The sequence below is a fragment of the Botryllus schlosseri genome, chromosome 3 (assembly GCF_051294905.1).
Source record: "Botryllus schlosseri isolate E-star chromosome 3, Bs_hap1, whole genome shotgun sequence".
In the NCBI taxonomy this organism is placed as follows: domain Eukaryota; kingdom Metazoa; phylum Chordata; class Ascidiacea; order Stolidobranchia; family Styelidae; genus Botryllus; species Botryllus schlosseri.
This window is the reverse complement of record NC_137238.1, coordinates 34,302,910-34,358,800: the sequence shown is the minus strand read 5'-3', so window position 1 is coordinate 34,358,800 and position 55,891 is coordinate 34,302,910. Positions and strand designations below refer to the sequence as shown.

General features: G+C 39.5%; 1 protein-coding gene and 2 long non-coding RNA genes across 6 annotated transcripts; 2 read left to right on the top strand and 1 right to left on the bottom strand.

Annotated features, from left to right (window-relative positions):
• The first annotated feature begins 5,960 nt into the window (after positions 1-5,960).
• Positions 5,961-35,790, top strand: LOC145435096 (unconventional myosin-Ib-like). Its single transcript, XM_080312366.1, has 25 exons — positions 5,961-6,158; positions 7,168-7,283; positions 8,572-8,642; positions 8,707-8,835; positions 9,232-9,278; positions 10,160-10,223; positions 10,302-10,397; positions 13,321-13,418; positions 15,574-15,721; positions 16,993-17,111; positions 19,475-19,627; positions 20,607-20,774; positions 23,475-23,669; positions 23,931-24,166; positions 25,606-25,755; positions 26,857-27,001; positions 27,475-27,624; positions 27,986-28,054; positions 28,630-28,791; positions 29,776-29,910; positions 30,662-30,743; positions 30,889-31,049; positions 31,440-31,595; positions 32,319-32,455; positions 33,703-35,790. The coding sequence occupies exons 1-25, from the start codon at positions 6,033-6,035 to the stop codon at positions 33,878-33,880; spliced, it is 3,291 nt and encodes a 1,096-aa protein (XP_080168492.1). The 5' UTR covers positions 5,961-6,032; the 3' UTR covers positions 33,881-35,790.
• A 6,580-nt stretch (positions 35,791-42,370) lies between these two features.
• LOC145436388 (uncharacterized) lies at positions 42,371-51,896 on the bottom strand. 4 transcript variants are annotated; one of them, XR_013914299.1, is made up of 7 exons: positions 49,429-51,886; positions 48,649-49,271; positions 47,083-47,194; positions 46,560-46,739; positions 46,266-46,351; positions 44,961-45,040; positions 42,371-43,662 (listed from the first exon to the last, which is right to left on the bottom strand). It is a non-coding gene; the product is annotated as an uncharacterized LOC145436388 (long non-coding RNA). The 4 variants fall into 4 exon arrangements; XR_013914298.1 differs by having other exon boundaries at positions 48,649-51,896; XR_013914297.1 differs by lacking the exon at positions 48,649-49,271 and having other exon boundaries at positions 46,270-46,351; positions 49,429-51,061.
• Positions 45,040-48,878, top strand: LOC145436389 (uncharacterized). The gene is made up of 2 exons (XR_013914300.1): positions 45,040-45,560; positions 45,762-48,878. It is a non-coding gene; the product is annotated as an uncharacterized LOC145436389 (long non-coding RNA).
• Positions 51,897-55,891: the final 3,995 nt, after the last annotated feature.

Sequence of the window (55,891 nt, the reverse complement as noted above, 5' to 3'; positions counted from 1 at the left end):
AGTCTCGTAAGCATGAGAATGGCATATGTCTATGCATTGAACTTGACTCTTCTGGCAATATACAGATCTCCTTTAGCATGTCCCAGGAAGCAGGAAATTAGATAAGAATTTTAATTAAAGCATATGAACATTTCATAAGTTGGATTAGAATTAAATAACCTGTATTTCACTCTAATTAGTTTAATTCTAAAGACAACTAGAATTGTAGAGTTGTCCATGTCTGTTTACACGTAGATTTGAGATTATGAGCTGCATGTTTGCATCATTCAATGTTGAGATACTGTTGCGTGGTAAAATTCTGGATCAGACCAAATCACTGTGTCATTGTCTCAGCATGACTCATCTCACTTAACCAGACAAGCTGTTTCTCACTGATGCCTTCAACGCCCCAGATTGCAAAGATTGTGTTACAGATACGAGTTCCTCAGATAGCATTGTGACCTTTTAGGCTTTTACTGAGTTGGCGGTGCTTGATTTGACGGAAACTTTCTGACTAATACAAACAGACAACCTGGTACTTTCTGCTGTCCATGAATGATTGATGTTGTGCAATCGGGCAGGTGTGCGGCCTTGATGGCACTTCGGACCTTGTGTCAGCTTGTACTCGTGTTTTATGATCAGCTGTTTTCTGTTGGTAGTGATGTAGGCCTATGCCGTGAGAACAACAAATATCTCTGCCTTAGAAGGTTCGGTTATGAATCTTGCATTATAATATTCCCCTTAGTGAGGACAGGGATAATCAGACTGAATCGAGTATTAATTCTCATGCTACGATTAGGAGGAAGATTATCTTTTTGAGTACTGGAATTTTACGCTATTTGCCATTAATTTATCACCAAAGATTATTGTTTCGATAGCATTTTCCACTTTGGAAGCCTTGAAACCACGATTGGCCGTGTCACAGTATATCGAACATGTAGCATAAGCTACAAACATTAGTGGAAATAACATCTGTGAAGTTGTGATCAACCCACAGCATTGTCACAAAGTACAACGAAATGAGGGATTGTTGTAAAAATACTGTTATTCTATTCTTTGTGGTAGCATAATATGTAGGCTACATATTTCAACTTTCCATATCATTCATAATGTTATGTCGCAAGGAATGATGTGCGAATACTTGAATCGAATCACTCGGGTCGGCATACTTGATTTTGTTCAGACCGACTTATTGTGTAGGCTGCATTAGGCTATATAAACTTTAAATCCATGGCCATAGCATCCCGGGAGTTAAATAACAAAATAGATTTACTCACATTAAACCTATTGATCACGAGCGAATTTTCAGTGACCGTGGTCGGTTAGCAGTATACCGGTAAATACATTTCCTCGAAGTCACACTCTGACGGGCTGGCGCCGCTCGTTGAGGCCTGTATTGCTTCCTCAAATCCAGGAAATCGACTTATCGGGTTACAAGGTTGCAAGTCAACTCGGTTGGCACGAGACCAAACATTGGTAGAAGTATTTCACTTATTTTACCTCTCCAAATTCCGGGATAGTAAAAAGGTTGTTGGTTGATATGTGTTACATTGTATGGTTGAATTTTTGATTGCAAATAGTTTGAGGATTCAATCAGCTAAGAGTAGAAAAATATCGCGATTTTTTTTTTCGAAATTAGTATACCGTAAACCGGGGTAACTTTGGACAATTTTCAACAATTCCGATTTGTATCTCAGAAATGCTGGGGTGTAGGGGAGGCAAGTTTTGTGTTTTTTAGGGGTCATGGAGCATAGATTAGAATTACCTAATCCAAAATCTTCATGGTCATAAATAAGTACCTTATTTTTGTAAATTATCCGTGTCCAAAGTTATCCCTGCATGTGGGGTAACTTTGGACAATGTAGTTTTTTGTATGCCTTTACACTCAATTGTTTATGAAACTTCGTAAATGGGGCTTATTTGGTAAGAGTTGATGAGAGCAATGGCTAAAACTGGAACAAAATAGTATATGTCTGACCTATTGCATGATTTATACCTAATTCCCCCCCCCAAAAAAAAATAATTAGGTCGTTTATGAAGGCTAATGGGCCCTCTTATCTCAATTTTCCCTCATGCCTTCGCCAATTGGGACTTATAAATAACGTATGGTGATAAGGGATATCCCACTGGCAGTGTCAGCAATCGACAGTGAAAGTTAAACATGTTAACGTGATTTATTGCCGATTTCAAATATATTACTGTTCTTTAAAAGATACACTTTCCCTTTCCTATCTCCTCTGATGGATATATTTGTCGTAATTTACGATATCCCATATTCAGCACTCAGCAGGCACATCTTAATGAGTATGTGATAAGTTTTTGAAGTAGCTTACACCCGATTGCAATCTCTCAGCTGATTGCCTACCCATTTTTTCATATTTTGGCAAACTCTAATTTATTAACCTTCTCATTCCATTTTAAAAAGCCATCAGGCCGGTAATAAGTAATATAGTTGACCATACACTTTGACACAGATGAAGCAGCCACTTTCCAGAGCTCTAAATATCACATTTTCCTCTGTCCAAAGTTACCCCGTTCTGATAAAATTTGACGGGGTTACTTTGGACATCACATTTTCTTGTATTGATCTGAGGGTGAGCCCACTGAGATTTTTGCCATGGATTAAGACTGCTTAGAGGTATCTGCTGCCAAGTTTTCAATCTACGAACCACATGTTATCTATGTTTGCTTGTAAGAAGTTGAATGGCCATTAAATTTGATGAAATTGACCCCCGCCATTAATTTATCAATGTTGGGTCAAGTTTATCTGGTAGTGAAATGAATCCACCTTCTATTGAGACTACTTATGGTACCGATGCCACATGAAAAAGAATAGGACATTCAGCGGCAACCCTTTTCCATCAATAACCATATAAATCTTTTACTGCTTAGTGTCCAAAGTTACCCTTAAGTCCAAAGTTACCCCGGTTTACGGTACTCAATTTACCCCAATTTTGTGGGAAAATTGAGTATACTGTCCAAATAGCACTAGAAGTAAGCCTTATCCCCATGCTATACCCAAATGAGTCATTGTATGGGAAAATTGAGTATATTAACAAGTTTTTAAAAAAGAAACTGGAACAAAATCTGCTACGGTTGGTTTAAGAGAAGCTTTTTCAGAACGAACCGCAGAACGAAATAATTCAATGGTGATGTTTTACCAACTGTTTGCATTTAAATCAAATATGAGAACCCCTCTTCTTCCTGGAATTGGTGCTCTGACTTTTCCAATTACTTCATTGAATGAAATGTTCTCCATATCAATGTTGCAGGGATAGGAAAATATACATCCTGTTGGTTGCCGGCTCTGTTCGTACCGAACAAAATTATTCTCCAGTGTTTCTCCTCCACCCATCACATTTTCTACTTGACCCAGAAACTTTCTCTGTCCATATTGAATAACAAGCCAGTCTAACTCTTTGATCTCCTCTTTCCTAACCTTCTCTACTCCCACCAAGTCCTCTACTCCTCTCAAGTCTGTCTCGGAACTGCTTGTAGATTGTGTGGCTTCTTCCTCCTCGTCAACATGACTGGCCACAACTTTATTGGTTTTTCCACCTCTGCGCTTAAGCTTTCTTACTGTCTCCTCCTCTTGAAGTCTGGCCATGCTCTCTTCCGATGTCAGCACCTCACCAGTTTTGGTCTGAACACGTCTCCGTTTCGCATTGTGATTATCTAAAGCAGTTCTTGTTACTTTTGAAATTGCTGGTGACACTACTCTCGTAATAGCCTGTGTCAAATTTTTCACCACATCGCTTTCTTCGACAATTTCATGCTGAACACGATCAACTGCCTTGTTTTTTACTATGTCAGCATTGACTGGGTAAAGTCCACTTCCTTTAAACCCCCCCACAGCCCAGTTAGATTGTAATTCAGTCATCAATTTTTTCAGTAGGGTCGGAAATATGGCTTTTGATACCGATTGCATTCGTGTTTCTCGGGCCCAGTTTTTCAGAATATTCTTCCAGGTTATTTTCAAAGGCCTGAAAACCCCGACGTCCAGTGGCTGCAGAGCATGCGATGAATGAGGTGGAAGACAAAATAAGATTATGCCGCTATCTCGGCAAATTTCAGAGCATTTATATGTAATATGAGTTCGCTTTTTCTTATAATTCCTGGGCATATCTTTTGACTGTTTCAACAATTGTATTCTCTAATATTTAACAAAACCTGCATAACAAGATTCAATTGAGTATTTGCAACCCCTCTGATAATCGTGGGACAGAGAAATTCCGCATTCAATGGTATACTCAATTTACTTATGGCATACTATAACCAAAATACCCCAAAAAATTATTTTGTAAATTAAAACTTACTCACACCACCATTGACAATATCCATAGCTATACCCTGTAGTATGATCAACTATCACTACTTGAGTGGTATATCGTTTTGCAACAACCATTTTTATGTCACCTGTGAAGAAGTTGAAAAACAGGGTCAAAAATGAAAAAATGCGTCACAAATTTTCAATTGCATGTGTAAGCTATAATTTTCCTGCAAGGAAATTGGTTATTAGTCTTATCTATAGCTTGCATAGTGAGCTACTGAATGAAGGCAGAACTGACAAATTTGAAGCAGAAATGTTGGACCAGCGGAAGTTTTAGTCAAATGTACTCAAATTTCCCCACCTACTCAAGTTCCCCCCCCCCCCCTATTGGAATTTATGGGAACTGCGGTAGGTTACAATCTCGATACTTGGATTTTGGTATGCGTGTACCGATAATAATTATGGCCTAACTTCAGTAAGCTGGATTGGATATTTGCAGGGATAGTAGCCTATGTTTCAGCATGTTGATCATTATGATCAATAGCATATTTAACGTATATAGGGGTACGCATAATCAACATATAGTTGAGGCTGGGTATTATGATTCGGTTTGTTGAACCTGAATCGAGCATTAATTCTAATGATCGAGCCAACTGTAGGGAGAGAGGTTTCTTTCGAGTGCTGAAATGCTACGCTCCTTGCCACTGAGTTAATTTTTCAACGAGAATTATTGTACATTATGGTAATGACGTTTCTGTGAAGTCACAAAGTGCAACGAAATAGGTATAATCGCAAAAAAAATGCTACATTATCTCTGCTGTGATGTAGTAGTCATCTAGACCTGTCAATAAGTTCGTTGTGGTAGCATAAAAGGTATTTATTTAAACTTTCCACGTCGGTAATACTGTTATGCCGTCATAATGAGAGGTACTGGAATAGTCAACTATACTCAAAGCCTAATATTACATTCAGTATTGATTCACGCAGGTCCTTGATTTTGCCCAGCCATCACCATACCATAATAATGATGTCCCTTATCTGACATTTTTGTTTAAATCATTGCCCTACTGAGCTGAGATCTACGCCTGATCCAATAATATGATAGTTATGTAATAGAAGCATTATTTCATCAGTGTCTAGGCCAGGGACGGGCAACATACGTCCCGCGGGCCGGATCCGGCCCGCAGAGAGTTTCTACCCTGGAAGAGAAATTTAATTCTGAAGGTATTGACAAAGTCCATGCCTCACAGAATGAATCCAAGTTTGCCAGCCTGAGAAAGATAACCATGAAACTATACTTGCTCTGTTCGGTTCTACATAGATTTTCGACCATGAACATTAACGACACTAAGGCTTCGTTCCAATATAACTGATGTTCACGTGCAGTCTTTACTAAGGGGCTCCACATACGACAAGCAGCCAGAGTTCAAAGAACTTGCTGGCAAGTTTGATCGACCACAGATGTCTATTTAACTTCAAAAGGTATTGTTAATAAGTTCATTGAATACTGGTTCTGGTCTCTATGCTTTAATCGTGAAGTTTACATTAAATACGATAGATTACTACTTTGAGTGGATAAATATGAGAATAATGTATATATTCTGTAATCCGACCCGCCAAGTAATTCATTTTCCCATATCCGGCCTGCTAACTTGAGAAGTTGCCCCCCCTGGTCTAGGCCTTCTGCAATGTGTACTTCTGGATCGTTTTTCTATCAAAAGTACATTATCTTTTCGCAGTATTTTGTAGACAGATTATTTTTTACTGTCTGTCCTTGTCCACCATGTCTGACCAACATGGAATTTTGTCGCGAATGGTGGGTGTTGGCGACATGGTCCTCCTGGAGCCGCTTTCCGAAGAAAATTTCCTGGAAAACCTACAGAAAAGATTCAAAGCTGACCACATATATGTGAGTATTTGTGTCATAGGCGGCGAGTTCCGCGTTGTGTGTATCCAGCATTCTGTAGTTGAAAGTAATAGCTAAACAGTATTACATATCTATAAATATGGAATTACACTCCATCATATGTTATCAGCTTGTGAAAGTTGTCAACTGTAATTAGTGGCATATGTTTTATACTTACCCTTGCTCAGTACATACCGTAGCTACTAGTTATGTTATGTTATTCTTTCTCTATGGATACTAGTAATCGCTTTGGATCCATGACACGCCCCCCTTTATGATAGTGAAAAATCTCGCGCACCCTCTTATCGTCACATCGCAAAATGCAACCGGAATGCTAGGAACCCCAACGGATAGTTTGATGGCATGGAGGGTTACGACTGTTGATGAGAGAATTCTCAAATGTGAAATTCTGACTATACACAGAGCAATAAATATGAAGTGAAGCACGTAAAAAAGAATCAGTTGAACACAGTTTTGTGCCCTCCTTCAAATGCCCCCCCTCAGTTTGAGAACCACTGCTTTAGATGAGACGTTCTTAACGGTTTTCTAGCGCAAATTCAAACCCCAAAATTTGGGCAGCAATTTGGCCCCCGTCCTAATCGTAATAGCAGACTCATAGTTGTCTGGTCTAATAAAGGTTCCAAAGATATCGCTCAGTCCTTGTCATGGCCTGATTACCTACCGGTTTCAGTGCAATTATCATTAGTGTTTCACTGTTCATATTGTCTTTGTGACTTTTACGATCAGTGGTGATGTGGTGATGCACCCTACAATTTCTTAAGTAGCCACCTCCGACTAACTACCAAAACTTTGCAACCCCTTATCCCAATTTATATACTTTTGAAACTACTCGATACTTCGATTTTCATACCTACGTCGGAATTTGCTACTTATACTTGTAATTAAGTAGAGATTTAAGTCGTCACCTTACTGCAACTTGAGTACCAACATAGACCTCTTGCACTACATTTGCCCGTCCGCCTTTGTCACCCTAAGGCATATTTGTATCCAGACCTACATTGGATCGGTGGTGGTTTCTGTAAATCCGTATAAGCACCTGAGCATCTATGGGCCCGACAAGATCGAGGAATACAGAGGCAGGAATATGTACGAACTTCCGCCGCATATGTGAGTTTCAACTTTCGGTTTTTCATGAAATCTGTAATGTGTTTGATTCGTGTTCTCGAAATAATTCGGTTTGTCAGTTGCTGTATCAGCTAGGATAATCCTAATCTGAGTTGAGACAAACAAGACCTGAAAAAGACTATTTCAATGCTCCATTTCCATTCTTGATATTGCATCGTTTATGTGAATTATTAGAATGAGTGTCTTACATTGAAACGGTACGTTTTTACATAGTTTTGTGTGTCAAAATCTGCCTGCTTTTTCTGCACAGGTGTGTGTGCGATTAATTTAAGTATTTCCAAAGCCAAAATATGTCAATCAGAGTCAACCTCCACATTACATGACACGGTTACAGTGTCGGTGACTGGTATTTCATAATCGTTGAGCAAATATGCATCACGTGACAGAAGTGTACAGTAACCGCTGCTCATAATTATTTTGCATATGCTTGTTAGCGTTTTACTTGATATAATATTTGTATGTGCTGCAGTAATTAGTTGAGTTCACATAACATAGCACAATAGACGCATATTCAGACAATTATAAACATTTATACATGGGCCTGTATAGTTGCAAGATTACTAATAAACACCGTGAACATACACATAGTTGGAATATAAGTATATCATTTGTAGCCAGAGATGGTTAAAGTATCCAACGTTGGCACTCAAGTAGAATTGCAAGTAACGCGGCTAACGCAAAACGACTAAAATGCCTCTACAAATAGGTTCAATTTCCGAAAATATTGGGTTGATATTGGGGCTGTGGTGATCTTTTGTTCTGAAAACTTTATCAACAGTGAAAATGGTGCAATATTCCATAATTAGGCCGGTCTTCTACTTAACTTAATCCTAAGTGTAAAAAATATGAAGGTTTGCGGAAAGAAACGTGAAATAGAATTGGGAGTGGTGTAAAAACAGACAAAAAATTATGAAATAAAAGCTGTACTGTACTGTACAGTACTGTAAGTACTGCGAGTAGGCAAAATATCCTTGAGCACTCCGAAAACGCCGTAGTAGCCTACTTTGCTACTGACGTCCTCTGTCGACAATGTCACCCATTGCCATTATATTTGTATTTCAAGAACTTGACGTGTTTTCCTGTTGAATTGTGGCAATTACCAATTTAATATGGATTATATTTATATAGGCTAGTCATATTGAAATAAACCCGAATTTAATATAAACATGTTGTTTAATTGCGTATTGAAGTTCTGTACCTTCAATATTCTATTTAATTTACGATTTGGCCATCTCTCTTCATTTTTCATTGCCTACAATCTTTTCCCCAGATACGCCGTGGCTGATCTGGCGTACAGGTCGATGAAAAACCACAACCGAGATCAATGCGTTCTCATCACGGGTAAATACGTCTGAATTCTCTGTCTTGTGATGATGCGTGCGAATCACGGCACGCTCGTTTTTAGGGGAGTCCGGCGCCGGGAAAACGGAAGCCAGCAAGATTATCATGCAGTATGTCGCGGCCATGAGTAGCAAGTCGCAGGAAGTAACCAAGATTAAGCAACAGCTTCTGCAGTCGAACCCCGTTTTGGAAGGTATTTGAATTTTTCTGTACTAAATCACTGGTGGGTGGTCTATGTAGGCTAGGTACTGTGTCCTGGTTTGTGGATTCTTGTTTCTGTTCAAAGTTTATGTAGACAAAAAGATTTTCTGAATAACTTCTTCCGTTTGTTTTTCTTTGTTTTGTCAATATCATCTGTTTTTTTTGCAGTACATTGAATGCTGAAGTTTTTTGTGGCCATTGTTACAAGTTACAATGCGAATTTGATGGTCGAGTGGGAAAATACGTTTGAAAAATTATGGAATTTCGTTCTGTCTTGGTGTAGCTTCCAAAAATATTCGGAAAAGGGTGTTTTGCCCACATTTTAATCGGAATGACAGCAGAGCTCTCCGCTCGTATCGCTGTTAACGCGGCGTCTTCATTTTTTCAGCTTTCGGGAACGCAAAGACAGTCAGAAATGATAACTCGTCAAGATTTGTAAGTCATTTTGCTGTCTTTTGTTATTATAATAGAAAATTTTAGATTTATTGACTAAAAATGAATATCAATTTTATCAAATTTCACTGGCTATCCCATGAAGCTGTTGTGTTGTCTGAAAAGACGATGCACAACAAATTTGGCTCAATTCCAACCCGTAGAAGCTAAGTTATTGATGTGCGGAATTTAGGATTTCAAATGATAGTATTTACGGTCGGTAGATCTATAATAAATAGTAAAATAATTTACCATCCTAAATACTATATTTTCTTTGCTTCTGCTGGTTGGAATTGAGTTCAATTTGATGTGCATCGTTTTTATATGTAGCCTGTAAAATTTAATTGAAAGTATATTCATATTGAAATAAACTCATATATTTTCGGCTGACACTCGTCAGGGGTAATCGTCAGCAACAAGTAGAGAATTGGAAAGAACATTGTATATCAACAATCACGAAATATGATGTCATCAGCATGAAATGAAATCTCAGATAAGAGAGCGTTCAATGTACTGTTTTAAGCTGGTACACGAACTTCATTTGTAGACAAAGCTTGGGCTGATGTGTTTTGATAAAGGTCCACTCCAAGGCACACATACGAAAGTGTGAGCGGCCCCTCCCTAAGACGCGAAATCTGTCGTCTTGATGATTTTTTCGAACAAGCGGGATTATCTATCCAACAGGTGTTTGCCAATGGCAAACTTGAAAAAAAGTTATTTTTGAACAGCCCTATTGATTAGTGTTAGGATCAACTTACTCTTGCATCTGGTGTTCATATTTGTCTATTCGTGTAACAGATGGCAATATTAGGCTAAATCTCATTGACCAGCATTGTAAACTCTCAGGGAAACCACACAAGGTGAATGAATCTACTTTATTTCAGGGGAAGTATATGGACATTGAATTTGATTTCAAAGGAGACCCAATCGGAGGCATCATTACCAACTGTAAGATTCCTCTGCTGTATTTTGTTGTTATAGTATTGTGCTATTGTTATGGAGGCTAACAAACGATGCTATGTTTAGATTTGTTGGAAAAATCGAGGGTCGTGTCGCAATCTCCAGGCGAGAGGAACTTTCATGTGTTTTATCAGTTGCTCAACGGGCCGGAACACGTACTCAGTAAGTACCGGTGGTGACTTTTTGTTGATATGGGAACACTGTTTTGATATAGTTTGTAAGGACATCAAAACATTATATATATTATAGGCAATGTCGTGTGTTGCAGATTTGGACAATTAGATAATTCTACTAAGAGCAGAACGCCGGTAACGTAATTACTGGTTTCCCTGAATATGCTACATTTGTGAAAGCTGAACATTTTTTGGTTCTGGTGTGTTAAATGCAAAGATTGGGCCACGTATTGATAAACGGTTAGTATGTCGGACTTATTAACGTCTAAAGCAGTGGTTATCAACCTCCTTAGCTGGGGACCGGTAAGATATCAAAGAAATATTTTGCTGACTTCAGAAAATCGAAGTTAACCAGAAATGTAATTACGATAAATATATGCAACTGGAATATTGGAAACTGCAATATTGGAAACTTTAGTATGATAAAAAAGTTTGTCGTAGCTGCGCATTACGGCTGTTCAGAAATGGCGATGTGAAAATATTGTTAGGTTGATGAAAGCAACGCTGCACACCAACTTTGGCTCAATTCCAACCAGTAGAAATGAAGTTATTGCGGTAGAAAAATTTGGATTTGAATAAAATAGTATTTATGGTTTTAACCAACTCTTTAATTATTCATTATAAAATCATGGAATTGGAAATTTTTCTACTGTAATAACTTCGCTTCTAGTGGTTGGAATTGTGCCAAATTTTGTGTGCATGATCTCTACTGACAGCCTAACAATTTTATTGGGTTGACAAAAGAATTTTGAAAACTATTTTAAATTTTTCAATGATAAATTCAAAACTTTTCTTCTTTTAAGAAAATCGCTTCTACTAGTTGGAATTGAGCCAAATTTGGTGAACAATTCTATCACATAGCCAGTGAAATCTGAAAAAAGGTTTTTTTGAACAGCCCTACTGCACATTGCACACGCATATCACGCGTGTTGTGTAGGGTTCTGTTGAAGTTTCTGTAGGCGAAGTCATGTTAAGAACCTTTGAGCTTGTCGTGATTGTCTGCAGACTTGTGCAAACTACTGGATTTTCAGAATGGGCGATTAGAACCATAAAAACTCGCAACTAGAACTAGAACTAATCAATTTTCAAAATCCGCAACTAAAACTAGAACTACTCGCTTTTTAAAACTCGCAACTAGAACTACAACTACTCATTTTTCAAAATCCACAACTAGAACTAGAACTACTCGAAGACCATTAGTCAGTTGACCATCAACTAGCTGGGTAATTTGTACAAGTCTGATTGTCTGGTGTCTTTTTAAAGAACGGTTGCTGTGTGGCAGTTCTAAATTAAGTCGAAATTTCATGAATTGTGTTCTTAGCTTTCACGTATACATGGTCTTGAACGTGTTATAGGCTTGTAAATGGAGTTTAATAGCCCAAAGCATTAAAAGCATTATAAGCAACACTCAATTATTCGCTTCAACTGTTTTTTTCTTGGAGCTTGATGACCATTCATTCACGATAGAGCATTCTCAGTTCGGAGTCACATGGTGTGCTAGGTTGCAATACTTTGTCGTGAACTGAGCTCAAACTTGGCTACTCTCTTGCTTCGTCCTCGTATTTGTTAAAGTTTGATGACCCCCTTGCTCAAGTAGGTTAAGAGTAATTGTCCTTTACGAGATCAGTTAATGTTTGCCGGAATTTGGATTTATTATCGGCTAGTTGCGCTATGCAAACCTACTGTGTAAACCGGAAAAAGTACCTGGTCATGGTTGACGGTATCGTATGTTTACCCTTGTGATGGCCGCATGGTATCATGTTTGATATGCTGGGTCAAAGATGAATAGATCAATGGCTTGATAACTGTTTGGTAGACGGTGTAGCGATACTGTTCATGAATAGAATGGTGCGTAACGGCCAGTATTGACAAATGTGGTCCAAGGGTTGTTCAAAGGTAACTTTTTTTCCACATTCTGGGGATTCACTGATTAAATTGTTGGGTTGCTCAAATGTTTTGAATTTATCAAAAAAAAAATTTATTCAAATTTTACTGTTATCCTCACGAAATTGTCAAGCCGCGTAAAAGCACATGCGTAACAATTTTTACTCACTTCCAACCGGTAGAAGCGAAATGATTTCAGCTGAAAGTTTTGTATTTGCAAAAATTGTGTTGATGGTGGGTAATTCCAGGATTACGGATGGAAAACTCAAAATAACTTTGCTTCTACGGGGTTGGAATTGCGCCAAATTTCTTTTGCATCGTCTTTGCAGACAACTTAACAATTTCGTGGGGTTGACAGTAAAATTTCGAAATTTTTTTTTCAATTTTTAACAAAGACAGTCTTCAATCGGGCACGTTTGCCTGCGCTAATCTCGTTTTACAGATTCTGAAATACATTCATTACCCGTGTCTGCATGAATTGTGCCGACTGTCGAAATGATGTATGTATGAATGAACGAATGATCCGCGACTGACTAATGAGTATTCAACATTCGCGTTGAATCGTGTGTCGCAAATATCGTATGAGGGTCACGCAATTCACTTCATTTCTATTTGTATTACTCACCTCATCCGTATTGATATTGAAATGAACCCTAGTATTTTCGGCTGACACTCATCAGCAGTAATCGCCAGCAACCAGTACACAATTGAGAAGAACATTCGGGTTTATTGCTATACGAATTCATTAGTCAATTGTGAACGGTTATTATCCAAAATCCAATTCATTTTTTTGGCGAAAATGAATTTTTTGTGAAAGTTTTTCTGCTGGGTTTCTGAGATCCAAACTACAACTTTATACAAAATAAACTTTTATCAAAAAATCCAGTACAATATTAGGTGTAGACAATTTTTTTTTATGATAGTTTCGTTGCTCGGTATGTGACTTACAGATCTCGCCTTTATATCGAGTAAAATGATATTAACTGATTTTATTTCTTGCAAATTTTCACAAAATATGTCATTTCTAGATAAACTGAAACTGTCGAAGAATGAAAAATACAGCTTTCTGACCGAAAGCGAAGTGTCGAGCTCTATCGATGACGCTGGCAATTTCAGAGATGTGTTGGTAAGTGTTGTGGGAATATGTTGTTTTTTGTTTGTGTTGTGTTTATGGTGTTTGTCGACTGTGTGTGGAATGTGTTGTATTACCACTGTCTACGCTAGCTGTGCCTCGGTTTGCTTTGGTATAGCCTCGACTGTGACCAGACTTCTTGATCTGTGTCATCTTCATGTTGGAATTTATTCCGACGTAAGTGCGTTATAATTCATGTCTAGATACGAAACTAGTTGTGTAATTTGACATGTTTTTTTGAGCCGAGTCTTACTTTTCCGAAGACGGGTACCTTCCTGATAAATGCGAATGAATTATCTTCAGGAACTGACGCATTACTCAAATTTATCAAATTTAAGAACAATTGCCTAGGAACTCGTTTGTTTTAATCTGTTGATTGAGGAAGTCTCCGAGTGACTTGATTTTGTAAAAATACAGGGATTGACTTTTGAAGTGACCGAATTACGCAACAAACAATATGTTCGTATTGTGAAATTTATTGCATTTGAAGCTTTTAAGACTGAATTTGAGTAGAATAAATTTGACAATACGAACATGTTGTATGTTGCAATAGTGAAGTTCTGTACTTTAAAAGCCTATTTAAGTAATTGAGTTGAAACTTGGGGTGTGTTCAATGCGCGTTGTCGATTTGAGCCTGAGTAGACATTGAATTTTCTTTTTGATAATTCGGTTAATGCTCATAATGATTTAAATTGGATTTTGCGCTAGTTAAAACATTGATTAACTGCTGCATATTAGGGGTCTTCAAAAATTACTTTTTTTCTCAAATCGTACTGGCTACTTGATAAAATTGTTAGGTTAAACCTAATTTAAGCCTATACACCAAATTTGGTTCAATTCCAACCAGTAGCCGCATGGCTACAGGAGAAGAAAGTTTCTATTCATTATATAAAAATAAATAACAAAATATTGGAAAATTTTCTCTTCACCCCATGAAAGTGTTAGGTTGTCTATAGAAACGATGTTCACCAAATTTGGTTCAATTCCAACCAGTGGAAGCGGAGTTAATGCCGTTGAATAATTCGTATTATGAATAAAATAGTATTTACGGTGACCAATTCTTTAATTATTTATTATAGTGGTGTACACCGTAAATACTATTTTATTCAAATCCACATTTTTCGACGGCAATAACTCCACTTCCACAGGTTGGAATTGAACCAAATTTGGTGAACATCGTTTTTATAGGCAACCCAACACTTTCATGGGGTGAACAGAAAATTTTCCAATATTTTGTTATTTATTTTTATATAATAAATAGAAACTTTCTTCTCCTGTAGCAATGCGGCTACTGGTTGGAATGGAACCAAATTTGGTGTATAGGCTTAACTTAGGTAACCTAACAATTTTATCAAGTAGCCAGTACGATGTGAGAAAAAAGTCATTTTTGAAGATCCCTACTGCATATAGGTGAGTCCACATTGAGACACATGGTCGCTTAAAAACTGCAGTAACGTGTTGCGGTTGATTCGCCATGATCTTTTCAAAGGTATTGGAATGATGGTACGCGATTGATTGATTGCGAGATTGATTGATCGTGAATCAGTCGCTGCTGTACACCAAGATAATGTCATTTTCGTCTGTCTATGGTCATGAAGTAGTGGCTGCATGCGCATGCGCTGCGCAACTACACACTTTTAAGGTTATTGTCACGCTAGTCTACTGTAAAAATGACCCGTCTGTCGAAAGCGCTATTCTGGTCACAAAATTGATGATGCTTTTGTACTTTTGACCACTGCTGGCCACTGGAGTTACAAACTATCACAGATTTCGCCGCTGTGACTCTGATTTGGTTTTGTTTTGAAATGGCCACTTTGCTCACTGCGACTGCTAACTAGTCCCACTAATGTTCGAAGCCAAATCACTTTGCGCATTTGTTTATAATGTCGGTGCATTGTAAATTCCAACTTCTCGTTACACAGAGCATAAAAGCCTGAAGGCTTGGCATTTTCGCTCCCTTATCTCACGAAATTACCCATCAAATTACCCACTTTGAGAACCACCGATTTGGCCAACTTATTGACTACCATTGTATATTTCGTTCCAACTCCCAGTTACAGATTTTACAATAAAATGTCCGGTTTCACTTGTATGGTAAACATGTGCACCACACATTTTTATGGTTATGGAAATTTCGCTTGATTTACAGACCGCGTTTAACGTCATCGGATTCGGCACGGAAGAAGTGGACCACATTCTGCAAGCAGTTGCCGCCGTTCTGAAACTCGGCAATGTCAAATTCAAGGCCAAATCGGCCAAGAACGGAATGGAAGGGTGCTCGGTTGAAGATATGAAAGGTCTGTTAATTTTTTTGCCACTGCCATGATACATTGAGCCACTATTAGAGTTGTCCCAAGCACACAGTGTTCGGATGCCTCGAGTCATGTTTCTGAATGACATTACTTGACTCGGACTCAGCGTATAAAAAATGTTTGCTCGACACTTGAACATGCGTCACTATGAGAAATAACAGTTGAGCACAGGGTTGTAACCAAGTCATAAAGCTCCGAGTCACAAGTCAATCTCACTTTTATAGTTTTGACTCGAGTCAAGTCGAGTCATTTTCAATTCACCGCCGAGTCGAGTCCGAGTCCAAGTCATCAAGCAGAGGTTCGAGTACGAGTCATGGTATGATGACTCGAGTCCGAGTCCAAGTCATTGTGTTGACTGCTCAGTTTCCAGTTAAAGTCTTGGTAAACCCACTTTTATAACTCTGTTTGGTGATATCAAATGGTTCGCATTTATAAAATACTAGTTTTCCTCACTATTAACAGTTTCTGGTCGCATTTTCAAGTACCAGTACCAATAGACGAAATCCAAATAGGGTAGTTACTTTACTTATTCTTCGAAATTGCAATGAAATGTCGGTCTTGGCCGTCTGAGTCTCGAGTCATATGACTTGGTTCGAGTCATGCGCAATGACTCGAGTCCAAGTCGAGTCAATACACACTTGTAATGACTCGAGTCATTACAAGCCTGGTTGAGCATTTGACTTTATGAATCCAATACTTACCCTAACCCCGAAATTAGCCCGTTCCCCTTAATCTAACGCTCGACCTGAAGTGTGGTCCGAAGTAGGGTTGTTCAAAATTAACTATTTTTCCACAGATTCCGGGGATTCGCTGATTAAATTGTTGCCTAAAAAAAAACGCTGAACACCAAATTAGGCTCGATTTCGACTGGTAGATGTAAACGCACAGGAGTTTGGAACTTGTAAATCTATTTTAAATACTATTTTTTAATTTCTAATTTTACGGCCAACCTCATGCAAAATCTCTCAGAAAACAGCTTTGACGTGCCCTTGACGACTGTCATAGATTTACCCAAGCCTTGAACATTGCGAAATATGTATTTCCTGTTGTGAATTGACTACGCTACACCAATTTACATCCACAGATTTCATTAGCCAAGATAAATGATAAAGGAAATGTAAAAGGTTTTATAGGTAGGCCAATGAAGTAAACTGTTCATACTTAATCAACCTATTAGCGATCGTTGCAAGAGATGGAAGTATTCCCAGAGTTTTTCGTGATACATCCCCGGATTTAACGGACGCGCGTTCATTCAGAAATCGAAGATGTGTGCGCACTGCTCGGAATGGACGCGGAAAAATTCGCCACTTCTCTTACGCAGAGGGTGATGACGGCCAGGCAGGAGAAAGTAACCTGCACTCTCAGCGCTAGCGAAGTAAGTTCTGCGGTACCGATACAATCTGGTACTGCAATCTGATTGTATGTTTTGACCGGTGGTGGTGATGGATTTGATTCGATATTATGAAGTAAATTTTCGTGGTGTTTTGCAGTCTTTTTTTGTTATTCACGCTACCTTAGCGCTAATACTGGTCTACGCTAGTACCTTGTGTATTTTTCATGTACAGTTGCGCCTGTTAACTGAGTTCGCCTTTAAAATTTACAGATTTTCGAAATTTCATTAGAATTATAGCTAGTCTACAGTAGGGCTGTTAAAAAAATACCATTTCCTTCAGATTTCACTGGCTACTTGATAAAATTGTTTGGTTGGTTAAAAAAACGCTGCACACCAACTTTGGCTCCATTCCAACCGGTAGAGGCGAGATTCGTGCAGTAGAAAGTTTTGAATTTATCATTGAAAAACAAAAAAATAAAATTTCAAAATTTTTCTGCCGACCCTATAAAATTGTTAGGCTGTCAGTAGAGATCATGCACACCAAATTTGGTTCAATTCCAACCACTAGAAGCGAAGTTATTGCAGTAGAAAAATTTGGATTAGAATAAAACAGTATTTACGATGACCAACTCTTTAATTGTTTATTATAAAATCGTGGAATTAGAAAATTTTCTACTGCAATAACTGCGCTTCTACTGGTCGGCAGAAAAATGTTGAAATTTTATTTTTTTGTTTATCAATGATAAATTCAAAACTTTCTACTGCACGATTTCGCTTCTACTGGTTGGAATGGAGTCAAAGTTCGTGTGCAGCGGTTTTTTAACCAACCTAACAATTTTATCAAGTAGTCAGTGAAATCTGAAGGAAAAGTTCTTTTTTGAACAGCCTACTATACAGTTCGTTTTTTCCAAATTAGATTAGAATTCAAATAGGAGATTAAAAACATTTCCCGAATCAGATTAACGAGAATTTATCGGTCTATTATCGAGAATTTCCTCGCCGTCCGAGTCTGCTAATCAAGCATTGTATCGTACCACAAATCCAGTGCGTCGTAGGGCTGTGTCGTTTCTGGGTGGCGTGTCTGTGTTTTTGTCGTCGGCATACTTCGGATTCCGTGAAACTCGAGGCGTTTTAAAGATTTTTGTTGCTCGCGATCTGTATTTTGTGATGCAGCTGAAGTGCTCAAGTGCAGTTAATCTGATAATGACAATTGTCGGCCTTTAATTGAGAGCTTGTCGTTTGTTGTTAATTGAATGCTGGCCAAGTCTGAAAAGTTCTGGAATTCTTGAAATATTTAAGAGTAGGTTTGAAAAGATTCTGGGAACTGTGTCGTAGGGCTGTAGAAAAAAAAGCTTTTTTCAAATTTCACGGGCATACTGGTTTTATTGTTCGCTTGCCAAAAAAATTTAACTCATTCCACCCAGCAGTAGTGCTACGATTCCAATTTGATCTTCCAACTGGAAGTGACTAGAGTCGCAGTTTCTATCCATGCGATGCATTTTATAGCCTTTCTAAATTGTTGGCTGTGTCACCTGTTAGAATTAACATGTTAAAAGTTGGGAAAAAATATTATTTTTAATGCGAGGCATTCGATATCACCCGAGAGTTGTAAAAAATTGAGTTGAACATGACCTGTGCCCGAAACTGAACAGGGAACACCATTACTCAGACACGGACTCGAGTCCAAACAATAGGACTCGAACTTGACTCGGTGGTGAATTGAGAATGACTCGACTTGACTTGTGTCTACACTAAAAAAGTCTGGTTGACTTGAAACTCTGAACCTTGTGACTTAGTTACAGGGTTGTAAGTTGTAACCAAGTCACAAGGCTCCGAGTCGCAAGTCAATCTCACTCTTATAGTTTTGACTCGAGTCATTATCAATTCACCACCGAGTCTGCGAGCAGAGGGTCGAGTTTGAGTCACGGTGTTATGACTCGAGTCCAAGTCATTGTGTTGACTGATTAGTTTCCAGTTGAAGTCTTGTTAAACCCACATTTTATAACTCTGTTTGGTGATATCGAATTGTTGGCATTTATAACATAGCCTACTCATTTTCCTCACTTTTAGCAGTTTCTGGTTGCATTTTCAAGTACCAGTACCAATAGACGAAATCCCAATAGTGCGGTAACTTTACTATTCTTCAAAATGACAATGAAACGTCGGTCTTGACCGTCTGAGTCTCGAGTCATGTGACTTGGTTAGAGTCACGCGCAATGACTCGAGTCCAATTTGAGTCAATGCGCAGATTGACTCGAGTCGAGTCAACAGAAAATCGTGACTCGAGACGAGTCATGACCCGAGTCATTACAACCCTGCTTCTTCATATATGAATACTAACTAGGCCGCTAGATTTTGGATGGCAAAAAATAACTATGGGTTATTGACTGTTGTTATTATTTTAGGCCGCTTACGCCAGGGACGCCCTTTGCAAGGCCATATACAGCCGCCTGTTCTCTTGGCTGGTGAAGAGAATCAACAGCAGCATTCAATCGCAAGCTAAAACAAAACGGAAAGTCATGGGCGTGCTGGACATTTACGGCTTCGAAGTTTTTGAGGTAGGTCGTTCTGTCCCGTGCCTTTCGTGGCGTGTAACAATTTCACTTCTTCTGGAATGACGATTATTCGAAATTTCATATCAGTGACATACTATTTGGTGATACTATTGTTGATATACAATGTTTTTTCCAATACTCTACTAGTTGCTGACGATTACCCCTGACGAGTGTCAGCCGAAAAGGGTCGGATTTCAATATGAATATAATGTTCAATTGCATATTGAAGTGCTGTACCTCCAAGAAGCTCTTCTACTACTAAATTATCACTGATTATTAGGGCAAGTTTTTGTTGCAAACGAATCCGTGGAAAGCTCCATTTATTTTTCACAAAAGTTGCTCTAAAGAGTTGTGCTTAATTTTCACAAAAGTCGCACTAAAAAGTTGCATTTATGGACAAGTTCCTTGAAATCATTATATCATGAAAATATTGACCCAGTGAATATATAATTTTCGGCGGTCTAGCCTGAATGTACGTCATATCAGGAATGACCTCAAATTTTAACGACAGTGACATTATTAAGCGATCTATTTACATATCGTGCCAAATATTTCAGGTAAAAAGAGTTAGTTTCATGAAAAATCAAAAAAGTTGCGCGAAAAAATGAAGAAAAGTTGCAAAAATTTGCGACATGAGATTCCTCCAAACAGCTTAAAACACCATACTACATACTACATACTACAACTTTTGAGTATGTAGGAAGCTGCCGGAAGTTGTAAAAAAAAGTTTCAAAAGCTGCAAAAACTTGCCCTACTAATTATTGCTATCGCTATTATTACCACTAAAGACTATGTCTGCTATTAATATGAGAAAATATGATTTAATAATGTTTGGTTGTTACTATATCGCCGTGTCTCAGAAATATTCAACAAAATAATACACTATGCCAAGCTGAAATCACTCTGGATCAGTCGTTGTGAGATCGTGCTAACAGAGAAATACTAATTTTGAACCCCCCCTCCCCCGCCTTTTCGAATCCAGAACAACAGCTTCGAGCAGTTCATCATCAACTACTGCAACGAGAAGCTGCAGCAGATCTTCATCGAGCTCACGCTGAAGGAGGAACAGGAGGAATACGTACAGGAAGGGATAGAGTGGATCCACATCGACTATTTTGATAACGAGATCATCTGCAAGCTTATCGAGGAGGTGAGATTCGCAATAGTTGGAGTCACAATGTTGTTAGTTGTGATACGATTGTTGATATACAATGTTCCAATTCTCTAGTAGTTGCTGACGATTACCCCTGACGAGTGTCAGCCGAAAATATTCGGGTTCATTTCAGTATGAATATACTATTCAAATGTATATTGAAGTTCTGTACCTCCAAGAAGCTCTTAGTATTAAAAGTATTTGAGTCATTGTGCGCGACTCGAACCAAGTCTTATGACTCGAGACTAGGACGGCTGAGACATACATTTCATAGTGGCTTCGAAGAATAGCAAAGTCGCCACATTATTGGCATTTCGTCTATCAGTCCTGAACTCCAGATACTTGGAAAATAGGGCCGGAAGCTGTTAAGACCGAGGAAAATTACGATATTATAAATGCGAACCATTCTATATCACTCGAGCAGAGTTGAAAAAAGTGGGTTGGACCGTATTGAACTGAAAACTGAATGGTAAACGTAATGACTTGGACTCTGACTCGAGTCAAAACACTATGACTCGGACTTGACTCGGTCACGAATTGAAAATGACTCGACTTTACTTGAGTCAAAACTATCAAAGTGAGATTGACTCGTGACTCGGAACCTTGTGACTTGGTTACAACCCTGGTTTTGGCATGTCTATGAAATTTTTGTGACTCGTACCGGAGTAGAAATTATTTTGCTTCATGTAGATTTTACTTACTTGGGAATTGCTGCCTGTACTTGGTAGATATTTTGATTAGAATTAGACTACCCAAATTACGATCTAATGACAATTATCCAGTTGTTCAAGTCCGAAAGTAGTCAACCTCGGTGTTTATACATTTTCCGTTGCCGTCCTTACGAGAATGACGTCTGATTGCTATTGTGTTTCTTTTGAGAATTCAGTCATTCAATTTCTAATCTACTTGGTAAAAGCTGATGATTTTCTATACCTTCAACTCTGTATCGGGGTTGTAACCAAGTCACAAGTCATTATCGCCTTTATATTTTCGACTCGAGTCGAGTCTAGTCGTTTTCAATGCACCACAGAGTTCAAGTCGTCGAGCACAGGGTCGGGCCCGAGTCATAGTATTATGACTCGAGTCCAAGTCATTGTATTGTCTGTTTCGTGTTGAAGTCTTGTATAACCCACTTTATACAACGCTGCTTAGTGATTTCGAATGCTTTGCATTCATGATATAGTAATATTCCTCACTTTTAATAGTTGCTATTCGCATTTTCAAGTACCAGTACTTATAGACGAAATACCAATAGCGTGGCGACTTTACTAGCCTTTGAAATCAGAATGAAATGTGGGTCTGGCCGTCCGAATCTCGAGTCCCATAATGTCGTTCTATAGTCCTACCATATTAACAAGGCAAGCAGATTTGAGTTTGGGCAGAAAAATGCCAAAAACTATATTTCTATGTTTTGTGTCAGTCATGTGGATTCATGATTGTAAGGACATACCAACCATAATATTCCATATTATAAAATGACATTACTGTGGCAGGTAGAGTGTAATATTAGCAGTGTAATCATGTGCTTACCTCTGAAAAGTATCCTCTGTTAGATAATCTGATTCGTGCGAATAATTATCGTGATGACAGATTTCGCGTCGTTCACAATTCCATTTGTGTGCCTCGGAGTCGACTTTTATCAAAATAGACGAACCCAAACTCTGTCAAGAAAAGGAGTTCGTGTACCACCTAAAAATAGTATATTGAACGCTTTCTCTTTCATGCTGGTGACGTCATATTTTGTGATACGATTTTTGATATACAATGTTCTTTCCAATTCTCTACTAGTTGCTGACTATTACCCCTGACGAGTGTCAGCCGAAAATATGCGGGTTCATTTCAATATGAATATACTATTCAATTGTATATTGAAGTTCTGTACCTCTAAGAAGCTGCTCTGAAAAGTAATAAACAGAAATTGTTTTATTGAAGTTTATACAATAATGGAGGTGCGGGAGTAAGATGAGACGAAGCCATGGGGGTAAGTTGAGTCATGGGTATCGGAGGACTTTTCCATTGAGAGCCTCGCAATATTCAAAATTTACTGTTCAAGGCACAAGTAATAGATCACTTATCAAGTAGTTGACCAGATGTGACAGTACATGACAAAATAATGACGAAACTCTCATCTTTGCGGGATCCCACGGACTATTTGTTTCCGATGTCATTTAAATTCGTATATGATGTACAAATTCCTTTTAAAGTAAATTATTTCGTGATTATTATATTTCATTCATGATGTCGCTAGTTGATTCATCATTTGGGATGAATTGGTGGTGTAATGAACAAGAATTGCTTGGTGAGACATCTGAGCAAGGATTTTTGAGGGCCAACAAATCCAGGAGTATGTTGTTCAATATAACTCGAAACGTACGTATGAATAGTACAGATCGCTGGCTTTCCGCCGGTACCAAAATTAATGCTCAGAAGGCATTACTCTTTGAGCGGCGTTGATATATCAAAAAAGTGTCTCATTTTGACCTCCTCTCCCCTATAGGCCTATGTTTTTCTACGTGTCGTTAAGCAGGAATTTACAATGTTAATTCTGCTTCTACTTAAATTAGTTTTTACTTGCCTGGAAATCTCTGCTTTACTCTCTACCCGAGTAAAAATTTATAAAGTCACGTATACTTCGACTTGGGCACCAAGTCCCACTCTGACCGCCTCTGAACTTTGAACAATCTTTTCTATTTTCAGCCTCACACCGGTATCCTCTCCATGTTGGACGAGGAGTGCCTACGTCCAGGGGACGCTACTGACGCCACCTTCTTGAAGAAGCTTCACGACAACTGCGGTACCCACTCCCGTTTCGAGAGCAGATTTAACCCGGAGTTTTTGTCGGACAAGTCGCTGCCCCACGATTCGTACAGGATAACGCATTACGCAGGAAAGGTATGTTCTATATGTCATTTTCATTGGCGTATTTCATATGCTGCGATACAACCAATCCGGCTTAAAGGATTTACAGGTTTCACAGCGTATAATAGTATTGAAACTATAGTTTTTCAGAATGGAATTGCTCAGATACTCGGTCTTGCCCAGCCTCAACTTAACCATGTCTGGAATATTGTTCATATGTTATATGATATTGTGCAGTGTTATTTTTCAAATAGTAAAATTACTTCAACTTGGCACTCTTCGTCTACCGCCCAGGTGACGTATCGCGTAGACGGGTTCCTGGACAAGAACAACGACTCCCTCTACCGCAACCTGTCCGTCAGCATGTACGGTTCGTCGCACACCATACTGGGAGGTGACGCGGGCCTGTTTCTGGAGGGCGGGCCCACGTCGGACAACATGAAACGCCCGCCCACCACGGCGACGCAGTTCAAGTCCTCCATCGCCGAGCTGATGAAGAATTTACATTCAAAGAATCCTAACTATATCAGGTAGGCCTTGTGTTCAAAACAGCAAGTGTCATGATAGCTAAGCATAATTTATTTCTTTAAATTGTTTTTAATTTGTTCATTCATTTATTATCATGATAATTTTTTGATATTTGGAATGCGTTGTTAATATGTTACTCTCAATGTTCAAAGCTCTCTGGTTGTATGCAATTGAAATAGTGAGGCATCAGGAAAGGAAAGGACGTAGTTTATTTTTGTCATCGATGTTTTTGCGGCATATACACCGACTCATGATACACATACACACGATCTGCGCATATGCATACCATGAGTGCATGATGTGCATATGCCGCTGGACAAGGAAGTGCAGATATAGCCTTTACGGCTTTTTAAGTCATGCACCACCCCTCCATGCTATCCCAGTAATGCATGAGCGCTAAGCAGGGAAGCCATGGATACCAGTGTTACTAATCAGGTCTTTGGTCTGACCCGGCCGGGAATCGAACCCACGACCTACCGATCAAGAAGCCGGACGCTTGACCATTACTCTATCTTGTCGGCATCAAAACACCCCGTGTTATACTACTGATGTGTTCGTTGTAGCTAAGCATTCAAAATAGTGACTGAACTTGTGTGTCTGGTCGAATTCGAGTTGGTGACAGTTTCAACAGGACTCTGCCTCGCAAAAACTTCAATAGAACAACACAGGATTCCGGGATTTACTGATTAAATTGTTAGGTTGCCCCAAAAAAACACTGCACACCAAATTTGGCTCGATTTTAACTGCTAGTTGTGAACGCACAGGGGTTTGAAAATTTTGAATTTATCGTGAAAGAATTGAAGAGCTTGTAGGTACAGAACTTCAGTATACAATCGAATAGGATATTCGTATTGAAATGAACCATTGTCATGCTCATGACAACATACGATTGTTGATATGCAATGTTCTTTCCAATTCTCTACTACTCGCTGACGATTACCCCTGACGCGTGTCAGCCAAATATATTCGGGTGCATTTCAATATGAATATACTATTTGATCGTAATAGAATTGAAAAAATTATACTGTCAACCCCATAAAATTGTTGAGTTGTCTACAAAATTTATCCAAAACAAATTTGACGCAATTTCGACCCGTAGAAGTGAAGTTATTTGGGTTTTTTGTTCATAATTCTGGAATTACCCACCGTCCAGGCTATTTTTGCGGACCCAAATTTTCAACTGCGATAACTTTGCTTTTACTGCGTGGAAGTGAACAAAAATTGCTAAGCATCGTTCTTTCAGACAACTTGACAATTTCGTGGGTTGGCCAAACTCCTGTGCGTTCACGTCTACCAGTTATAGGGTAATCAAGTCAAATTTGGGATGCAGGGTTACTGGCCTGTAAGCTGAAAAGGTTGACAACCTATGTACTGTAGTATCCAGTTTGAATGTGCTTTGAAAAGTACGCTTTCTGTTAGCTGTAAACCCGTAAACTTTCAGATGCATCAAGCCAAACGCTGTGAAGCGGAGCGGTATTATCACTCAGGACCTCGTGCAGCATCAAGTCCGTTATCTCGGATTGATGGAGAACGTGAGGGTGAAACGCGCCGGGTACGCCTTCCGACAGAAATACGAGGACTGCCTGGAAAGGTAATCATTTTTGCATCATTTTACTGCTAGACTAACGGTGACATTCGTTTGTCAGTCCACACCAGCCAGCCAGCCAGCCAGCGGAAGCGAAGTTATTGCCGTCGAAAAATTATAATTCGAATAAAATAGTATTCACGGTGGGCACACCTATATTAAATAATTGAAGAATTGGTCACCGAAAATACTATTTTATTGACAATCCAAATTTTTCAACGGCAATAACTCCGCTTCCACTGGTTGGAATTGAACCAAATTTGGTGAACATCGTTTCTATAGACAGCCTAACACTTTCATGGGGTGAACAGAAAATTTTGATATTATTGTTTATTTATTTTAATATAATAAATAGAAATTTATCCTCCTGTAGCAACGCGGCTACTGGCCGGGATTGAACCAAATTTGGTGTGTAGGCTTAAATTAGGTAACCTGACAATTCTACCAAGTAGCCAGTACAATTTGAGAAAAAAAGTCATTTTTGAACACCCCTAGCGTACACAAGGGCTGTTCAAAAACCAATTTCACAAATTGTACTGGCTACTTGATAAAATTGTTAGGTTACACCAATTTTGGCTCAATTCCAACCTGCAGTATATTTTTAAGTTATTTAATAAAATAAATATTAATTTTTTTCAAATTTCACTGGCTAGCCCGTGAAATTGTTGGGTTGACTGAAAAAACGAGGCACAACGAATTCGACTCGATTCCAACCCGTAGAGACGAAGTTATTTATGTTTAAAATCAGAGATATCAAATCGTAGTATTTACGGCGGGTAGATCTATAACAAATAATTGATGGATTTGCCACTGTAAATACCATTTTTTTCTAATCCAAAATTTTCTCTAATAACTTTGATTGTACTGGTTAGAATTGAGCCAAATTTGTTGAGCATCCTTTTTTCGGACGACGTAAAAATTTCAAGAGGTAGCCAGTTGAATTTTTTTTAAAGTTATAATGATTTTTATTATAGGCATCTGAAGCTTTTTTCTCTCATAGCAATACCTCTACAGGTTAGAATTGCACCAAAATTATAGTGGATTTTGTCTACCATCACTACCTATTTTGTTTTTTGCTATATTTTCAGCGTCTTTTCAATTGTTCAGGTACAAGATGCTGTCGAAAACCACGTGGCCAAACTGGCACGGGGTGCCCAAAAAGGGGGTCGCGGAGATACTGAAAGCCCGGGACATTCCCGATAAGGAATACGCGTTCGGACACACGAAGATTTTCATTATCAATCCGAAAACGGTGGGTGGCGCGTACTACACTTTTAATTAGGATCAGATCTGCCTGCGAAATTTTTGAAATAAATAATATTTACAGTAGGAATTTCTAGCATTCAGGTAGGACGAAAAACTGTTTCTCACTATGTGTGAACCAGAAGTAATTCTTATTTACACGTTTTGATCTTGATAATTGCCTGGAATCAAGAATAGCACAGGCCAAAATGGTTTCTAGATAAAATCCTTGTTTCCGGCACTTTGACCCGATTAGAACTACAAGTATAGAGTTTTTCACTTTCCTTTCGATGGCATCCCTGCTTATATACCATGCTAGTAAGCTAGTCAACACAAGAACCGTTATCTGATCCTCGTATTAGCGTCATTTACGCATGCACTTAACCCTACTAAATAGATGCCGCTGTGGTAAATGTTGAAAATTTTCCACCCCTCACCTGGTTCGAAACCATTTTGTGACAATTTCCCGTCCTTTTTCCGCAGTTATTTTCGCTCGAAGACGCCCGGCAGGATTCCCTGCACGACCTGGCGACGATTATCCAGAGAATCTGGAGGGGTTACGTGCAGAGGCAACGCTTCTTGACGATGAAGCGCGCCGCCATCATGATCAGCAAGAACGTCCGGAGTTATTTGGTGAGCGTTTGATCGGCGAATAGCTGATTTTCAGACGCGGAATTACTCTTTTTCACGAAAAATCCAAAGGCGCCCGTCGGAAGCGGTGACTGACGATTACCCCTGACGAGTGTCTGCTGAAAATATTGGCGTTCATTTCAATATAAGTGTGCTATTTATTAGCATATTGAAGTTCCATACCTCCAAGAAGCTATTTACCTCTAAATAGATGATTGCTGACCGTAGTTTCTAGTCACGCTGTGTACTTATTTCCGAAACATTGAACTAATCGAGGTACAACTCCGATTGTAACTAACCAAACAAGTACTGCACTGAGCTTGGGTTGCTATGTTGTGCTCATGATTTTTATTTTTAATTGCAGGCGTCAAAGAAGTACAAAATGTTACGGGTGGCTACCATCGTCATGCAGTCTTACATTCGCGGATGGAAGGTACGTAAACGATTTCGTAGGTTTTCCAGTAGGATTCGCTTACTTTCGATACTTACTCCCCTTCCGTTTCTACTGGAACAGATTTTAGGCACGAATGCTTGCTTATTACAATTTTTATTTTGCAAAGTACAAAGTAATTAGGATGTGTTTGAGTTCACTTTGACTGATGAACCACGTGAAATAGCCACTGCCTTATGTTAGCCGAATATATTTACGAAGATTCTACCCATTACCATATTTACTAACCGCCAAAAGAATGCTGCCCGAGACGAAATCTAATATTCGAAACTAAATAATCGAGTACTTTTCAAACCTAATATTCTAGCTGTACTTCTAGTAGTTTTGACATATCTTTACTTGGGATTGAGTTGAAACTTACGGTGAATCTACTACGTTGGCTGTTTGCGGTCCTGCTATGTTTTTGATTTGGCAATGAGAGATAAGAAATTGAAAAAAAATAAAATTATAAAACATTAAATACGGTGAAAAAATGAGAAATTGTAAAAAATAAAGGAAAAAATATAAAGTGGGTCAGTTCTGAGACACTGCGACCTATCTCTATGTCTCTTTTTCAGGCGAGATGCATCCTGCGCGCGCACAAGGAGCTGAAACGTCGCATATTCGCGGTGACGGTGATAGCCGCGCATTGGCGGGGCTGCGCCGACAGGAAGAAGTACAGGCGGTATTTCCGGGCCAACGCCGGCGGCGTGATAGCGAGATTCATGGAAAAGCTTCACGTAAGCCGAAAAGTGTTTTCGATGTCGACATTGAAAAATCCGCTCCTTTCCCCCTTTCCAAGCCTTAGTCGTAAGTACGGCGGGACGCTAAGATTTCAGTCGGTGGTAAGATACGATTTTTGAGTGTTGAAATTGTTTTTTTCTCACACGGGAAGCCCTAAATTCTTGATTGGCGGCATCGCAGCGTAAGAAATATTTAGTAAAAAGCTACACACGTTAGTGGAAGTGATACATCTGTGAAACCGTTATCGTCCGACGGCATTGTCACGAAATGCAAAGCGACTGGCATTGTTTTCTTTGTTTGTCGCGATTTTTTTTGTCCGAAAACGGTAGATTTTGACCCAAAATATCAATATTTTGACATCGAATAACTAAATTTTCACAAAATTTTGCCCTCATGTATTTGAATTATGTGTTTTCGCGCATAATGTTAGAATTGTACTACTTATCTTCATTTCTGGTTGGAACGGTCTGTCCCTAAACGAATTAGTTTGGCCTCAAAATCTTTTTTGACTTGAAAACTGACAAATTTTTACACGAAAATACTTTATTTCAACGAAATCTGGAACTATTAAGAATTCCAGTAGTTAGTTTACACATTATGGTAGAAATAATTAGAATTTGTTCTAGCACAACAAAAGACAATTTCCAATATTCTCCCCTAGAAGAAGTGTCTGTCCTTACTGAGTAGCTTGCCCAGAACGGAGGAAGGACGTTCAACAGCAGCAGTTGTTGGCTGACAACACTGAAGTTGTACGTACACTGCTGGTGACAAACCGTGTTGCTTGTCTACATCACAATTCTTCATCATGTTTTTCTTGATATAAGAACCAATGCCCACGCAGTCAGTTAGGATATTGCGGTATGCTGAGCATAACACCATGTCAACTTATTTGTTTCATTTAACCGTTTATGATTGGCAAGGCTGTAAGACCTTTTCCCCACACGTTCAGTATCTTGAAAGACTTGTCTGTTTTTGTACAGCTATACCTGTATCTGACCAAAGTTCGAGACAACGCGCCGTCGAAATCTCCGATCGACAAGGTCTGGCCCAAGTGCAGATATCCGTGCTTGGAGGAGACACACAGACAGCTGGAGGCTGTACATCACCGCTGGAGGGTGAGGCATTAATTACATCGAAATCACGTCACGGTATACTTGCCAGGGTTGTAACCAAGTCATAAAGCTGCGAGTCACAAGTCAATCTCACTTGTATAGTTTGACTCGAGTCAAGTCGAGTCATTTTCAATTCACCACCGAGTCAAGTCCAAGTCATTGTGTTGACTGCACAGTTTCCAGTTAAAGTCTTGATAAACCCACTTTTTTCAACTTAACTTGGTGATATCGAATGGTTCGCATTTGTAATATACTTATTTTCCTCACTTTTGGCGGTTTCTGGTCGCTTCAAGTACCAGTACCGATAGACGAAATCACGATAGTGTGGTTACTTTACTATTCTTCGCAATCACAATGAAATGTCGGTCTTGGCCGTGTGAGTCTCGAGTCATATGACTTGGTTCGAGTCATGCGCAATGACTCGAGTCAATACACAGATTGACTTGAGTCGAGTCTAGTCATTCCCGTATTTTGAGAAAATGACTCGAGCCATTGCAACCCTAATATTTACTGGTTCAGTTAACTTCGCCTAACTTCCTTTTTATTATTACGTTGTTAGAATGTTACTTCATACTATGCCAAACTGGTTTCGATTGAATATTGGTTTATAGGCCTGTTTTTTTGCTCGATAAGGGTCACGCGAAAAGTCATTGAGGTATCAAATTATACAGCAATGAATGTAGTCCAGAAAGCAGTATCAGTTGTTTAAAAATTGATGGTGAAACATTGATATATGTATATTAATCTGTCGCAGTGCATGGTCTACCGAAAGTCCATCTCGAAAGAACGACAAGGTCAGCTCGAGGAAAAGCTGGAAGCTTCAGAGCTCTTCAAAGGTAAGATTTATAATTTCACTGACATCGAATGTCCACGTCATTTTTCACTCGATTTATATACGCTATGCGCTGAGTTTTTTGACTTCACTAATTTTTTGCAGTATGGGTTTTAAAAACTTTTGCCAAACACGGACTTTTTTCTTAGGAAAGAAGAGCCTCTACTGGATATCACTTCCCGCCATGTTCAAGGGCGATTACATTTCGATTCAAAGACAGGAGAAATGGGCCAAGGTCGCAGCGGCCACGGACGATAAGACTATTATATTCGCGGACGAAGGGTTTAAAATTAACAGGGCTGACGGCAAGGTTAGTTTTTATTTAATTTTGTTGATTAGGCTCAACTATTCACGCTATTGATGCCAAAGTAAATACGATTTGTTACAGGGATGATTAATTGTACATACATACAAATTGGATGTGGTGTGTGTCACACTTTGGCCCTGGCCGATTTCAGAATTTTTCCCGCCATTGATCATGTGACTTGACAACTCCCAAAGTAAACCTATATGTAGATGCGACCGTAATTCTCACCCGCATGCAACATGATGTCCTATAACGCTGGTGTAGACACAGGCGATGAACCAGGCGATTTCCTGTGCCTACTATACTAGTCTTGGGCGTTACAGTCTCCTGTTCATAAAACTTTATGATCCTTAACCCACAATTTCAATGACAAGTCAAATTTGATTTTTTCAGGCGGTCAGCTCTACCGTGGTCGTATCGGATAAGGCCATGCTACTGCTACAGCCTGAAACCTACAAGGTCAAGTATCGTCTGCCCCTGTCCGATATTAAGGGACTGTCGTATTCACCTTATGCGGACGGAATGACGCTCATCCATATCACACCGCCGGTACGTTTCTCATATACGGCTCGCATTCTAATCAAGTTCACATTATTATGTCTTGATTGATTATTTTTGAACACAAACACGTTTAGATTGATTTGATGTACCAAGAGATAAGGCCGCATTGTTTTGTGAGTGTAAGTGTCAGAGTTGCAGGTCCACATTTTTATATCATGACCTCAGTCGGACAGACAAATAGTAAAAATCATGTTATTTATAAGATAGGGTTACCATCTTTTGAAAGAAGGAAGGAGGACACTCTTCACAGACTGCAAAAGTTGTTATGGCCAACGATAAAATGGGCGATTGTTATATTTATGAAGCTAATTTCGCTGGGTTGACTGAAAAAGGTCATTTTTCCGACTCGACTTCCGAAATACCTGTTGTTCGTGAGTTTCGGCCCATATTTCCCCGTAATTCGTGGTCTTTTAGGGCATTTTAGGCAAAAAAAAATTCTTGAAAAAGGCGGGCGTATGGTAACCCTAGTATAAACACTATTCAAAGCTCCCATAGCAGTATTTTCTGACATCACCGACTGCTCGGTCACAGTGTCGGACTACTTTTGCTGCTTACTCCGTTACTCCTATTGTTATGTTTCAGTCTACAACTTTAGACTCTATTTTTCAATTTCAAAAGTAACCACCACCGCCAACTGACCACCTCTGCTTGCGTCGTGTCCAGCAGTCCACTTACACATGTACGCAAACCATATTTATCGCTTTTATTCAGACCGGCGGGCCGGCCGCAAAAACGTACAAAGGAGATGTGATGCTTAACGTGGCGCACTCCATAGAATGCGGCACCCGGCTATATCGTAAGATTAAGCAGACCACCGGGAAGGAAATACCTATGAAGATAGCCAAAGGGTATGTAAAATCTATCACCTGTCTTGCCCTGCTTGAAGACTTGAAGACTTGAGACACAATGACTCGAGTGGAATAGTGGGGGGCGATTTTTTTCGGGTGCCGAGACTATGAGCTGCTTTTTTCTATCTATTTTAAAACCATGACTCGATCGCTCTGGGTTTTAGAAAGCCTTTGAAGGCTATTTCTGTACCTTCTTTATCCAGCTGGATATTTACATTGCACATCATGCACTCATGGTATGCATATGCACAGACTGTGTGTATGTATATCACGAGTCTGTGTATATGCCGCAAAAAAATAAAGGACAAGAACATATAATATAACATAACGTCTTATTACCAGGGCGATTTTTTTTGACATGTCAAAAAAAGTCAAAAGTTTGTCAAAATTGTAGCGTTAAGTCAAAATATTGTCAAAATTGTTCACAAAGTCAAAAATTTTGCATCCTGCATTCCGTTTGTTCCGTTTGTATCGTAGATGTTTGCACCATCGGTGAACTTATCATTTGGTATTTTACATCTTGTAGCCTGCTTTACAGGCCTACCGTTGTCGACGGCCCATTGTCCGCTCATTGTGAATCATAAACGGTGAAATGAAACAAATAGGTTGACATGGTGTTATGCTCAACGCGTCGCAATATCCTAACTGAAGCAAGACTGCGTGGGCATTGGTTCTCATATCAAGAAGCGCATGATGACAAATTGTAATGTAGAGTACATTGTCAGAATGAAGCAGCACGGTGTTGTCAGCCAACAACTGCTGCTGTTAAATGTTCTTTCTGCATTCTCGGCAAGCTACTTAGTAAGGACAGACACTTTCTACCCGAGAATGTAATAAAGTATCTTCCGTTGTACTACAACAAATTTTAATTAATATTTCTATCATAATGCGTGATGGAACTACTGGAATTCTCCATAGGTCCAGATATCGTTAAAATAAATTATTTTTCGTGTAAATTTGTCAGTTTTCAAGTCAAAAAATCTTTTCAGGCGAAAGTACTTTGTAAGGATAGACAGTTCCAGCCAGAAATGAAGACAAGTAGTACAATTCTATGTGTTCAAACACCTAATCTACATACATGAGGGCAAGATATTGTCAAAATTAGGTTTTTTAAGGTCAAAAAGAGTCCAAATTTTCATTTTGTAGGTCAAAATCATCCGTTTTTAGGTAAAAAATATCGGCCTAGTTACTATTTTAACGAGTTTTCCTTCTCAAATTCACCTCTGTGACCGTTCTCAAATCTACAGGTCGACGCTGGCCAGCAAGGGAGGCGACTGCACGGTGGAATTCTCGGAAAGCGCTTCCGAAGATGTCGTGTCGCCAGTGATCAAAAAAGTGAAGAAGACCTTTGCTGTGTCGGTGCCCAAAAAGCAAGTGCCCAACGGAGCCACGCCTCAGCAAAACGGCGAAACCGCGGCCGCCTAACGGCTGCGATGTTCGAAACGCGATTCCAGGGCACTGTGGGTGGACTGTGGCCGTGTATTTGAACTCAAACAATGGCGGCGTGAACCCCATACAGTGTGCACCGACGATGCAGTGTTTTAATTGTCGAATAATCCAGCCGTAGCGAGATATTGCCAAGATCCCCCAACGTTTTGGGCTGTTCATCGATTAAATCTGGATTGTTCCCAGAGTATTTCTGCTATATCGGAGTTCTGATGTTTGTTTTGCCAACTTGCGAATGGTTGTAATTTCAGAGTACTATCTCTTCTACTTGAATAAGTGGTTGGAAAAGGCAAAACCTACTCGAGTGCTCCAGAAAAGTACAAATACTCCGTTACAGACCACGTCTGCGGGTGAATAATGGCGGCGTTGATATTTTTTTTATCATGACGCGACCTTGAATAATTTACAGTCAGAAAGTCCTCTTGTAGCCATTTTTTTGTTCTTTGAATGCAACATCATGCTTTTTTGCAATCTGCGAACCTGTGGTATTGAAGTTTTATAGAGCGCATATTTGTTTTGATAAACGCAGACCTTTTCTATTTGATGAGATTCTTTCAGTTTCATATATCGTTAATCATCGCTGGTACCACGGCACGGTGTTAATACGGTGATCTGTTCGAAACTCAACTACAGCAGTGTATAGATAATAATAACTATCGTACATATTATTTGATAGCATAATTTGTACAGTACGTATGTAGGCCTTTTGCAGCGAGCAATTTGTGTCATAGGTAATTTCTGTCCATTCCAACTTACCGGCATTGTGTTGAAAAAAGTTTTTAACGCACCGGCTTGAACTGAATTATGATATTAACGTACGCGGCGTGTCAGACATTCTTAAAGTTATCGGTATCATGTAGATTTTTTTATTTCTTTGTAGCACTATAACAGAATAATCGAATTTTCGATCGAAATACCAAGTAACCTAGATATTGTATATAAGTTATAGTTCAAACCAAGCTTGATCAACTAGATATTTCTAGTTTAGACTAATTACGGCGAATTAGCGGTTATATAATTTGTGAAATTCTGTATGCTTTAATTCTAATCTGATTTGGTATGAAGTTCTATTGCGAATTTTAATCTAATTTGAAAAAAAATCATGTAGCTGTAATTCAAATTTGGAAATGCCAAAAATTTTATTAGTTGCTCAAACATGGTTCCAGCACGCAGTCCCTGCGATGTCACAGTGACAGAAGGGGGTCCGTCCGCCCAAACTGTGACTCTGGCGCGTTGTGCGTCGCATTTTAGTCGCAATTAGTGCCACACTTGAGATCGCACGTAATTACCTACTTTTTAATTATGATTTTTACTGTAAGCGGAGTCTCGCGCTTGCAATAGAACAATAAATTATATAATCGCAGACTGTATTGGACTAGTATAGTACGCCTGGACATTTATCTGTTTTGTAAGCCTACAGTATATAAGTATAAAGGTGTTACATGCGATATAGCTACTTGCAATCCTATAGTACATGGTAGTAATAATATTATACGCCTCTAGAATAGCACACCAGATCTGTATAACCGAGCGTTCAACAGCGAATGCAATGTAGCTTGTGACTTTATGTATACGTTTTTTTTTAAACTTGTAACATTTCATCAATTTTCGCCATTTTTCATCGTGCCAGATAATGAAATTGTGAATAAAATCGCCTCTGTGACGTTTTAATACCATGTCATGCCTGACGGTGTCGTTATTTCCTATACCAAAGCGAGTCGCCATTTTGAGTCTGGTGGAGCAATTGCTTTTTACGTAATTTGTGCGCTTGTGGTGGCTGTAAGCGTCGCCCGTAATGGTCGTGTATTGTTTGTTGAAATTGTTTGCAGTATTAACCTTGTAATTCAATAATTCATATTACATTCTGTGAATAAACGGTTTTCTCAACATGCCTGTTATGGTAGCAGCTGTGGGAAGGTGGGCCTGTCTGATATGTGTGTACAGGCTGATCGTCTTGCTTGATTCAGGGGCAGTGAAGAAATGGATCTAACTTGGGCGGGGGTGTTCTTAGCTTATTTCTATGCAAAAATGACCACTTCCGAAATTGCAGGATGCATCATTGCGACTAATGCGGGGGTTCTTGGCCGGGGCAGCAAATATTCAGTATAATATTTTTGTTTCGTGTGAAAGTCCTGTTTAAATGGTCGTGTCCTTTAAACACAATTGTTGGCGCACAGTTCATTCTGTACATCAGCATTCTAAAGTGATGAGGTCGGGAGGCGTAGGAGCATATGCTGCCGCCCCTCGCTTTCGTTGTGAGCGCCGACCAAATTTTGAAATAGTTTCCATCTAACCAATTAAATTTACTGGAATTCTCGTTGTGTTGACTAAAATAAGGTCATCACGTCGCCTTGACTCCCACATTTTTCTGTAGTGTTCACTGAAGAAAAAAGTCGTCACCTCACAGTCTAACGCCCCTGGCTCGCACCCATGGCGTCATAACAGGACACAGGTGGTACTCAACTCGGAATTGAATCACACAGACACTTGATGCAATCATAAGAATCACGCGCATGGGATGAAAACGTCCTGAGCCGGAGATGACCTATTTTTTGTCAACCACCTGCTGAAAATGTGAAGGGAAAAACAGTATTTTGGGCGCCGAGCGAGAAAGTTGACCTTAGTTTAGTCAACTGACTACGAAGCGAGAAAAAATTAGCATTTTTTCAGGATTTTCCACCGGTTTTGCAAGTCTGAAAATTCTGAAAAAGTGTCCTATTTCCAAAATGTGGTAACCCTAATATGAAACGACAACCCCAGGTGGCTGTCTGATTAAAATCACTAATCCCCAAGTCCCTTTGACACCTTCCTATCTTCATTATATTTATGTCGCAATCTTGTGATGTATTGATGGGATGATTTTGGTAATAATGAACTGAATTGAAGCGATGCAAATGAATGTGACAGGTGTCGGCAGGCGAGGTATGTCACTCTGCTGAATGAATACCAAACAGCCCTAGTTGCTGTTTGACAGTCATGGAGTTTGGACTACATTGGTCATTCTACGATCATTCTTTTGTTAGGATTCCGTATTTACCGACTTGTTTGTATCACGGCCCACTTCTAGGCTTTTTAAGACATCATTTACGCGGATCACGTCGAAATTACAAGCAATTTAATTTTACTGAATGAATACTAGTCAACCCGTAAGATTACCGTACCACGATCTGGCATATCAACCTCGCCTATCGATATATGTCACATTCATTTCCACCGCATCACAAGTTCATGCTATTTTTTATTACTTTTGATCCAGTGTGCAATATAGGGCAGTTCAAAAATAACTTTTTTTCCCGGATTGCAGCCATTAACTGATTAAATAGTCAGGTTACCCTAAAAAACGTTGCACACCAAATTTGGTTCAATTCTAACAAGTAGCCTATTATAGGGCTCCGCGGATTAAAATTTCTAATTTATACAGAAAAATTTAAAAAAAAAATCAAATTTTTATGTCAACCCCATGAAATTGTTGAGCTGTCTTCAGAGACGATGCAAAAAAAATTTGACTCAATTCGGACTAGTAGAAGTGGAGTTATTGGAGTTTTTCGTTGATAATCCTCGGATTACTGTGCATTAGGGCTCTTCAAAAATGACTTTTTTTCTCAAATCGTACTGGCTACTTGATAAAATTGTTAGGTTACCTAATTTAAGCCTACACACAAAATTTGGTTCAATTCCAGCCGGTAACCGCTTTGCTACAGGAGAAGAAAGTTTCTATTTATTATCTAAAAATAAATGATAAAAAATTTGACTGATTCTTTGTTTATTTATTATAGTTGTGCTCACCGTAAATACTATTTTATTCAAATCCAAATTTTTCGATGGCAATAACTCCGCTTTCACTGGTTGGAATTGAACCAAATTTGGTGAGCTTAGTTTCTATAGACAGCCTAACACTCTCATGGGGTGAACAGAAAATTTTCAAATTTTTTATCATTTATATTTAGATAATAAATATAAACTTTCTTCTCCTGTAGCAAAGCGGTTACTGGCTGGAATTGAACCAAATTTTGTGTGTAGGCTTAAATTAGGTAACCTAACAATTTTATCAAGTAGCCAGTACGATTTGAGAAAAAAAGTCATTTTTGAAGAACCCTACTGTGCATGTGCAATGTGCATGCCTCTTTAACACGATTTAGAGCAGGGGTCGCCAACTCAAAACGGGTTGGGGCCATATGAATTCAATATCGAGATAAAATAGGCCACAACAACCGCGGTTATAAAATTCTACGTCGGTACAGCGCTGTACTCTCAAACATGGGCGACGGGAATATAGTTTCCACAAAAGAAATATTATTTTCAAGGAATACAAATGCAACAAAAAATCATTACTTTCATTGTATTTTAAACTATGAGCTGGGCACGATACCTGACAACACTTTCCAACGACTCGAAGCTATATTCGAGTCAGCTAGACACAGTAGGCCTACTTGCTGGAAAACTGTCCGGTCTTAAAGCTTGATATTGTCGGGAAGCCTCGATTCGTGTTCTAAGCGTTGGTATTGTTTGTGGTGTTCATGGTGTGTGTCGACTACTATGGTCATTCGCACCCGGCAAATTTTCTTCATTTTTATTCCGTAGATGCTGGCTTGTAGCACTGCCCATACCGCTAGGCTTTTATAAGATACCGCTTACACGGATTAGATGGTGAGGAGGATCCTTGATGAACCTCCAACACTTAGGTAAAAAGTCTGGAGTCGACGTCGGTCGGACTAGAACCCGCAGCCCATTGGCGTTGCACCTGTGGATTATACCACTAGTAGGGATGGTGTGAACCTCTGAAAGGTTCAGGTTCGTGTGAACGCGAACCGTTTTGGAAGGTTCTGTCTGAACGCGACCGTGAACCTCATGACGTCGCGTGACGTCCTATTGCTAATTATAACCCTTCATTTCAGTGAAGTGATAGCCTGTATCAGTATTTCTTAACCTTTTTTTCCTCCAGCGCCCACTTTCAAAAATTATCGTGCTCTAGCGCCCCCCACCCCAAATTGCAAGGGCTGTAATAAAGACAATGGGTAAGAGGGAGGGCCGTAACAGCACTTAGTCAGCACCCCTAAAAACGATTGTCTTGCGCACTCATAGCGTGATAAACCAAACGTCTGGGGGCTTCGCCCCCAAGAACCCCGTCGCGTGATTTCGATGGTCAGCAAAGTTTTGTATAATGCATGAATGAATAGGTGGTAATTGCGTCGCTATAAACTTTTTATGCTCTCAGCCCACGTAATCAGATTTAGCGGTAGCACTGAGTGAGCTGCTGTCTTGGAAAATGAAGGCCACGTAATTATTAATTAAACATATTCGGACGTGCCCGTTGGTATAATTACTTCGTTACATGTTGTTATTTTGTTACCGCTTGTCTGCTATATAGTCAAAAGATATTGAAACGCATAAACGTAAGTAAAGTAAGCACACGATTTAAAATTGGTATTTCTTCACTGGCAAATAATTTTTCTTTGATGGATGTTATTTGTCCTGTGGGGTGCAGATTGCGACGACATGATAATTCGGCACGAGCGATCTAAGCACCTATGGACACTTAGACTTATCTACATCGAAGTTTACGGTCAACATAAGGGCAATCCTATTCGGCTAAGGTTTTCTCGCTGACGATCTTTTTGGCGCACTTCTCGGAGTCCCATATTGGCCGGAACTTCATATGTTGTCGTGCATCGTGGCGTGGTAATGGCCGACGCCGAAATGCCTATTTCTATTTTCTAGAATTATGCGTATTTTTTTGTGGGGTATAAGTCAAAACATGATATGTAATATATGTTCATTCACCGTAATAATTTAGGGCACCCTTTGAGTTATAACAACAATCGGGTACGGTGTCATACCCTGTGGTTCGAACCATCCCGAATTCACATCTGCGATTGACAATACGGGGAAATAATGGTATTGGATTCTGTTTTAGTGCTTTGTGTGACTAAGTAAGTCAACTGGGACTGGGATGCATATCTCTGCTCACATTGAATTTAGTACTGTACCCAGTTATTAATTTTAACATGAATGTATTCCACACAAAACAACTCATATTATATGACCTTCATGTGAGGTTGTGGACACAACACTAGATAGTAGGCCTATTATCCGTTATGATACGATGAAGAAATATTCAGACGATTTAATTGTGTAGCTCTCAAATACAAGTATTCACTTCGTGCACAAAGCTTCAAAACATATTTTATTTACAGCGAGATAGTGTAATGGGTATGCGTCCGGCTTCTCGATCGGTAGGTCGTGGGTTCGATCCCCGGCCGGGTCATACCAACGATTGAAAATTGGTATCCGCAGCTCTCCTGCTAGAGCAGGGGTGGGCAATTATTTTCATCCGCGGGCCAAATGAGAAAAATAGATACGTTGGCGGGCCGAGTAAAAAAGTTAGCCATGTTTTCCAGCGTATTTCAATTTTATTTCTAAATTTCATTGCTAATAAATACTGCTCGGTGAATGTGTTGATATTAGGTAAAGACGGTGATGGTTAATTAAAAAAGTATCTATTTGCTGTCTTGATTCGAAACAATGTTAAACATAATACATTTTAGCTCTCTTTAAACCCCTATTCACGTTCTTCTATTAAGACTCTAAAACAGTGGTTCTCAAACTTTTTAGGCACCTCTCCCTTCATGATGGTGAACGATTTCGCGCCCACTTATCATGATATCATAAAATATTACAAAGTGCAACCAGAATGCTAGCAATCCCAACGGATAGTTTGATGACATGGAAGATTATTGCTGTTGATGAGAGAGAATTGTGAAATATCAAAGTCGGACAATACACAGAGCACCAACTATAAGCTGGGTGTATATTGCGCGAAGCGCGAGAAACTTTTCAATAAGGTTCGGCTTCACGCCAACATTCTGACGCTTTCACGTTTCCCAGTTCGAGAACCACTGCACTGAAATGTATATACAATAGTACAAAGCTTATTTTCTTGGTCGCTGCCTTCCTGGCAGTGTGCAGCTTAAATAGACTTTATTTTGGGCGGAACTTGTAGTTTTTCTGAACCCCGCCCTCCCTTAACCGAGTGTTTCGTGCTTTTGTCATAAGACCGACTTCAATTACAATCCTTATTCTCTGCGACATGCTCCGCAAATACTGAAAGGATGAGTTTACCCCTGACTCCAGTATGCGAATATTTAGTGCTCTAAATTATAAACCTAAACGTTCTTTGAATTTCAGTTGTCGTCTTACTTTTTCTGGCATGCCCGTTAATCCTTTATGATGGCTGATAGATATGATGAGTCATATAAAAATCGCGAGCACTGATTGACTTGTTTCACGAAACATTTCACGTAACAAATTGAAACACATACCGCATAATGCGTAATGTTACAATGTCAACAAGGAAGTTTTGAACTAAACTGTATGGAAAGAGTGATTTCTTGTGACCTCAATTTCTACTCATACTTTGTCACATTGCCTTTATTCTGAATCTGGATTACGCATGCCAGGCAGGGCCTACGTAGGCAGCGTAATCGTGGCATATTAATGAACAAGGCTTCAAAGTAAACGGATTTCCTGTTCATTTGATACAGCCTATTGTTTTAGTCATTCAAAAAGCAAGTTTTATGTTTTGCATTCCAAGCAAACTTTCGCGGGCCGCACAGAATAGCTTCGCGGGCCGCATTTGGCCCGCGGGCCGCACTTTGCCCAGGTCTGTGCTAGGGTCTCAGCAATCATGGATAGCATGGAGGAGAAAAAAAACGAAGGCGCAGACTAGATGACCGCACGGCCGTATCGCAACTCCGTCGTCAAAGCATCTCGATGGTGCAGGCGAAAAAGAATATCATATCTCTACAAGGGGCTCTCACTCTCAAAAGTGATATACAGTGCCTCCTTCTTCGATTTCCACACGCTGTGCGCTGCAGGATATAATAACTAGTTCGAAACATTTTGTTGAAAACAACTCTAGCAAGTGTAACAGCAGTGTTTCAACGAGAAATTGGAGATTTTAAAGTACACGCAATTCATTTTACATGAATTGAAATAACCCACCACATTTATGAAAACATATGTAGCAAACATCGTCGCCTTGCGCGACCAAAAATTTCGGGATTTGACATACTCATTAAGGATATGTCCTACCACTACATCATGTACTGCGAAGCCATTTTTCTTCAGTGCCCCCCATATCGGCCCCCTGAGTCCAGCGCCCCCCATATCACCCCCTGAGCGTTTCCGCCCCTTGGGGGCGCTGGAGGCAAGGTTAAGAACCACTGGCCTATATCAATGTAGCCTACACTGTAAAAAATAAAGGTGTCCATAGACATGTTTACACCTGGTACCTCCTAATACATGACCGTCATGTAAAACCGGAAGACAGGTTCAGCTCTACCTGTTGCCTAACATGTTTCTTCCCGACATGTAATCTCGTAAACACGTCCGACCTAAGATTCCAATTGACCTTTAACCTTGACTGATTGGCACAGGATCAGTAGCCAGGATATGAATTGAAACAAGCAATTCAGAGTTGGATCAAATGATGTGTATTGAGAACAAATGCATCAAAAAAAGAAAAATTCTTGAAATGGCGGAAGTTTCGAATAATACGTAATGAAATAAGAATTACTATAACGGCTAAAAATATTGACATGTCATGAAGCAATTAATTTACTACTAACAGCCACAGTGTAAGCCGAAGAGTACCTAACGTTAAGAAGTTTTGGTACTTATGCAATGAAAGAAGAATTATTACAATGGCTAAAAATATTGGCCCGTCATCAATGAATTAATTTACTACAAAAAGCCACAGTGTAAGTCGCAGAGTACCTAACGTTAAGAAGTTTTGCAACTTGTGCAATGAATGAAGAATTATTACAACAACGGCTGAAAATATTGGCCCGTCATCAATGAATTAATTTACTACAAAAAGCCACGGTGTAAGTCGCAGAGTACCTAACCTTGACAAGTTTTGCAACTTATGCAATGAATGAAGAATTATCACAACAACGGCTAAAAATATTGGCCCCTCATAAATTAATTAATTTACTACAAGAAGCCACAGTGTAAGCCGCAGAGTGCCTAACGATAAGACGTTTTGGAGCTTATGCAATGAAAGAAGAATTATTACAACAGCCCCTAAAAATATTGACCCGTCATCAATGAATTAATTCACTACAAAAAGCTACAGTGTAAGCCGCCTAGTATCTAATGTTTCGAAGTTTTGTACATATGTAATGAAACCAGAATTATAATAACGGCTAAAAGTATTGACCCGTCCTCAATAAATTAATTAAATTAATTTACAATGAACAGTCACAGTCAGACACACCTAACGTTAGAAAGTTTAGAAACGTATGTAATGAAACAAGAATTAATATACCGGCTTGAAATATTGACCGGTCCGCTATTAAGCAAGTGCTTACAAATTGTCACAGTAAAAGGCGGCAAGTACCTAATGTAATGTAAAAAAGAATTATAACCGCTAAAAATATTGACCTGTTCTTGGTGAATTATTCAAATTAATTCATCACGAATAGCCAAAGTCTACGTAACGTTACAAAGTTTCGAGACGTATGTACAGAAACAATATTTGATTTGCTACGAACAGCCGCAGTGTACTTAACGTTCGGAGAGTTTGTGACGGCGGACCATGAATTAGAGGCTCATGGTGCGAACTTGATGTTGAACAGCCAGTATTGTGGCCATAGCATGATGGAAGCTTCTGACCCCTTTGATAACTTTGCCATAGAAGAGAACTTTCCATTCATTCAGGATCGTATTGTACTTGATCGTCGGATATAATTCTTCGGCTCCTGATTAATGAAAATGATATTAGCTTAGTACTATCGATGTGGTCAGAGATTAAGAATTGATCAAGTATTAGGCCTAATAATAGGGTTACCATACGTCCTCTTTTAATAGGATTTGTCTTCTTTTTTTGACTTTTTTAGAAGTGTCCTCGGAGGACGCCCTTTTGTCCTCTTTTTTGAGATTTTGTCCTCTTTTTTGAAAATTTATGCGAGTGATATGCCGTAAATTAGCACAGAAGTGACGCTACGGCTAGTATTTCGGAGTGAAAAACGGTGATTTATTTTTTTAGTAAACCTGTTACTAAGTGGGAAAATTCATCGATTTTTCAGAATCCTTCTCCGGTTTTGCAAGTCGCAAATTTCTGAAAAAGTGTCCTCTTTTTAGATTTCCAAAATATGGTAAGCCTACCTAATAAGTCATTACCGCGTGAGTCCGGGTCATGCAAAGAGGTAAGGAAACGATCATATGTGATGGTGATTTTAAGGATATCAAGCGACCATAATGGTACCCACAGTGGAATGATTTCAGCATCAGTCGTAACTTTCCAAGTGAAATAGGAGGGGACACGGGAAATTCTCGTTACTCACTGATATTGGATTACATCATTCTTTCAATTTAAGGTGACCTGTCGAGATACCAATTCTTATCAAATAAAGTGTTAAAGGGGTACTGCGCTCTAAAAATGATGTGGTCTCAAATTGAAGAACAAATAGAACAAAAATTTTTGGCCGCAGCCATTTCCTTCAGAACGCCACCGTAATGGAGCTGCAATTTATTGAAATTTTTACAAGACCAGCTGCCGCGGCTGCTTAACCCGTTACACGGCACGATGTCTTCATCGTTGCACTTTCTCGACGCGATAAGGCGGTCACGTAGAGAACAAAACTTAGACACATTTCCTTCATAACATCGGCTGACAACTATCTAAAATTCGTTCTCTGCGTGACTGCCTAATCGCGTCGAGCAAGTGTGACGGTGAAGATATCGTGCCGTGTAACGGGTTAAGCAGCCGCGGCAGCTGGTCTTGTAAAAATTTCAATAAATTGCAGCTCCATTATGGTGGCGTTCTGAAGGAAATGGCTGCGGGCAAAAATTTTTGTTTGTTTTTACCTTCAATTTGAGACCACATCATTTTTAGAGCGCAGTGCCCCTTTAATACGGCAATACAGTGTTAATAGTGCCATAAATTGCCTTTTTTGTATGATGTGAATGATGTAGCCCGATGGCAGTGAGCCATGCGATTTGCTTGTGTCCACAACACAGTAGGACATAATGCTTTCACATATACCAAACAACTCACTTTGTCAACAAACAGGAAGCTGCCATAGTTGTCATTGAAGATCGTTGCGATCCCAACCATCCACCCCAGTTTTTGTTGACCTGAACGAGAAGTGCCAGAAATCAACTAAATGTATGTTTTGTCGCGACTGCGACATCGTAAAGTAAATCAGCGACTTTGAAACCTTTCGCGGGCCCCTCTAATGTTGATGAAGATTTTCAGTCATCCGACAGGAGGGAACAGGGTTGGGCAATGGTGAAAACATGACATATATTAGTACGCAGCAAATTCGATGACAATTATGTTATGACAAGTAAGTGTGCAGTCATGTCCTGCAAGGATTTGCAGGTCGCCTTTGTATACCGCTGGGCTCATTTGACAACGAATATTCCAAGCTTGGACATATGAATATCAAGGTTGCGGCGAGGCTGCGTATATCGCGTTGTGCAAAGGTTCCACCGCTCATTTGTGCGAGTACTAATAAATATTATATTCAATTTCTAGAATCGCCGTGCAGCCCAAGGGTTGGTCGCCCTTATATCTAAGGAAGAAATGTCTATGTCTGGAAGTATGTGCGAATAAAAAATTCAAGATAACTAAAATCTGGCCAAAAAGAACAATGTATGTTAATTTAAAAAGTATCTTTAGGTCACCTACGAGTTTTGTACACTGACTTCACTTTTTGCTAACCCAAGGTTATAATTAGGGCCATTCAAAGTCATATTATGTTCTATGCATCAGCAAGTCGTGAAATCAATTTCAACACAAAACCGTATCCCTTTGAGGTATATTGAAGCTATGAAGTAACATTTTCCTGGTTAGGTCATGAAGCTCAAAATTTACATCAAGAAGCGATTGCACAAGAATGAGGTTTAACAAATAATGGAGCTGCAAATACAAGACATTTCACCAGCGCTTTATGCACACCTGCAGAAGTGGCAACCCACATCAGCGTCTGTGAAGCTCTCACTTTCCATACCAAAGTCATCTTACGTCCGAATCTTAACTTCAAAGACTTTAACATTTCACACTACTACTGTACTACAACAGTGATTTAGAATAAAAAGTGGACGTGTATGCCTGTTGTTGCATAGGTTTTACTCTTTTAGTTCTGTCAGTGCCGATGTTTGCATGTCAAAATACAGCATTTTCACATAAATTCATATTTTCCAAAAAATAAAATCATAATATTGATTTTCTAAGGTCATATAAAAAAGGCCCTAGTTATAATATATGTCATTTTTTGTGTCATGAACAATGATTGCGCATGCTACAAATGCCGAGGGTTTGTGCCATCAGTGACTTGATCATAACACTGCTTTATACCTACGGTTCTGTCCACTTGCCTCTTCTTGCGTTTTAATGTATCTCGATGCTGCGCTCGTCGTCTGTGGAGAGTATACATGTTGACTCTGTAGGACAAAATAGATCTTAATTAAAACATGACCGATTATCGGTGCAAGGTGCTACTCCTCGCCAATGTTCCTTCTAAGCTGCTCGCATGCGCACATATTGGAGAAAAATTAGACGTAACATTGTCTGTTGGTGTTATCAGTATCATATCAAAATATTCATATTGAGGATATCTAGATGAGGAAAGCATGATACTAAAATGCTCACATTGCATGTTGAGACTCGAGAATACTTGCAGCGTTGACTAGATTTTTCCACAAGCTGCAGAGATTTCCATTTGTCGCAGCGTCCATGCTTCTGCTATTTCAAGTTCAAGACGAGAACTTCTTTTTCATGGTGTCTTCGCCATTCCCTCATCTTGTTGCAGAGCTTGTCTTTCCATGATCCCTGCAATGTGGCATAGTTGAAGAAAGGTTTGGATTAAGTTTGGACAAACTTTTGACATGTCTGTCACCAACATTGAAAAATTGGAATGTAATGCAGCCTCTGCTGTATGATATTACACATTGATATTAATCGTCAATAATTGGTGCGTGCATACGTCGTAGGACTAGCCTATTGCATGAACGTGGTAGGGGGATTGTCATTATCAGTGACTTGATCCCAACACTGCTTTATACCTACCCAATGCGCATCGATCAACATCGGCTAAATCTCGAATAGACTTTGTGTTGATATCCCATTCAAAGTGGCCTCATGACACGATTCGAATGTTATTTTTCATCCTAACCTGAATCTTTTCTTGTCACGTATAGTCTTTTTACCCACTCGACACTTATTGCTTTTTGCTGTACCTCGATGCAGCGCTCGTCTCCTGGAGAATATACCGATGCAGGTTGACTCTGTAATAAATATCTTCATCAAAGCCCAGCGAATTATCACCTTGCCGGTAATATTGAGTCAGTTTATTGCAGAAATAGCAAAAGTTTTTTCAGGCCCAACTATTTCGTAAGAGCAGACAGTTCCGATCAAAAATGAAGATAAGCAGTAGCCTAAAATTCTAAGGTAATGGGGAGGAAACAGGCAATTTACATATACAAGATCACAATTTCTTCAAAATTAAGATTTTCAGGGTGAAAAATGTCAAAATTGTCAATTTTATCGGTCAAAATCTTCGGTTTTTAGATAAAAATAAAATCACTCATATCAACATATTCTAACATATTCAATTCGGGAAACAAAAAAGTACTACCGTAATTTTTCAAGTATAGAACGCCCCCATGTATAATACGCACCCCTAAAATAGCATGCAAATTCTGGGAAAAAGCCTGTACCCATGTATAGTACGCACCCTGCATTTCAGTACATGAATAGTTCCGATTTCGTATACGATGTCATTCTATTTTGCGATGTCACTCTTGAACAATCATTACATAACGATCGCTAATCAAGTAATCATCATACAATTAGCGGGATTGTCTTTAAACGATAGTAGATAGCAGTTAAAGCCTGCGAAGCGGGCGGCACGATAGTTCGGGCTAGCGACGCGACACCTTGAGCACGAGGAGACCTTTTACAGATGCGATTGCTAATAATTATACAATTAACGGTATTGTCTCTAAACGATAGTAGATAGCAGCCAAAGACTGCGAGGATGCGGGGAGTTAGTTTAGGCCAACGAACCGACATCCAACATCTTGCTCACGATGCCTATTATAGATGCGATTGCGCCTAGGCTAACGGTTATGTCATGCGCAACAGGTCTGTTGGAGATGCGACTGATTACGCAAGCGTTTATATCTTGCGCACATGGCCTCTTGTGTATGTATAAATTGCGTATGCGATTGTTCGGGCCTGTCGTTGACGCGATGAATTGGCGAAAATTGCAGCGCGCGAGTGTCTATTAGTGACCTAATTTCGCTTGCGTTCAAACAGCAAACCAACTCAGCAGGAGATCGCATGCTTTTGCACACGACTCTCGTTAATTGGATACACGCTTCCCACTAATTACTACGCGCGATGGCTGAAAGTGACGCGCGATTGGAAACAAACATAAGAATGAGGATAAGTGTGATTTCAAGTTTTTTATCGAGAGAGATTTCTTCCAAGCGTGTTGTTCCCATGTAAAATACGCACCACCCGATTTTAGGGCAAAAAATCGTGAAAATTTTGCGCATTATACATGGAAAATCACGGTAACCTATGGTGGATTAGTAATCTATATAGACCATGAATGGCCAACCTTTTCGGCTGAAGGGCCCCATGCAATTGACGAACGAGTGCGCGGTCCACTAGCCACGCCAAGCGGGTAAAATTTTCGAAGTTTTTAAATGAACAAGGTCAATAATATTATTACTGGAGTATTGCGGGTCTATTGTATACCACCCGCTAGGCTCAGATTGCAAGGACACGACTATTCGGCGTCTGGCCACATCGATAACGAAGATCTCCAATAATATGCGACAATCATTTTGTGCCTGCATTTCACCATTGACGATCTTTATGCGAGCGCAAACGCGAAAAGACTTTCTCCCGTAATTGCGAATACAGTTAGACTCAATCGGATAAATTAGGCGTTTTTTTTTTCGTTTTCAGTAGCGGGTAGGCTATCCAAGCAAGAAATCGTGCGACAATTAAACACGCAAAGCGTGAAGAAAAATTTCGCTGCTATTCTAGTTTATTGTAATGTACGACAGTTTACTGAAAATGTGACTGGACCCTGGATCTGCCAATGCGTCAGAACTGATATTTTAGTCATCAACATCCCAAGCGTCGCAGTCAGAATTGTAATTTTTTGTTGGCAATGCAAGTTTGCAATCTGAGCAATTCATTTTCGATAATATAATAGGAAATTAGCTAACGGGTCACGCAAAACCCTCTCGCTGGCCACCCCTGATATATACAGGCCAATGCGATAATTTCGGAGCCGGAGCAGCAGCTGGAGCAGGAGCAGTTTCAATTTGCGGCTGCTCTAAAGCCCTGCATATAACACGGCGTGATTTTGACTAAAATCTATATTCGTTTCTATTACAGATATCGAACAAGACAAGATAATTTTAGTACAGTATGATCACCATGATCATCGCTTTACGATGATAATTATGTTGTCATGCATAGAATATAATTACTCACTTACATCTTCAAAACCAGTCATATTTTCCCATATCTTTGGCAGACAATTCATAAAAATCGCCGTTCCATTCAAGCGATTTGTCGTAATATTCCGTAGTGAATTTTCTGTCCTAGATGGTACTACGAACTACACATCTCACAACATCATAAATCTCAGGTAGGTGATCAACTGTGATCACCTTTCTAATATTACCATGGATTATCAGCATTTTCATATTTAATAGCACTAGAGTAATAAATCGCTAACCAGTCTGATGAATCTGAAAAATAGAACGCCATGTTGAAAATTACGCAATTTTAATTACTGGTACTTTTCTTTATCGGCATATAGTTCCCTAATAAACTTTGAAACATATTCTATGATGCAGTCTAATGTAGCCATCTCACCATCAATGTTCCCTCTAAGCTGCGCCCGTGCGCAAATGCACAGGGCTAACACGGTCTCTGTGCACAGAAAATGTAAGTTGTGCACAAAAAATCCAATATGATGACCTTTTTTTTAGTCTTTACGCACTGTTGTCCAAGGGTCTGCGCAGTGAGTTTGTGAGTGTGCTGCTTTGAGCAGACTCGTCAAAAATTAAAGGAACATTGCTCACCATATTGTAATTTACCGATACAGTATACCAGTAAATTATGGAGTCTCTGGTATAATATTTCACCAGGTTGTAAAACACAAAGGAAACCGGTTTCTGTCAGCCTCACACTGAATAACAGTGTAAATATCGGCCAAAGCCTGTCTTGAGGATACCACAAATGTGACAGTGCCCGTCAAAATCTTCATAGAGAAATATTGGACCACCTTGATCCTGATTGACAACATGGATTCTCTTTTGCCGTGTTTGTCACATAATTTTACAGAGCAAACTTGTCCTTCCATATCTTGCATTCGACAAAATGCAACATATTGGCTGGGTATACACATCCTCCCAATATGTTAACTGGCTCAACTTTCTTGGGTTCATGATTTACATAGTTAGGCGAAGACATTCCCAATATGATATACTGTAATCGACTGGTTACCGTATGCACTCTGAAGCTATGGTAAGTGCTGAACGTCATCGGTGGATTGCTGTCTCCACACGGTACCATACTACAGGTGAATGCGGTACACCAACGATGCACATAACGTACATGATTTAGCAAGACTTTCCGGGATGAAAACTGACCACAAACGCATCTTTTAACTGGGCAAGCCCAATCCATAACAGTCAGTCAGCGTCGACAATAAATTCTGTTCTCAGTGCGGTTGGCTTGCTGGCGGCTTCCCGGCAATACAAGATTCTCAACCAATCATGGCGCATACTGAAATCACGTGTGCCGTGAACTTTTTCAACCAATAACAACGGATACTAAAATCTTGTGAGCCGTAAACTAATAGATTACAGCCATTTTTCAACCAATCACGACGGATACTGAAATCGTGTAAGGTGTGAACTAATAAATTACGACGAATACTCACATGTTTTATAATAGATAGCTAACCTATAAGGATAGATTCGCCACAGCTATCGTCACGCTTGCTTGCTCAGCAATATGAACGTTACATAATTTCATATCCCATAGCTTCAGACCCGAGCGCTCAAATTAGATATAGTTGATTTCATTTGAAAGCAACATTCTGAAAATATACATTAAAATTTCAATAGAGCAATGGCATTACCCCGAAGTAGCCTTCAAAATCTGAAAATCAGCATTGTTCCAAACAATCGCAGCGACGCAGCACAATGGTCCTAACGGTGTCCGGTCAATACCGAGAAAACCATTACCGAGAATGCCATTACAGAGAATGGACACTACCGAGAATGGACATTACCGAGAAAGGACACCACAGAGAATGGACATTACCGAGAATGGACACCACCGAGAATGGACATTACCGAGAATGCAATATATGCAATGCAGGCATGCTATGCATATGAGCAGGTCGTGTGTGTGCATCAGGGCGTTGCCACATTCGGTATCGATGCTCAGGTATTAATTTCTCGACAAAATCAGTCCCAGTAAGCTATATTCTTGACATTGGCCATTCTCGGTAATGCCCATTCTCGGTGGTGTCCATTCTCGGTAATGACTATTCTCGGTATTTTCCATTCTCGGTAATGTCCATTCTCGGTAATGGCATTCTCGGTAATGTTCATTCTCGGTAATGGTTTTCTCGGTATTGGTATAGAACCGGCCCTATAACGCGTGGTTGCGAATGTTCGGAACAATGCCGAATTTCATACTTTGGGGTGTATTTCGAAGGCGTTCCATTGCCCTGATTAGATTTTAATGCATATTTTCGGAATCAGTGCGACAGTAGCTTTCAAATCAGAGCAACGTTATTCCAAACTGAAACGCAACATGTTTTTTACATAACATGTTACGTTTCAGTTTTGAACTTGATTAATTGGAAAACACGTCGCGTTTTCGGTTTTAAACTTGATTATTTCGAAAACACGTCGGCGTTTTTTGTTAATAAACGTGTTTTTGGACAAAACATGCAAAAAACACGTTGAATACACGGTATATTTTTTACAGTGATACACGATACCTAGCGACGACTCGGGCCACATAATGCCACAATGCTGAAGTACATATTGACGTATTAAACGTCGCCAAATGTATCAACTGGGGCAATCCAATAATATAATCATTCCATAAAATCAATATCTTCCGTCGCTTTGCCCACAATTTCGACGGGGACTTGGAACGGGATATGAGCTTACGCCTTAACGGTGTAGACCAGACCGGACAAAGTGTTTGGCGCAACGTTGATATTGAGCATGCGTGTAAAACGGGTTTCTATACTTGCTACCGATATTACTCCATTAACAAGTTATACAGCAGTAGCCAACACCCCAATCGCAAGGATTTGGTTTTTATGATACCATAAATGATTGACCCCGTACGCCTGCTCGATTTTTTTTTATCAAATTCATTGGTTGGTTGAATAAGCATCATTCGCTGACTATTCGCTCTTGATGCTGTGTGATTGCTGGTCAAGCTCGCAGCAGAGAGTCACTAAATATTCACAAACGGAAAGCTGGATATTTCGAGCAAACTTTTGTAACAAAACAAGTAAAATTTTTGAGATTGTCAAGATGCATGCTCGTTTAGTGTTGATTTTTTTATGCTGCAAGTGCCATGCATAGAGTGGCCCGCAGTTGATATGTAATAAATTTCAACTAAAGATGTTATAATGAAGTGAAAACTGTAATATATGAAAAAGGTTCACAGTACAGAACCTACCAAGGTTCGTTTGTGAACGTGAACCTCTAGATTTCTGAGGTTCACACACAGAACGCCAACGTGAACCTCACGTTCACACCATCCCTAACCACTAGTCCACTACGCTATCTCGCCCCTGTTTTTCAAGCTTTTCCGGTCGTGACAGTGTCATGGGCCTTTGTACGATAAGGCAATATGACCAGCCCATTCATGTCAGGTAATTCTTCCTCCTTGGAATGCATGCTATTACCATCGCCGAATCCGTATTAGCTAGTGAGGAATAGAGATATTGGGCACATGAGAATAGCCTTCGTTTCAACAACAACAACAACAATATTTTTAAAGTGAAATCAATTTCAGCAATTCAAAATGCTTTACTAAGCGTTCTTCTGCAATCTCAAACCAGGTCGCGGGCCTCAAAATGTGACCTGGTGGGCCGCGTATCGGTGACCCTTGCTTTAGAGGCCAAGGTCTGATTAAAAGACCAGTCAGTGTCGTTTCGATACCCTCCTGTATTTTCATTATATTGCAATCATGTGGTGTTTTGGCTGACTGACTGACTGACTGCTTCGCATTGTAGTAGAATTTGACAATATTATGCCCCCTAATGCTATACCCAACAGTACAAATTAAGGAACGATCCCCGATCCAACAGCGTCACCGATACAGCGCCAGTATATATCGTGATCACGATTGATCACCACGCAACTTACCCCCGGGCGACATCGCAAAAACCAGACGTAACGTTCTCATAACATTAGCAGCTTTTGTCGGGTTTACGCGCTTGTAAACGGGGAAATTCGCATTGATATCTAATGAAATAATCATAAAGCATTGATGTACACTGGCAGGGTATAAGTTTGTTGTTTGACTGCGCTGTGAAGGTTTTGAACTGAAGGTAGGCTATAGGCCTACTTATAACTTCAGCCATATCAGACAGTTATGGAATGGGATAGGCGTGCGTAGTTCACAGGCATATTTCAATGACAGGCAGATGGGACTATGTGATGTAACTATGACGGTTTTCAATTGTTCCTTAATCAAATCAACTCCCTGTGTACTTGGAGCTTGTTACATATATACGCCTATTAAATTAGTTATTTTGTTTCTCCGGCGATGGTAAAGTTCAGTTCAGTTTATTAATAAGTATATCATTTCAAAAAATCAAAAGATTGTGATAAAATGAAAAGATAGGAAGTTGTCGAAAGGACTTGGAGTCTTTCAAGCAGACACCCACCAGGGCGTAGTAGGCTACATGTAACTAACAGGCGTTTACACTGTGCACTGGATTAAAAGTAACAGACGATAACATAAAAATGACAAGCGCTGAAAATGAAGTAACCTTTGTCGGGTATGGTATAGGCGAAATATAAATGTCATCTCGTGATAAGGTAACATAAGTCGCAGACTGGTATTCGTTCGGTAGAATCGGCTTATATTATAGCTAGAGTGTGGACTCGAATGCTTCTACCGTCTTCTGTGCAAAACGTTGTACGATTCCAGTTGGGGTTAGGGCAGTGGCGTAGGAGCATATGCTGCCGCCCTTGGCATTCGTAAAAAATGTCGCCCTGAGTAGACTGCAGCAAAGTTTGAGAAAGTTTCATGTTCAATCAATCTTTTCAATAAAAATATAATTACTCATAATGTGCCGCGTCGCAGAAGCTTTATATTGCTTGATAAAGGAACCTCACTGTCTCAGCGTTAACACTAGAAATAGAAGATATAAAATAGAGAGAAAACATATGAGGCAAATAAAAGATCAATAGTCGCCTCAAAATTGAACTTTTCGAGCTTTTGCGAAGCAAAATCAGTGATAATATGACCAAAATCTAATTTTTGAACGTATTGTCTTTCTATAGATAAAATCGATTGAACTCATAGCCGATCATCATTCATGGTAGAACGTAAATATGACTTTCTCATTTGAGCCTTGAGTAACTACTCAGCTAGCAATTGAAACACCAATGGGCCATGTTTTCGCACACTCTGCTCTTGTACTATTGGGCTGTTGGGTCTTGCGTTATCGTATTTGAACTGAGTATGTCATCTGTCGTTTGTTACAGAATAAGTTTAATAAAGCCTATCTCTAGGTCAGAACAGCAGTTTAATATGTACTTCAGCCACCAATCCTAGATTCTGAAAGAGCATTAAGAAACCTTCCTAACAATTTCATATTTCCGTCACGCCGAAGATTTTTAGTCACGCGGATAGTCACACGGAAATTATTTATGTCTCGCACAACAACCACCGATTCGCAACAAATTCGCTTGTGATTAGCCATCTCTCCCTGCTGTGCGCAGACTGTGCACTGTGCAGCCTCATTTTGCCGCCCCCTTGCAGCGTGCCGCACCTGGCGCAGCGCCAGAACCGCCAAGTGGCTGCTACGCCACTGGGTTATGGGTAGGGTACGGCCAAGGCAGAGGTTACATTTAGAGACCGCACTTGGTCGTTTTGACATCCTCCTTTCATTTCATTAGATGAGTCATTGCGTGGTGTGTATCGCATTCTGTGTGCCTTGATCGAATAAAGTTAATGGAACCACAGAGTGGCTGGTATGGGAGCCGATATCTGTTCATCGTGTGGTCAGATAAGTGACTTGCAATGGCACGTATGTCAGCCGCTATCAGTAGTAAATGTATGCTTCATAAATGAACTGTGGTAAAGGTAAAGCTAAAAAAACGCAGGATTATAGCCCGTGGAAGGACTCAGATGTGTCATGGGTCTGTCTGTAATAGACAAGCAGTAAGTTATACAGATGTGGTCAGAGTTGTCCTAGTTGATATTCAAGTACAAGTAGAAGTATAAATAAGTATTCTGTGCCTACTTTTTCTTAGAAAATGAGATTTGTTAAGTAGATTAGTCTAAAATCATAACAACTTGAATAAGTTATGCAAGTATAGGGAAAACCTCCTTGAGTATTTCGAAACAGTAGGACTAATCCGTTACTGACCGCCTCTGGCCATATGTTATGACTAGGGCCAATTTTTGACTAAAATAACAGATGATCTCTACCTGAAACCTTAATTTTGACATTTTTTGACGTTAAAAAAAATTAATTTTGAGAAAATTTTGCCCTCATGTAAGTAATTTAGGCGTGTTCGCACATAATGTTGGACGTACTACTTATCTTAATTTCTGGTTGGAACTGTCTGTCCTTACGAAGTAGTATGACATGAAAAGAACTTTTTGACTCAAAAACAGTAGTTACATCACGCATTATGGTAGAATAACTAAAATTTGTTGTGGCACAACGAAAG

Coding starts and splice junctions, on each gene's coding strand:
- LOC145435096 (XM_080312366.1), top strand. CDS start 6,033: ATGTCTGACCAACATGGAATTTTGTCGCGAATGGTGGGTGTTGGCGAC. Junction 28,055..28,629: donor CTTACATTCGCGGATGGAAG/GTACGTAAACGA, acceptor TCTCTTTTTCAG/GCGAGATGCATCCTGCGCGC. Junction 32,456..33,702: donor CCTATGAAGATAGCCAAAGG/GTATGTAAAATC, acceptor TCAAATCTACAG/GTCGACGCTGGCCAGCAAGG.